Source organism: Loxodonta africana, chromosome 17, assembly GCF_030014295.1.
Source record: "Loxodonta africana isolate mLoxAfr1 chromosome 17, mLoxAfr1.hap2, whole genome shotgun sequence".
NCBI lineage: Eukaryota > Metazoa > Chordata > Mammalia > Proboscidea > Elephantidae > Loxodonta > Loxodonta africana.
The window spans coordinates 47809170-47881258 of NC_087358.1; positions in this window are offsets into that span (position 1 = coordinate 47809170).

Consider the following 72089-nt stretch of genomic DNA (forward strand, 5'->3'; position numbering starts at 1 on the left):
CTGACATGACAGAAGTGCAAATGGTTAACACACTGGACTGCTAATCAAAAGTTGGGAGGTTTGAGTCCACCTGGAGGTGTCTCAGAAGAAAGGCCGGGCAATCTCTTTCTGAAAAATCAAACGATGAAAACCCTACGGAACACAGTTCTATTCTGACACGCACGGAGTTGCCATGAGTTGACATCAGCTGGTTGGTTAAAGTAATCTTTCATTTTCCTAGCAGCAGTCTAGAGAAAGCTACAACCCATTTCTGTTATGTGTTTTGGGTAAAGAAGAGAGGCGTTAGCTCACAATATTACAAACCCTTAATGAAAGACCAGCGGATAGAATTACATAATTGATTAAAGAAAATATTATGTTACAATATTGCACATGTCATTGTTTTAATGTTAAACAATTGTGCCTTATTTTAATGGTTGAATATGCAACCATTAGGATTTGAATCTAGTGAGCATGGCTTCAAATGGAGGAATATATGGGAGACTGTTATGATATGGTTAAAGTGGTTGCTTTGATTTGCTAAGTGGATAATCTTCCTTCCTCACTGTTATCAGTAATTCCTTCAAAATTGTGTCCTTAGAATAAGACTGTCAACTTTTCAGAGAAGAGAGGTTTTTACTCTAGTAACGACCAATGTCTGGACTCTCAATCTAGAGTAAACAAGTGGTAATTCAAGTTTTGAAACTTTGAAAGCAAGTCTTCAAAAAAGGATTAAGCAGTATATAATAAATAAAACATGGAATGAATGTTCTGAAATACCAAATATATTTTGTTCAGAATAGCTGTTAAAGATTAATTGAAATATACTTTTATGTCATGAGCAAAAAAAAAAGTTGAAAATTTTTACACATATACAATTTGTAAGAAAAGGAAAAGAAAGTAAAACAACCATGGCTAAAATTCAAAACATTACCACCACCAAATGCTGGTGCAGATGTGAAGCAATAGGAGCTCTCTTTCATTAGCAGTGGGATCACAAAATGGTGCACTTACTTGGAAGATGGTTTGCAGTTTCTTACAAAATGAATTATATGCTTATCATACATACAGTCCAACAACTGTGTTCTTAGGTATTTACTCACCTGCGTTGAAAATTTATGTTTACACGAAAAGTACGCACACATATTTATAGAACATTTATTCATAATCGACAACATTTAGAAGCAACCAAGACGCCTTTCAATAGGTGAATGGATAAACAAACTGTGAAACATCTATATGTTGAAGTATCATTCATCAATTAAAAAATGAGACATGAGACTATGAAAAGACATGGGGAAATTTTAAATGCATATTTTTTTATGGCTAAGTAAAAGAAGCCAGTCTGGAAAAAAAAACCCTACGTACTGTATTTCAACTATATAGTGCTTCTGGAAAAGACAAAACCATAGAGAAAGAAAAAAAAAATAGTGTTTTCCCAGTGTGAGGAGAAGGAGGCATTGAATAGGTAGAGCATAGGGCATTTTAGAGCTGTGAAATGATTTTGTATGATGCTGTAAATGGTGGACATATGACTTCATGCATTAACCAAAACCAGCAGAACTCTGTAACACAAAGAGAGAGCTTTAATGCAAACTTTGGATTTTAGTTAATAATCACGTATCAGTGCTGGTTCATCAACACATCAACCACAACAATACAAGATGTTAACAATAGGAGAGTGTGTGTGCAGGAGATATAGGAACTCCCTATATAAATCGTTTTATAAATCTAAAATTGTTCTAAAACATAAAGTGTATTAAAATAAAATAAAACAACCCAAATATGTTACCATTTTGACATGTAATAAATATATTATAAATAAAATATTTTATATTCTTTTTCATTCAGACAAGACACATTTCAAGTTCTCTATAGCTACTTTTTGCTAGTAGCTACAGTATTGAACAGTGCAGTCCTATATTATGAGTTAAGAGAGTTTTAGTATAACTTCTTTTTTGATTAAAATATAAGTCAATTTCAAAACACCTATACCACACGTTGCATTGAGTAAATCTGCCGCAGAAGATCTCTTTAAAGTATTAAAAAGCAAAGATGTCACCTTGAAGACTAAGGTGCGCTTGAGCCAAGTCATGGTGTTTTCAATCGCCTCATACGCATGTGGAAGGTAGACAATGAATAAAGAAGATCGAAGAAGAACTGACACCTTTGAATTGTGGTGTTGGTGAAGAATATCGAATAAACCATGGACTGCCAAAAGAATGAACAAATCTGTCTTGGAGAAAGTACAACCAGAATGCTCCTTGGAAGCAAGGATGATGAGACTTCACAGACTTTGGACATTTTATCAGAAGGGACCAGTCCCTGGAGGACATCATGCTTGGTAAATTAGAAGCAGAGCGAAAAATAGGAAGACCCTCAACAAGATGGATTGACACAGTGGCTACAACAATGGGCTCAAGCACAACAAAGATTGTGAAGATGTCGCAGGACCAGGCAATGTTTTGTTCTGTCATACATAGGGTTGCTATGAGTCAGAACCGACTTGATGGCACCTAATAACAACAACATATGATAACTATATTCACCACACCCTATATTTATAGAGCAGTTTAAGTCTATAAGTCATTTTCACTCATATTATTTCTTTCATGATCAGATAATGTTGGTGGAGAGTAAGATTGATTAATTTACCTTTCACAAGTGGGAACATCATGTCCTAGAGCGTTGAAATGATGCAACAATAGTCCCACAACTTGTGCTGGTACAACTGTGACTGCATAGAACATTTACTTGTTACCAATCCAATGTTTGTATCCTTTCTCCATAGTGGGGAAAAATTATGTCCTGTTTCTTGTGTGGGGGTATTTTTTTATTTGTTGTGTTCTTTTTCCCCATTAATTTATTACGTTTAAAGTGATTAACAAGAGGAAGGGGGAGAGAAAAATTGACCTGGAGAAGAAAATGTAATGTGCAGGAAAACTCAGAGTGCTTGATCAGGATAACTACTTTGCCATATCTACAATGGATTCTTATAATTTATATTACAACTTACTGAATGAATGCAGCAAAGAATAAAACTCTTATAACAGTAGAAAAAATCGTTACTGGAAAAATAGAGCTTCTATACAGTAGAATTATAAAATATTTTCTTAATATTTAATAGCATTGTGATAAAAAGGTTTAGATTGTTATACTAGACAGCCTTGCCAAGTTTCTTTGAAGGTATTTTGAATAGATCTTGCTAATGAACATACCGTGAACACTTTCTCGGTGTGTTTTGTCAGGGAGGGCTAATGACTGTATGCCATTATTACCAGTGGGTTTTTAGAAATATGGACTGTTACAGTACTCTTTGCATGCCTTTTTAGTGGGTCATTTATTCCCTATCTTTGTTATCAAATGCAATAGGAGTAATCAAAAGTATTAGTAGAAACTCAAATCAAGTGGTTTATGACTGTACATTGGTTGGGCACTTAGTGTTACAAATAAGCTTTGGCTTTATCCTTTACCTTATATTTAAAGCAGTTGTTGTTCAGAGCAGAGTTAAGTGCTTATTCATCTCTATAGAAATAGAGTTTGGGGCCCTCGGGCTGCCTATTCATCCATGTCAAAAATGTTAATAATGTACCTGCCTACCAATGTGACAAAGACTATGTGTCTGCTGTGTTCTTTTCTTTGAAGTGAAGTGAAAACCGAAAAATTTCATTTTGTCATTGAAAATCCTTTCCATATAAGTCTTCATTCTCACACCCCCTGTAGGGCACTGCAATCTAGGCTAACTCTGGGCATAAGAAATTCATGGACTTGCCCCCAGTTAAAAGAAAATAGAAAAAAAAATACTGGTGACAAAATTCTCTCGTGTTTATGTGGTTGAAGGGATACATAGTCGAACACGCCATAAAAATTGCATAATATGTACATTTTTAAAATTTTGAAACCCAAAGCTGAGTAAGTCAAGAACACTGCCAAATAAATATGAAAAACTGTTTCCCACTTTTGGACAGACTGTTTTTGAGAAAGCTGTATATTTCTAAAGGCATAGCTTTTAACAATGATGATAAATAATAAATGGCATTAAACCATTTGCTTTTCACTCTCCATGTGAATGTATTTCAGCATCAATGATAATTGAACAGACACTCAAGTTGGTAAATATATTTACTATTCAGTTTGGTATAAACATGTTTCACAACATGTTGAAATGCTTGTATTCCTATCAAGGACAGAATAATACAACCCAGTGATCATCATACTAGGTAAAAACATTAATGGTCATACAATAATGTGCCCTTTTTGAAAGGATGAAAATAAAGTGTGTAATTGAAGTAATCTTTCATACTGCAGCAGGAGGAATTTAAAAAGGGAAATAATAACCTCATTAATTGTCAATCTCCAGTGCCATAAAATTTGTGTTAAAGAACTGTGTTCCCTGTGCTACTTAGCAAAGACCCAAGCCATCACTAGTAACAATTCTGCCTAATTTACACTCTTTAAGTCAAAAGAAGAAATGAAAAATACGGAATGACAGAGGTGAATGAAGCTGTCCTTCCTTTAATTTTATTTAACTCACCATAACCAGGTCTTATCAACACATGCTCCCGGAGAAATCTGTCTTTTATATTATCCACCAGCACCACCAAGTGGTAAAATATTTACTTTCTCTTGTAGATTAATCACTTGAAAAAATAAACAGTACCGGGAGAGTATTAACACTGATAAAGAACCTCAGATGTATCCAGTAAAAAGTGAATCTTAGTATCCCCAGGCTTTACCAAAGAGACCCTAAAAATATTACACTTCAGAAATAAACAAGCCTGACATAATTTAATGACTACATTGTATTGGTTTGCTCTATATCCTGTTCCCAAAAGAAATCTTGTTACTACCAAAATTTATTTTAGTTTTATTCTCCAAAACCTCCCATGTTTATTCTAATAGCATAAAGTACATTATTTCTTGGTTGTATAGTATCTGATTTCGTGGCAGTAATTTGAAGGATCAAAAGTAAACTGTGAGCTTAAATATTTGTTATTTGACTGGCATAGCATGTAAATACAAAACATTTTATGTGAATCCATCTAAGAAAATCATTTGTTAGTGACAACATAAAAGCAATGCACACAGTAAGCCATTTCTCACTATGAATAAAATTGGACACATGAATATATATTAAAATATAGTTGTTAAAAGACAACAGGTTTTAAGTGTTAGTGATTTGAGGTTTTCTTTTCACTATTTAATGTTGTAAAATATAACACGTAATTTATAAAATTAGGAAATGGACAGTATTCAAGATTGCAAGGTAAAAGTGCAGATCCTCTGTCCCAAATGCACTGCGATCATGGAAGGACTGGAGAGACTTGATCACTGCTTGTGTCAGGTTCTTCGAGCATTCAAGAGATATGAAAACTAAGGATTTAGCTATGTCTCATGATAAAGTTAGTGCATTCTGTACTGGAAATATATATATTTTTTCCTCAGAACAATATTAGTTCAGTTAGCTCTAGGGGGGAAACCCTGGCGGCGTAGTAGTTAAGTGCTATGGCTGCTGCCCAAAGGGTCGGCAGTTCAAATCCACCAGGCGCTCCTTGGAAACTCTATGGGGCAGTTCTACTCTTTCCTATAGGGTCTCTATGAGTCGGAATCGACTCAATGGCACTGGGTTTGGTTCGGTTTTTGGTTAGCTCTAGGGGCTCTTTTTTTAAAGTATGCAATACACAATCCCCTCTACCTAGGCTAGCCTAAATTGATCTAGGCAAGCGATGACTAAATATGGACAATTAATTAAAATTTTTCAGAAACTGCCGTTAATGGCAAAGATTGGATTTACAAAATGCTCTTGTTCTCATTGGTAACTTGAATGTTCTGTTGAGCAAGAAACACTAACTTTATTAGATTTACTTCATTAAAAGGGACTGGCCTTTTGATGAAGCCTGAGTAATGTCTCAGAAGGAGGATGCTTCAGATGGATTTTAGGGTCTGGTTTTTTAAATTTTAAGGACAGTCTTGCAAGGTAGAGATCTAATTAGGATTGGACATAATTTATGACATAGTAGCTTTGGATTGGTGGACACAGAGAGTCAAATGGCTTGGTATGTATTTTGATTGTCTTAGTTTTCTAGTAGTACAACAATAACACCAAGTGGGTGGTTTTAAGGAACAAAAATTTATTTCTTACAATTCTGAGAAGTCTGCATTCTGTCTGCAGAGACATGCTCTCTCTATCTCCTCTAAGGAAAGTTCTCTCCTTGTTTCCTCCAGTACCTGGTATCTCTGAGCCTTTTCTTGCCATTCTTCAGCTGGTAGAGAGATTCTCACATGGTGTCTTTATCCTGTATGTCTCTGTTTTCCTGTCTGTTCTTCTCTTTTACAAGACTTTACTCAAAAGGGAGCCCTTAACTGGTAGCAACTACAAAGGATAACCTGATTTCCCAAACAAGTCAGTGCAGAGGTTAGAACTTCAGCATATCCTTTTGGGGATCACAATTCAATCCATAACAATGGTTAAGCTGTGTCTTGATAAGTAATTTATTTCAGTTCGTCCCCAGTCTTTTTCTTCCAATAACAAGTATTTCCTGTAACCAAAAGATAAAAGATTCCCTCTGATCCCAGTATGTTTAGCATAAACACGGGTAAGTATATTTTATCACAAAATTGTTCAGACAGGGACAGGAAAGCATGTTTGGCCCAGCATTTTTGAACACGGGAAAGAAAAAAAAAAATGATGGTTTTAGTTCTCACTTCATTTCTGAAAATGACAATAACTGCAAGAAAATTAACATCAACAAATGATTCCTCATTGCAGATGTTGGGACACAACTCACTACGACCCTCTTGCATTTCTGCATGTCTTGCAAGTAGAAGCACTGACTACCTTTGTTCTGAAATATCTTTTTAAGGATGTTTGTATAAAGAGCAACCTTGGAAAATAGACCTAGTGACTTTTTCTGGAGCTGAATCAAAGGATTTCCAAAGTTGAGATAGATGGCTTAAGCAATGGGACCCACACTATTCAATATAGAGCACTGGATGCTGAAAGCACTGGAAAGTGAATTAGTTGAGCTGCAAGCTGTCGTCATGGTGTTTAATACAAAAAGTAAATGCAAAGCCTTGTTTGAAAGCCCAGGCTAACTCTCTCTCTCTGTGCTCCTTATCAATCTGACCCCCTCTATCCCAGACTCAGGGACTTTGTGGAGAAAGATGATTACAATTGATTGGGGCCAAGGGCTCATGTCTCCAAGGGAATCAACATTCATATGCACTCATCTAGTATGCTGCGGAACTATGAGAATAGGGACTCAAATAATGATGGCTTTGTTGGATATGGGAGCAAACGTTGCTATCCTACCCAGAAACATGGAAGGAAAAGGTATGCTTATGCAGCCACCAATGTTTGGGCAGAGTTCACAGTAGAGAAGAGAAGCTCATGTGGCCCTGTGGGCAGAGCCTTTCAGGTCAATTATTTGTATTATTGTTGCTTCTATACATGTTTGGTAGAAATTGATGTGTCATATTCTTGTGCCTCCCTTTCCTATAGTGCCTGGGGCATTCACGCAATAAGGAAGAAACTTGTGTACGGAAGTGTTACTGGGACACATAAATGCTTTCCCAACTTGCCTCTGTATCACTACCTGGGTAGTTTGTTATAATCAGTATACAATCTCTGGAGAAGAGATGAAAAATCACTGCCTTAATTAAAGGATTGAAGGAAGTAGTAGTAATATGAGATATAACATTTCAATATAGCAGTTCGGTATGTCCAGTGATAAAGGAAGCTTACAATGGATTATTGTCAAGTAAATTTATTGGTTACTCCTATGGCTCAGGCTCTTGCAGACATTGTGTCTATAACCAAATCCATTACAGAAACTAATAGCACTTGGAATGCAGACTTGGACATACCAGGATCAAGAGCAGTTCACGTTCTTGTCACAAAGGCTTAAATATATATTTTAGTACTCGCACAGGGTTATCTACTCCTCTGTTATTTTCCATCAGAGGTGGGTCAGTGTTTAATGTGAGTGCTTCCACATTATCATGCCCAACACCTACTCTGTAGATGATGTCCAGTTGATTGGCAAATCAAAAGCCTCAATGACCTTGGCTGTTGTATTATCCCACCTCCTGATGAACTCTGACAAAAGTCAAGGGCCTGTTTGGCAAGTAAAGTTTATGGGAAGTTTGTAAACAGATTCAGAATGATTAATTCTTTGGAAGCCAAAGAAAAACTTCAGCTCCCCAACAAATCAAAGGAGACTGAGCATCTTATCGCACCCTTTAGATATTAGAGAAAGCATGTACATCACTTGGATATTTTACTTGGTCCTTTATATCAGCTAACTCACAAATTTGTATGTTTTGAATGGAAGTCAAACCTACAGACTTCTTTGGAAAATCCCCAGCAAACTGCAACATGCTGTACATATGGGGCCCCACAAACCTAGTGACGCTATTGAGCCCCATGTTTCTGTGAATGATGATTTGATGATTGAAGCTTCTGGCAAAAAGAGGCAGCCTCGAGGAGGCGAAGCCAAGATGGCGGACTAGGCAGACGCTACCTCGGATCCCTCTTACAACAAAGACACGGAAAAACAACTGAATCGATCACATACATAACAATCTACGAACCCTGAACAACAAACACAGATTTAGAGACGGAGAACAAACTAATACGGGGAAACAGCAATTGTTTCCAGAGCCTGGAGCCAGCGTACCAGTCAGGTACGGCACAAGCACAGCGACCTGCTCCACCCCCCTGAACTAACCCTGGGAGGGGGACCAGCCGGTTCCATGGGCGGCGTGGGACGCAGCTGGTAGGAGAAGTCCCCGGGAGGCAGTGACTGGTCTTGGAGCAGAAAGAGCAGCGTCCGAGCCGGGGAACCATCCCACAGGGATTTGGACTGGACCCAGGTACGCCATAAACACGGAGAGTTGCTCCACTCCCCTGAACTAACCCCGGGAAGGGGACCAGCCGGGTCGCGCGGGCGGCGTTGAAAGCAGCCAGTAGGAGAAGTCCCTGGGAGGCAGCGACTGGTATTGGAGCGGGGAGAACAGCGTCCCATCCGGAACACTCGGTCACGGCACAAGCACGGGGACCTGCTCCACCCATCTGAACTAACCCCGGGAGGAGGCCCAACTGGTTCTCGGGGGCGGCACGACCACGTGGCTGGAGGGACGAGAAGTCCCCGGGAGGCAGCGACTGATTTTGGAGTCGAGAGTGCACCGTCCCAGTAGGGGAGCCTTGACGCTGGGCGTGGGGCTGGAAGCGGAGGATCTGACCATGACTCCAGCGGGCCAGACCCCCCCCGGGCAACCTCCACAGAGCCAGCACACATAGGCGACACGCCCCACGGGAGTCTCAGATATAATAGTCATTCCAAGCAAGACAAGCAACTCTGGCTATATTCTGAGGTGCTACTCTCCTATCTCTCTGTTCCCTCCCCCACCCTCCCCAGGCGGCTTCATTAACATCTGAATAGCCTGAGCCAGAGGGAGAACTCTGATAGGGATCTGACTGCAGTTTTTTTTTAGCAGATTTTCTGGAAAAACTAGTTTCCCAGTGACGGCTCGGAGACAACAATCCATATCAAACCACTTAAAGAAGCAGACCGTGACAGCTTCTCCAACACCCCAAACAAAAGAATCAAAATCTTTCCCAAATGAAGATACAATCTTGGAATTATCAGATACAGAATATAAAAAACTAATTTACAGAATGCTTAATGATATCACAAATGAAATTAGGATAACTGCAGAAAAAGCCAAGGAACACACTGATAAAACTGTTGAAGAACTCAAAAAGATTATTCAAGAACATACTGGAAAAATTAATAAGTTGCAAGAATCCATAGAGAGACAACATGTAGAAATCCAAAAGATTAACAATAAAATAACAGAATTAGACAACGCACTAGGAACTCAGAGGAGCAGACTCGAGCAATTAGAATGCAGACTGGGACATCTGGAGGACCAGGGAATCGACACCAACATAGCTGAAAAAAAATCAGATAAAAGAATTAAAAAAAATGAAGAAACCCTAAGAATTATGTGGGACTCTATCAAGAAGGATAACCTGCGGGTGATTGGAGTCCCAGAACAGGGAGGGGGGACAGAAAACACAGAGAAAATAGTTGAAGAACTCCTGACAGAAAACTTCCCTGACATTATGAAAGACGAAAGGATATCTATCCAAGATGCTCATCGAACCCCATTTAAGATTGATCCAAAAAGAAAAACACCAAGACATATTATCATCAAACTCACCAAAACCAAAGATAAACAGAAAATTTTAAAAGCAGCCAGGGAGAAAAGAAAGGTTTCCTTCAAGGAAGAATCAGTAAGAATATGTTCTGACTACTCAGCAGAAACCATGCAGGCAAGAAGGGAATGGGACCACATATACAGAACACTGAAGGAGAAAAACTGCCAGCCAAAGATCATATATCCAGCAAAACTCTCTCTGAAATATGAAGGTGAAATTAAGATATTTACAGACAAACACAAGTTTAGAGAATTTGCAAAAACCAAACCAAAGCTACAAGAAATGCTAAAGGATATTGTTTGGTCAGAGAACCAATAATATCAGATCTCAGCACAACACAAGGTCACAAAACAGAACGTCCTGATATCAACTCAAATAGGGAAATCACAAAAACAAATTAAGATTAATTACAAAAAAAAAATACACATAACAGGGAATCATGGAAGTCAATAGGTAAAAGATCACAATAATCAAAAAGAGGGACTAAATACAGGAGGCATTGAACTGCCATATGGAGAGTGATACAAGGCGATATAGAACAATACAAGTTAGGTTTTTACTTAGAAAAATAGGGGTAAATAATAAGGTAACCACAAAAAGGTATAACAACCCTATAACTGAAGATAAAAACCAAGAAAAACGTAACGACTCAACTAACATAAAGTCAAGCACTATGAAAATGAGGATCTCACAATTTACTAAGAAAAACGCCTCAGCACAAAAAAGTATGTGGAAAAATGAAATTGTCAACAACACACATAAAAAGGTATCAAAATGACAGCACTAAAAACTTATTTATCTATAATTACCCTGAATGTAAATGGACTAAATGCACCAATAAAGAGACAGAGAGTCACAGACTGGGTAAAGAAACACGATCCATCTATATGCTGCCTACAAGAGACACACCTTAGACTTAGAGACACAAACAAACTAAAACTCAAAGGATGGAAAAAAATATATCAAGCAAACAATAAGCAAAAAAGAAGAGGAGTAGCAATACTAATTTCTGACAAAATAGACTTTAGACTTAAATCCACCACAAAGGATAAAGAAGGACACTATATAATGATAAAAGGGACAATTGATCAGGAAGACATAACCATATTAAATATTTACGCACCCAATGACAGGGCTGCAAGATACATAAATCAAATCTTAACAGAATTGAAAAGCGAGATAGATACCTCCACAATTATAGTAGGAGACTTCAACACACCACTTTCGGAGAAGGACAGGACATCCAGTAAGAAGCTCAACAGAGACACGGAAGATCTAATTACAACAATCAACCAACTTGACCTCATTGACTTATACAGAACTCTCCACCCAACTGCTGCAAAGTATACTTTTTTTTCTAGCGCACATGGAACATTCTCTAGAATAGACCACATATTAGGTCATAAAACAAACCTTTGCAGAGTCCAAAACATCGAAATATTACAAAGCATCTTCTCAGATCACAAGGCAATAAAACTAGAGATCAATAACAGAAAAACTAGGGAAAAGAAATCAAATACTTGGAAAATGAACAACACCCTTCTGAAAAAAGACTGGATTATAGAAGACATTAAGGAGGGAATAAGGAAATTCATAGAAAGCAACGAGAATGAAAATACTTCCTATCAAAACCTCTGGGACACAGCAAAAGCAGTGCTCAGAGGCCAATTTATATCGATAAATGCACACATACAAAAAGAAGAAAGAGCCAAAATCAGAGAACTGTCCCTACAACTTGAACAAATAGAAACTGAGCAACAAAAGAATCCATCAGGCACCAGAAGAAAACAAATAATAAGAATTAGAGCTGAACTAAATGAATTAGAGAACAGAAAAACAATTGAAAGAATTAACAAAGCCAAAAGCTGGTTCTTTGAAAAAATTAACAAAATTGATAAACCATTGGCTAGACTGACTAGAGAAATACAGGAAAGGAAACAAATGACCCGAATAAGAAACGAGAAGGACCACATCACAAAAGAACCAAATGAAATTAAAAGAATCATTTCAGATTATTATGAAAAATTGTACTCTAACAAATTTGAAAACCTAGAAGAAATGGATGAATGCCTGGAAAAACACTACCTACCTAAACTAACACATTCAGAAGTAGAACAACTAAATAGACCCATAACAAAAAAAGAGATTGAAACGGTAATCCAAAAACTCCCAACAAAAAAAAGCCCTGGCCCGGACGGCTTCACTGCAGAGTTCTACCAAACTTTCAGAGAAGAGTTAACACCACTACTACTAAAGGTATTCCAAAGCATAGAAAATGACGGAATACTACCCAACTCATTCTATGAAGCCACCATCTCCCTGATACCAAAACCAGGTAAAGACATTACAAAAAAAGAAAATTATAGACCTATATCCCTCATGAACATTGATGTAAAAATCCTCAACAAAATTGTAGCCAATAGAATCCAACAACACATCAAAAAAATAATTCACCCTGATCAAGTGGGATTTATACCAGGTATGCAAGGCTGGTTTAATATCAGAAAAACCATTAATGTAATCCATCACATAAATAAAACAAAAGACAAAAACCACATGATCTTATCAATTGATGCAGAAAAGGCATTTGACAAAGTCCAACACCCATTCATGATAAAAACTCTTACCAAAATAGGAATTGAAGGAAAATTCCTCAACATAATAAAGGGCATCTATGCAAAGCCAACAGCCAATATCACTCTAAATGGAGAGAACCTGAAAGCATTTCCCTTGAGAACGGGAACCAGACAAGGATGCCCTTTATCACCTCTCTTATTCAACATCGTGTTGGAAGTCTTAGCCAGGGCAATTAGGCTAGACAAAGAAATAAAAGGTATCCGGATTGGCAAGGAAGAAGTAAAGTTATCACTATTTGCAGATGACATGATTATATACACAGAAAACCCTAAGGAATCCTCCAGAAAACTACTGAAACTAATAGAAGAGTTTGGCAGAGTCTCAGGTTATAAAATAAACATACAAAAATCACTTGGATTCCTCTACATCAACAAAAAGAACACCGAAGAGGAAATAACCAAATCAATACCATTCACAGTAGCCCCCAAGAAGATAAGATACTTAGGAATAAATCTTACCAAGGATGTAAAAGACCTATACAAAGAAAACTACAAAGCTCTACTACAAGAAATTCAAAAGGACATACTTAAGTGGAAAAACATACTCTGCTCATGGATAGGAAGACTTAACATAGTAAAAATGTCTATTCTACCAAAAGCCATCTATACATTTAACGCACTTTCGATCCAAATTCCAATGTCATATTTTAAGGGGATAGAGAAACAAATCACCAATTTCATATGGAAGGGAAAGAAGCCCCGGATAAGCAAAGCAGTACTGAAAAAGAAGAAGAAAGTGGGAGGCCTCACCTTACCTGACTTCAGAACCTATTATACAGCCACAGTAGTCAAAACAGCCTGGTATTGGTACAACAACAGACACATAGACCAATGGAACAGAATTGAGAACCCAGACATAGATCCATCCACGTATGAGCAGCTGATATTTGACAAAGGACCAGTGTCAATTAACTGGGGAAAAGATAGCCTTTTTAACAAATGGTGCTGGCATAACTGGATATCCCTTTGCAAAAAAATGAAACAGGACCCATACCTCACACCATGCACAAAAACTAACTCCAAGTGGATCAAAGACCTAAACATAAAGACTAAAACGATAAAGATCATGGAAGAAAAAATTGGGACAACCCTAGCAGCCCTAATACAAGGTATAAACAGAATACAAAACATTACCAAAAATGATGAAGAGAAACCCGATAACTGGGAGCTCCTAAAAATCAAACACCTATGCTCATCTAAAGACTTCTCCAAAAGAGTAAAAAGACCACCTACAGACTGGGAAAGAATTTTCAGCTATGATATCTCCGACCAGCACCTGATCTCTAAAATCTACATGATTCTGTCAAAACTCAACCACAAAAAGACAAACAACCCAATCAAGAAGTGGGCAAAGGGTATGAACACACATTTCACTAAAGAAGATATTCAGGCAGCCAACAGATACATGAGAAAATGCTCTCGATCATTAGCCATTAGAGAAATGCAAATTAAAACTACGATGAGATTCCATCTCACACCAGCAAGGCTGGCATTAATCCAAAAAACACAAAATAATAAATGTTGGAGAGGCTGCGGAGAGATTGGAACTCTCATACACTGCTGGTGGGAATGTAAAATGGTACAATCACTTTGGAAATCTATCTGGCGTTATCTTAAACAGTTAGAAATAGAACTACCATACAACCCAGAAATCCCACTCCTAGGAATATACCCTAGAGATACAAGAGCCTTCATACAAACAGATATATGCACACCCATGTTTATTGCAGCTCTGTTTACAATAGCAAAAAGTTGGAAGCAACCAAGGTGTCCATCAACGGATGAATGGGTAAATAAATTGTGGTATATTCACACAATGGAATACTATGCATCAATAAAGAATAGTGACGAATCTTTGAAACATTTCATAACATGGAGGAACCTGGAAGGCATTATGCTGAGCGAAATTAGTCAGAGGCAAAAGGACAAATGTTGTATAAGACCACTATTATAAGATCTTGAGAAATAGTAAACCTGAGAAGAACGCATACTTTTGTGGTTACGAGGGGGGGAGGGAGGGAGGGTGGGAGAGGGTTTTTTATTGATTAATCAGTAGATAAGAACTGCTTTAGGTGAAGGGAAAGACAACACTCAATACATGGAAGGTCAGGTCAATTGGACTGGACCAAAAGCAAGGAAGTTTCCGGGATAAAATGAATGCTTCAAAGGTCAGCGGAGCAAGCGCGGGGGTCTGGGGAACATGGTTTGCGGGGACCTCTAAGTCAATTGGCAACATAATTCTATTATGAAATCATTCTGCATCCCACTTTGAAATGTGGCGTCTGGGGTCTTAAATGCTAACAAGTGGCCATCTAAGATGCAGCAATTGGTCTCAACCCACCTGGAGCAAAGGAAAATGAAGAACACCAAGGCCACACGACAACTAAGAGCCCAAGAGACAGAAAGGGCCACATGAACCAGAGACCTACATCATCCTGAGACCAGAAGAACTAGTTGGTGCCCGGCCACAATCGATGACTGCCCTGACAGGGAGCACAGCAGAGGACCCCTGAGGGAGCAGGAGATCAGTGGGATGCAGACCCCAAATTCTCATAAAAAGACCAAACTTAATGGTCTGACTGAGACTGGAGGAACCCCGGCGGCCATGCTCCCCAGATCTTCAGTTGACACAGGACAGGAACCATCCCCGAAGACAACTCATCAGAAATGAAAGGGACTGGTCAGCGGGTGGGAGAGAGACGCTGATGAAGAGTGAGCTAATTACATCAGGTGGACACTTGAGATTGTGTTGGCAACTCTTGTCTGGAGGGGGGATGTGAGGATAGAGAGAGAGGGAAGCCGGCAAAAGTGTCAAGAAAGGAGAGACTGAAAGGGCTGACTCAAGAGGGGGAGAGCAAGTGGGAGTAGGGAGTGAGATGTATGTAAACTTATATGTGACAGACTGATTGGATTTGTAAATGTTCACTTGAAGCTTAATAAAAGTTATTAAAAAAAAAAAAAGTAGATACAGCCAGTTTTTAGATCAGTCAGGGAAAAAGTTCTCTCTTCTGAGAGGCATGAAATGACAGTAGTTAAAAAGAAAAAAAAAAAAAAAAAAAAATGAGGCAGCCTCCACATGGAAGTGTCCTTTCAATTTTGGGCTTGTTGCCTCCCAGACATAAATGCCAATTACACCCACTTAAAAAGAAGCTGTTAGCTTGTTACTGGGCCCTTGTGGAAACTAACTCACAACACATGAGTGCCTTGTGACTCTCCAGCCTGATATTGCCATTTGGAGGTACGTCAACTCAAATTCAATGGTTTACAAATTGGAAAGGCCTCAGAAAGCCTTACTTATATTCAAGGATAGAAACCATTGGTCCCCAGTGTTATCTTGGCTTTATGTGAAATGAAGCAGTTATCATGTTAGGTGAAATTTATCACCCACTTTTCCACTTGGACCAAACCTCTCAATTCACAGAGGTTTCCATGAGGGTTTAGTTAGACTGAAACCTGATGGTATCCAGTGGAAAAAAAAAAAAAAAATATTCCACTTGGCTGTTATAATTGTTGAACTTTAGCTCTGGCCAATATACACCTTTATGAAATTTGTTATATTTTTACTGACCTTTGGACCATTGCCAATGACCTGGCTGTTTATCTGACATTTAGATAACTATAGACTTTCAATTTGAAACAGATTTTATTGGAGCCACTAACTGTGGAAACAAATTTCAGCTGCTGAAAAAAAGTCTCAATAGATGACAATTATAAGAAGACATTCTCCTATAAGACTCACTGAAATCAAGCTGCTGATCAAGCACCACCTGGGTTCCCACCATTCTGTCTGAATTCATCATCATACAAGGCATGGAAACACACCCACCATTACAGACTGGGCTCTAAGTAAATGATTCTATGTTTCCGAAGCAGAAGTTTTCTCTGTGTGCCAGATTTTTGATGTTTCTAAAAGTTGAGCCTACTGCGTCATGTAGAGGGATGTATTGTCCTCACCTGTTACTGAAAGATTGACTACATCAAATTTTGAGCCATACCCTTGAGGCTGTCAATGGTGCTGCATTGCTAATGACACTCTTTCAGGTTATAGTGTTGCTGTGCCAGTTGGATCAGCCAACTCTGGCTACATCACGCTAACCCTTGAATCTAATACGTATCATCTTTCAGCATTCAGATCATTTGCTATCTGACAGAGGTGCACCTTTTATCACAGAAGGCACACAAAACTTGGCTCATCTCAAAGTATTTGATGTACCTTGTACACTCTCCACCATACACTGAAATCTGGTGCTGTTGACCATGGCAATGTTATCATTAAAAAAAAAAAAAAAAAAGACAGCAACTCAAAAAGATTCCTGGCTATCGTCTTCATTTTTTTCCACCTTACTAAGTAAATTCAGTCACTGAACATGTTGTCTCCAGGAAGGTATCATTCCTTTCAGCCACTACCTAGGTAATGAATGTAAAAGAGGTAGGGGGATGTATAGGCTATTTTTTTTTTTTTAATTAGAATTCCATCTTGATGATTCCTGGGCATGATGCTTTCTTTCTAGTTTCTCATAATATCAACCAAGGCGGACCTGGTTGGTACAATCTCCAGGTGGCATAGTTAAAAGAAGCCCTAGGGAATTGAAACTTCTCTTTCAGTGACCTTCCTCTTATTATTGTATTGATATGATTCTGGACTATAAGGATAATTATCAATTTATTGAGAATATTTGCTGAGTCCCTCTACACTGGAATTAAGCAGAACCCCCCAAAAAAACGCAGAACAAAGTGGGAGAAATAATGGGTCTGTATACATTTTTAAAAAATTACCTTGTCTTTCTTAAAGAAGAAAGATCTGGATTTGAAAAGAGGATGATTGCACAAAAGGTAAATTGATAGCTACTGAAATGGCACACTCTGGTTTTGTGGTGGTGGAGAGAGACCAAATCCCAGACACCTGAGGTGGGCCCATCATTGAACACACAATATGTAGGGAATAGAAGGACATTAACAACCTTGGCCCTTCAGAATCACCCCTGGAAAATACTTTTATCAGGGCTTTCCAAACCACTGCAAGCACCTTAAATATAACCTAATCTTGGACCTGCCGTTTCTTGCCAGGTGCCTTTGACCACCAAATGATTGTGATTCCACTTATCCTTATGAGAGGTTTTATCAGAAACAATAGGAGATGGCCGTGTCTTCTGTAACTGTCACACAAAAGACCCCTTTAATACTCTAGATGTCTTCTGCACTCCCATCCCAGTAACTGTCACTTATTCCATGAGATAGAGAAGTAGCACCTGGCTGATGGCATAGACAATAACACAGGTTTTGACTGACTACCCTCAGGCAGTCCTTTAAAAGCAAAAGGGAATTATTTTTGAATTTGTACTGAACTCCAAGTGGCTTGGAGATCATGTTGTCAACCTGTATCCCTGGCTGATGTAGATCCCTGTAATGGACTGAATTGTGCCCCCTAAAAATATGTGTCAACTTGGCTGGGCTGTGATTTCCAGTATTGTGTGATTGTCCACCATTTTGTCATCTGATGTGATTTTCCTAGGTGTTAGAAATTCTGCCTTTATGATGTTAAAGAGGCAGGATTAGAAGTAGTTATGTTAAAAAGGCAGGGCTCAATCTACAAGATTAGGTTTTGTTTTAATTCAATCTCTTTTTGAGACATAAAAGACAAGAGAGCAAGGAGACAGGGTGACCTCATATACCACCAAGAAAGCAGCATGGAGTCCCTGCTTCTGAGAAGCTCCTAGACCAGGATAAGACTGATGACAAGGACCTTCCTCCAGAACCCACAGAGACAGAAACCTTTCCCCTGGAGCTCATGCCCTGAATTTGAACTTCTACCCTACTAGACTGTGAGAGAATAAACTTCTATTTGTTGAAACCATCCACTTGTGGTATTTCTATTATAACTAGGACCATCCCACATGGGAGGTTCCCAACGATTTTAAACAACACTTTTCTTTTGGGGAGCATCAAAACACTAGATTTTATTTCTTGAGTTGAAATCAGATATTAAAATGCCTCTCTCCAGAAAATATTGTGACTGGTACCTAGGATGGTCATAAGACACCTTCAATCTTAAGGGAGAACTAACAATAGTAGATAACGTAGTCCTCAGCTGGCTGTAAGTATCACAATGCAACTGACTACCTTTGATTTTCTGGAGGGATGACTGACCTGTTATTTATGAGATTTATTAGATAGGACCAGAATAGTGTTCAGACTGAGAATAACTATTCCCCACTACTGAAGCAACACCCTTCTGTATACTCAATTATGATGTTCTCCAATCTGGCGGGTAGGAAGGCGCTATTCCTGTCCCTCTGAGTGCTGAGCTCTGTTTCCACTAATCCTTTACCGCCAGTTCTTCACTTGCCTCATGTATTTTCCTCACTCATATGCATGGATCCCCTGAATACTCAAGAATTCTGGATCTTTCTCCTTTTCATTAATCTGACCTACAAACCATTGTCACCTCAGTGTCTGAAGGCTCTCAACTCTGTCTGCTCAAATCAGGAAGTCTGCTGTGCTCTGCCTAGATACTGACTCTGTGTTCCATAGCCTGGAAACTCTCTCAAAGAAGGGAGTTTGAGGAATTTTGAGACAGATGAAGGAAAATGATATCACTACAAAATGGCAATGCTGCAAAATAAGCTATTTATTGGAACAGATGCATTGACAGGTGTTGCATGAGATGGTAGTCACTCAAAGCAGGAGATCCTCCAAAGGCAAGTGGCACAGCGGAAAAACCAGAAGAGGAAGAAGGCAAGGGGACTCCTTGGGAAGAGGGGAAAGGAAGAAGGGACTTATGGTCTAGGCAATGTCCCTCAGGAGCAAGATGGGAAGGCTGGGTCAGACAGCACTGAAGGCAGCAGTAACCTGGCGTCTATTATACTACAAGGTTTATCTTATCTATTTTTTTATAGCTAGCAGATCTTGGGTGAAGTTTTGTGGGATATGCAAAAAGAGAAGGCTCAAAACAATTTTAAAAATCTCCTTATTTAGGCTATTTTTAAAAAATTGGATGTGCAAAAACTTCAGTTCGGTGCCAGTGGGTTTTTGTGCTAATCGGCCTCAGCTTACAATGAAGAATAAATAACCTGGAGTCAATATACAGAGGCCACCTTTGGCTCATTTATGTAACATGTTTTAATTGCCTTTTTTGTTTATTTTACTATTTTCTTGGTTATTTCCTTAGCAATTGTCCTGGGGATTTCAGTTAGCATCTTCAAATTAAATGGTCTATTTCTGATTAATACAATTTAATTTCAATATTATACAACATCTTTGTCCCACTAGAGCTCTGATCCCTCCCCCTTCTTTATGCTATTGCATATTTATGTATTATAAACCCATTAACACAGTTTTAAAATTATTGCTTTAGGTATTGGTCTTTTAAAACATGTAGAATAAGAAAAGTGATACAAAAATGCATTAATCTGTCTTTTACATTTACTTATGTATGAATTTTACTGGTTCTTTTTATTTCTTTGTGTTGATTTGAGTTACCTTCTAGCATCCTTTAATTTCAGCCTGAAATACTCCCTTTACTATTTCTTCTAAAGCAGACCCACTAGCAACAAATTCTGCCAGTTTTTGTTTATCTAGAAATGTCTTAATTTCTTCTTCATTTTTGAAGATGAGTTTGAGCAGGATATAGAATTCTTGGTTGACAGCCTTTTTATTTTAAAGCTGCAAATGTATCACCCATTGTCTTCAGGACTCTCTGGTTTCTGATGAGAAATCAGCAGTTAGTTTTATGGAAGATCTCTTATACATAATTATTATTATTTTTTTTTTTTCTTACTGCTCTTGTGATTTTCTCTTTGTCTTAGGCTTTTATCAATTTGAGTTGGATGTTCTAGGTGTGGATCACTTCAAGTTTATTCTACATGTAATTCGTTGCACTTTTTGGATCTGTAGATTAACTGTTTTTGTTGCTTGTTTTTTGTCTAGGCTCAGCCATCACTTCTTCAAATAAGTTTTCTGCCCCATTTATTTCTCTTCTCTCTTTATGGGACTCCCATCATGTGTATGTCAGTATGTCACTGGTCTCTGAGGCTGTGTTAATTTTTCTTCATTCTTTTTTCTTTGTGCTCCCAAGATTGAATCATCTCTATTGAGCTTTTTTCAAGTTTACTGACTCTTCTGTCAGGTCAAATACATTGTTGAACTTCTCTAGTGATTTTTTTTTTCCCCCTTTTAGTTGTACTTTTCTACTCCAGAATTTCTATTTGCTTATGTTTTTCTTTACTGATATTCTCTGTTTGGTGAGACATCATTCTCATTGTGTCCTATAATTCTTTAGACCCGATTGCTTTATTTCTTCGGAAATATTTTAAAAGGCTGATTGAAATTTTTACTTGTCTCTCAATAAGGCTTGGAAAATGTTAAATGTATATTGTTTGCCAAGAAAGAAGAAATTATGTGAGATAAAAATGTGCCCTAAATAATGTACTTTGTTTTGATAAAACAGTAGCTTTTTGGTGCAAATATGCCCTTTCTGCCCTAAAAATATAAATAAACAGATGCAATCAGTCTTATAGCTTATCTAGTCTCTGGCTGGTACAAACAATTAAGCACTTGATTACTAACCGAAAGACTGGAAGTTCAAACCCTCCCAGACGTACCTTGGGAGACAGTCCTTATAACCTTGTTTTGAAAGCACTGCCTTAAAAATCCCATGGAGCAATTCTGCTTTGCACACACGGAGTTGCCATGGGAAGAAATCGACTGAACGGCAACTAACAATAGCAACATTTTTGGAACACAGAACAAGGTCATCCACACATTGGATAAGAACGAAATCATATCTATTTATAAGGTTATTAAAATCTCTGTTAAGAACATGTGAAGAATAGGATGGTGGGTCTGTAAACTCATGAGACTTAACTGAGAAGGGATATTGGTGATCTCAGAAAAGGAAAACAGTTCTTGGAACATTTTTATTTAAAGTGACACTAAAAGAAGAAGAGAGGTAGAGCAATGATGTTAGGCTTATCGGACGCACTAAGCCACCCTGCTGCAACAAAGACCCAAAAAACCAAGTAAAAGAGATATAGATGTCAATCCTAGAACCCTGAACCTTAAATGAAAGGATAAAGTATTAGATTGGAAGTCAGAGTGGGAAGAAAAAACTGATAGAAAATGGGGAAGGAATAGAGCTATGAAGTGGGGGTTCCTGACCAAACAGCATGACTCAGCTTTGCCATCTTGGAATAAAGCCAATAACCCCTCATGCAGAAAGACACCTCCACAAAATTCTCCATAGGAGATAGAGGTACAGAGCAAACACACCCAGGACCAAGTAAGACCATGTTTCCTGGCTATAGCTCAAGGAGAAGCCCAGCCTCTCTCACCAGGTAACCACAGGTACTCAGCTCCTACAACCACCATCCCTCTGGGAAACAACAGTATAACTGCCCCATCATGGCAACCCAAACTGCTGAGAACCAGAGCACCAACCCACCCTGTTGCCCTCCTCCATCTAGCCCCCTGTGCCCCTGCCTTCGCCCACTCTCCTACCTCTTTCTTCCACCCTGCCACCCATGAACCCAAGGGGACCCCACCCAGACTCGAGGCCCCTTCCTGCCAGCTCCAGGCCACACCTGCTGCTGGACACTGCCCCCAAGGGGCCTAGCCCAGACCCCAGGCCTCTTTCCCCTGAGGTCTGTGTACCTCCTGCACCCTGCACCCTGATGTGGTATCCAGGGGACATGGTCCAGACCCAAACCCCTTCCCACCAGCTCCAGACCTATCCTGCTGCCCAACACAGCACCAGGGGACCTGGGATGAACCCCAGACCCCTTCCTGCTGGCTTGAAACCCCCCTCTCAGACTTCAATGACCCCGGTCCAGCCCGTGGTTGAGTTCTACAGCAGAAGAACTACCCATCTCTGCCCTTTCCCTTCCTGCTGAACCTGCTGTGCTGCACCATAGCTGAGCTACCAGCCCTGTACACCAGGATAATGTGGTGATAACTATCATGCCCACAGCGAGCAAGCAACACAGCACCTGGTGCACTCACCCAGACGTAAGCAAACAAACCTAAAAGCAGGGCAGAAAAATAAAAGAAAGCAGAAAATATATAAAACCTGTTGCCATGGATTCTGAGTTAATATGATCCTATGAGACAGAGTTTCCAAGAAGAGGCTTGTAGATTCAAATTGTCAGCCTTTTGATTAGCAGCAGAGCTTTCAACCACTGCGCAACCAGGAAACAGATATATGACTGTAAAATATGTAGAATAAGGGACACCAAAGTTATAGAGTGTTGGTGTTTTGAATCTCAGGACACAACTATTTAATCTATTCCTTCTAAACAAATATTTTTCTTTACCCATTGGATTTCTTGGCTGGGAGAACAGGATTATTAAAAGTACTGGTATAAGTTATGATGAGCCTTTTCTTCATAGCTTTTAGCTATTAGCTTTATCCTTCTTTAGTTTCAGGTTTTAGAGGGCATTGTTTTATTTTGGGTAATGACTAAATAAGTTAATCTAAACTTCGTTGAACTCAGTTCCATTATTTCTTCTTATATAAAAAGAATTTGTGACTTTCAAGTAGTATGAACCTAGAGATGTATTTTAGACTTGAGTCAACACAAGAAAACGGGTATGTCAAAGTCAAGGTCCAAATTACATATGATCTGTTTATACAATCCTCACTAAGAAAGGTTGACCAGGAGAACATTTAATCTAACAATTGTAATTTCTTTATAAATCTCTTTCTATCAATTCAGTGGATATGATATCACAAAGGAGGGAATAATATTTCTAAATTCTATTTAATTCTAGGCAAAATACACTAAACAGATAGTTAAAATAAAGAAGAGGAAAAATTAAGACCCAGTTTAATGGTTCAGGCAGTCTCACCATGTTATCAAAATATTCACCAGTCATTTGGAGATAACCACACCACTGAGTATAGTCAAATACTTAATGTAGCAATAAGTAGTATTTTGCACATTTTAGATTTTAAAATTCAGGAAAGAAACCATAGTCTGTTTTAGTGGTAAACTTTCTATTCATCTTAAATGTCTTTGTTTTAATCCATTGAGAATAAAGTCGATTTCTATGAGTATTGCTTTTCTTTTGTTTCAGCAAATTCTTTACCAGGAAGACAAATCTATGAACCAATAACTATCTTTTATGATTATTGAGGAAATTATTTAAAATCCATTTATTGAATCAAATAGTCTGCACAACTAGTTAACAACTTCTAAGGACAGTAGGTCTTCACCTAGGCGCATAGCTCAATCAAAACTTAATTTAAGGTCCTGCCTTAAATATATCACAAAATTTCCTCTACCTCAATCCTATCTCCATATTGATAAAGCCAACTTTAATCTCTTTAGCACATACCACAAAGCCTAAAAATACCCTTGACCTCCCCTTGCTGAGATACTACTAAAAATATGTCAAGATAGTGTACTCTCTTAATAAACTTAGCTGTATTTGGTCAACAAACTACCCAGGTGTCATTTGGGCAAAACTGGCTGCCATAAAATCTGGAAACCTCAAACTGATCCTGTTGGAGCCCCTCTTTGCTGAGGCTCAAGATCCTTAACTTAAAAGCAGTCTGTTCCTATGAGACTTGTTTAGTCTTTCTTCCAGGGCTCCTTCCAACTGCAATGGTGAAATAAATCTCATAATTTTTTTATGCTCTCATTTCATTTGTAGGAATTATGTATACATATATATTTTCAATTAACTGATTTGATTTGGAAACTTTTATCATTTATGTAAATCAATCTTTTCACTAGTAACACCACTGTTTGTCTCTCTGATTGTCTTCATCTCTTTTATTTGTAAGTCTGTAAGGTAATTTTTTTTTTTTTTAAGGTAATATTCGTAAGGCAGGGAATACAGATAGGGTGATAAGTTCAGAATGCCTCATCAGACTGGTCATGCTATAGGACAAATTTGTCTTGGGTCACCTATCAAAGCCTATGAAAAATTTCCTCAGATGTATTTTTTATTATCTATAAGACTATGACACTGGGGGGCAGCTCATCTCCAAAATTCTCCTCTGCCAAGAACAGTATATAATATTTTTAGGCAAACAACACGCACTTTTTACGCTTGTTTACGAACCACTCCTTCCACACCGTGAGGTATTTTTATAAACGCACTATGCTATTTTTTTCTTTTTTTTACAGGAACATGTTAAAAAAAAATTGGCATAGCGGCACTTATGAAAATACCTCCTGGGTGGAAGGAATAGTTGACAAACTAACATAGAAGGTGTGTGCTATTTGTGTAAAAATATGGTATTTATTGATGCTGCTAGAGGAAATAATCCACCCTAGGTTTGGTCCTCAAAACATGAGATACATAAGTAATATATCTTACCAACTGTTGCCAAACTCTCACGGCTTTAATTAAGACTAAGTCTGTGCCAACACTCCAAAAAGCTCCCATAATTCTATCTTAACCTGTGCTCTTTTCCCCTTCTGATTCAGCGATCTGTGCATATAAATCACGTTTCATATGAAGCATTTGTCTTTTGCAGACAGGAGAAATACTGTCAAAGATTTTTTAGTAACTAGATATACAGACTTTTACAGAAGATTTAGAATCATTCTGTTACCATAATCCATGGCTCTATGATATACATTACTTGGTTCATTTGTTAGTAGGTTGCTTAGATGTTAAAAACTTGGACAGAAAGAATAAGAAAACCCTGACAGTTATGTAAGAGGTCATAAATTTCACTGACAAGCTCTTTTTGAGGCTATCCCCAATTCTTTCCTTTGAAAACAGAGAAATTAATATGACCAAATAGGGAAATATATTTTCAAAAATTCGATGATATATTTGATATGCATAGATTTCTGTCTTTTTAACCTTTCACAAAACGACTTTCCCATTTGCATCAATAGGCTAGTTCTCAGAGTACACAGATGGTTCTATAAACCATATGGTGACTAAACCTCTTTATTGAACGCAGTTGACATGGAAACAACCCATCAATAACAGATAACTAGGTTATTATGTGGAAATAGCTGGCCTTTCATGATTACAGCAAACACGTTGTTTATATCTGAGAAAATGTTTAACAATAATTCAAAAACAATTTACAATGCCTCTTTAGAATACACGTATGTAATTACATACACATTTAAAATTCCTTAAAGGTCTTCAGGCTGCTTGTATATTCAAACTTATATAAAAATTTAATGAAATGTTCTTGAAATACCAAAGCAATAATTAATGTCTGGGATTTATTAGTAATTCATAAAATTATGGTTAAGAGTTGCAAAAGCATCTTCCATCTGTTTTATTGCTATACAATGATATCCCCGACTCATTTTAAATAATTATTTTGGGAAAAAAAACTCAAGGTTTTTAAATATACCAATACAGAAAAAATTAAAAAGAGAAGCTATGCATGGAAGATTTAGTTTTATTTCCCTTTAATATTCTGTAATACATGCAGGTTTTATGTTAGCTACAGTTCTTTGATGACATTATCAAAGTTCAGTTTTCATTTATAACTTCAATAATTGTAAGATGTAAATAATTACATTTACTGATATTTTCTGGATTTAGGGGAAATGTAAGAATTAGTTGGAATTTTTTTTCTTAAGTATCTACATCTAAATTTGGACATGGAAGGGGCAAAAGAAGGATGCTTAAAGAAACATGTATCATGAGGTGACCCAAGACTACAGCTGAATGTCCTTGAGGGATATGGACTGAACGTCATTCTATACGCTGCTACTTGCTTTTTTTTTTCTTTAAACAAGTCTAAATATGTATAAAAATGTTTCTGTAAAAATATTCAAATGGGTCATATACCTTTGTAGCTACAATTAGAAGATTTTAATGCTAAGCTCCGTAACCTGGCCTCTTGCATTAACAAATATTTCTTGAGTCATGTTAGATAATGATAGTAGATCAGCAAAAAAAAGCAGACAAAACTTACTGCCTTCATGAAGTTTACATTCTATGTAGTGAACAGTAATAGTAAATAACTTATAAAAATAAAATTTATAGCAAACTAAAAAGTAATCAGAACCTTGGAAAAAAGATAAAGAAAGAGTATATGCAATGTTACGGAGTCAAATGGAGTTTGGAATTTTAATTAAATGGTCATGGAATATTACAGTGGGATATTTACAAGTGACTTAATGTGAGAAGGAAATGAGTTGAGTATGCCAAGTAAATATCTTAGGGAAGTACACTCCTGGCAGAGGGAGCAGGAGAGTGTGACTATTGTTTCAAGAAGTCTCAAAGAGGTCAGAGTGACTGGACTGAAGTTAGCCAGAGAGAGTATAATACGACATGAAGTGAGAGAGGTAAACCCCAGATAATACCGTGCATTTTAGGCCATCATCATTACTTAGACTTTTATCCTGAGTAATGTAAGAAGCCAGTGCAGAATTTTGAGTAGAGGAGCAATATGATTTGTCTTTTTAACAGATATTCTGGGTGCTGTGCTGACAATAGGCTCTAGGAGGGAAGGATAAGAAGTAAGGGAACAAGTAAGGAAGATATTTCAATAATCTAGATAACATGCAGGGGTTGGCGTACTTAATTTATTAAGGAATGATCTTCAGAATTAAAAAAAAAAAGAAGTTGAAAAGTAGGAAGTGAAACCTGATAGAGAATGGAGAAAATGAACAAGAATATGAGTCAGGTAAGTCTATTATCAGCCAGATCTCTACGGGAAGGTTTTGGGACATAAACCACATTTCAAAGTTGCTGTGAGCCCCATTTGTAATTGCCTGTGAGCCACCAGGGAAGTGGAGGAGGTATAATTTCTCAGTAATATGCCTTCCCTTAGTCAGCTGAGATCTATGCTCCAGAGAAGGAGTAGCTTTGAACAATTAGCAGCCAATAGCCACAGAATCTGGGATTGGATGCTGAATCCATGAAGGAAATCTGGGAGGAACATCAAAACACCATTCACCATAGAGATATTTAGAATTGTTTTGATTTTAAAATATATGTTAAAGATAAACAGGATTTTTGATGGGCGAAATGTTGTTGTTAGGTGCTGCCGAGTAGGTTCTGACTCAAAGCAACCCTATGTACAACAGAACAAAACACTGCCTGGTCCTGCGCCATCCTCACAATCATTGTTATGCTTGAGCCCATTGTTGCAGTCACTGTGTCAATCTGTCTCATTGAGGGTCTTCCTCTATTTTGATATCCCCTACTTTACCAACTAAGATGTCCTTCTCCAGAGCCCGATCCTCCTGATAACATGTCCAAAGTATGTGAGATGTAGTCTTGCCATCCTTGCTTCGTAGGAGCATTCTGGTTGTACCTCTTCTAAGACAAACCTGTTCTTTCATTTAGTTGTCCATATATTTTTTGCCAACTCTACAATTCAAAGGCATCAATTCTCCTTAGGTCTTCCTTATTCATTGTCCAGCTTTGGCATACATATGAGGTGATTGAAAACACCATAGCATGTGTCAGGAGCACCTTAGTCCTTAAAGTGATATCTTTACTTTTTAAAATTTTAAAGAGGTTTTTTGCAATAGATTTGCCCATTGCAGTGCGTCTTTTGATTTCTTGACTGTTGTTTCCATGGGTGTTGATTGTGGATCCAAGTGAAATAAAATCCTTGACAACATCTATCTTTTCTCCATTTACCATGATTTTGCTCATTAGTTGGGTTGTGAGGATTTTTTGTTATCTTTATACTGAGGTGTAATCCATACCGAAGGCTGTGATCTTTGATATTCATCAGTAAGTGCTTCAAGTCCTCTTCACTTTCAGTAAGCAAGGTTGTGCCTTCTGCATATTGCAGGTTGTTAATGAGACTTCCTCCAATCCCGATGCTCCGTTCATCTTCATAGAGTCCAGCTTCTCAAATTATTTGCTCAGCGCACAGATTGAATAGGTATGGTGAAAGGATACAACCTGGCACTCGCCTTTCCTGACTTTAAAACACACAGTGTTTCCTTGTTCTGTTTGAATGACTGCTTCTTGATCTATGTACAGGTTTCTCATGTGCACAATTAAGTGTTCCGGAATTCCCATTCTTCAAAATATTATATATAATTTGTTATGATCCACACAGTCAAATGCCTTTGTGTAGTCAAGAAGACACTGGTAAACATCTTTCTGGTATTCTCTGCTTTTAGCCAGGGTCCATCTGACATCAGCAATGATATTCCTTGTTCTATGTCCTTTTCTGAACACAGCTTAAATTGCTGGCATTTCCCTTTTGATATACCGCTGTGGCCAGTTTTCAAGGATTGTCAGTAAAAAAAAAAAAAAAAAAAGTTTTTTTTTTATGATATTGTTTGATAATTTCCACATTCAGTTTGATCACTTTTATTGGGAACAGCCATAAAATATTGGCTCAAGAGAAAGAAGGGAATCGATGATTGTCCTTTAAATAGCCTGAACAATTGGAAAAATACAGTTGCCATTTATTGATATGCAAAAAGTTGTGGGAACTGTAGATTTGAAAGTGGGAGATTCAGGGGGCCACTAGGCATGTGGAGCTGCCAGACATCCAAGTGGTTAAATAGGACAACTAGCCAAACTGAAAATAACAACATCACAGAACGAGGATCAGAAGACATGCAGTACAGTTGGGGGAAATCATCTCATTGCCAAGGAACCCTGAACGAAAATATCCTGCTTTTATATTTACTGTGAGTTTCTATAGGGAAGAAGAGGGGGAAGGGTTAAGAGTGGAAAAGTATTGACTCAGAGTGGAGAAAAGTCCTTCAGCTGAAGACCCCCCAATAAGGAGGCCTCTGAATAGAGGCATTTGAGTTAGGAATGTAGTTATGTGTATGAACGCAGCTGGCTCGGGGTGAGGAGGGTCAGAGGAGGTCTGAGTCCTTGTCTGCAACTCCCTCCAGAGACTGCAATGCCTTGACTGTGCACAGTCTCTGGTGTGGGAAGGCAGCTTTTTCCCAGAGGCTTGCCAAACAAAGCCCTATAATTGCCTCTGGTCAGCCCTGAAAAATTACAACTAGAATTTTGTCCTGGACCTGAACCCCTCATCTCCATCCCTTGATCTCTCAGGGCCTGACTGGGTAACATAGTCTACCCTATCATGGACTTGAATAAGCTGAACATTCAGCAGCTGTGATAATAACCAGTTAATTGATCTGAGGCAACAGCAGGCCAGGCCATGAACAAAGTCACTCCAGTCAGGATAATAAGGCCTGTGTAGAGGATTGTATATAGACACAAACTCCAACCATTGCCAAGCCAGGAAAAGATGTTTCTATAGCCCATTTAGATCTACTTTAGAGAGGCAGAAGGTCTTTTGTCTAAACCTCATAATGGACCATTTTATTTTCTAATTTTATTGACCTAGATGCAGCTTGAGGTGTTTGCAGTAGGATAGACTCTTCCAAGGTTGGAAAGCAGGAAGGTGAGGGCTATGTGCTTATTTGACACTATTTGGACCAAAGAGTTGAGACTGTTTTGCTGTGCCTACAAAGCTGAAGTAGTAACATTAATGTCCTCATTGAGGGGCAAGGGCAGGTTGTACACAGCCTTTTATAATTACGTGACCCAGACAATGGGAATCTCTACCTGAAGCATGGGCATTAGCAAAAATTGGTAATACCACTATTTCCCCGAAAAATCAAGAGCTGCCTTGTTTTGAAAACCCTGTCTTACTCAACATAGTCCAACATGCTCAGTTTGGGGAGTAGTCTTTGAATACTTGGAAGTCTTACTGATGCCGCATATGTACATATTGCATTAGTAGGAGGAAGACAGGAGAAGGCTTTGTTTTTACAAAGAAAATGATACTCCAAAGGGGACGCAATGTTGGGAGTATAAGAATCATGGTCTACCATGAGAGTTAATCAGTTAAATATCTCTCAAAATGGACAGTGTCCTTGAGAAGAAATGAAAAGTCTATGTAGGCTGGAGGCTAATACAGGGGAAGAAATGGCCACCACTTTTGTGGCCAATATAATCCTTCCCCTCAGATCTTCCTGTTAACCTCATTTCTGGCAGGAGTGAGTTGAATTTAGGGAGGTGTTTTGTTTCTGGGGTGTCAGAGTCCAGTTGAGGCAACATGCAGGGTCCAGGTTAATAAGGTTGGAGTATTTGAGGTACCACAGTTATTGAAATGTGTATTTGTGGCATTTAGTGGCCCAGAAGTCAGATGTTTAGCCACAGATTGGGTGGTGGGTAATATATCTGACAGCTTACTAAATTCAAGGTGGTGGAAACTGCCTAGGAATTAGTATTAATGAATAAAGTGAGGCATAATCCATATGGAGAGCCCTGTGAGAGAGAGGAGAGAGATTGGGTTTTCTCGTTCTGTCTTCCCTATATCCGGGTGCAATGTACTGGGTCGACAAGTTCTAAGTGAAGGCCATTTGGAGCAGAGCACAGGCTAGATGCTGTTCTAAGGGCATGATGAACAGATGTTTATTATTCATACAATAAACAGGACAAGGATGAGTAGAAGCATAAACATCCTCATAAGCCAAGGTTATCTGAAGTTAGGTCCCTGTCCCAGGGTGTGAGTTGTATTATATCCATGCACACCCTATATCACACCATGGGAGAAGAATGTTGGAGTCTCTGTCTTTGGGGTTAATATGCTAGAAAGCTACGATGTCTATAGCAGATAGATAAATAAAGTAGGTGAAAGGGTGTAATAAATGGGGAAAACAACAAAAAAAGGAAAACAGGAAGGCCGCCTGCAGGGCCTTACTCATTGCCTCTTGCCCAAGATGTATGACCATCTCCTGATGGCTACTCTAGATTTACTGGCATCAGGGATATCTTGTCTCCTTCACCCTACTAAGATAGCTTAACAGAGTTCTGGGTTTCTTCAGAGGGCAATCATTTCCCCCTAAGGTACATACTTTGTCTTAATAGCTGTTAACTCTAAGTATAGCACAACACTGAGCTTTCTGGTATAAAGGTACTATGTTCTATTATTCTGGTGAACTCCACCCCATCAACTGTGGTATACAAAATTTGACCTATTCGATGGGCAAAGATATCACCCAAGATCCAACGCCCAGCGTGGTAAACCCAAATCTTCTGGGTTGGACTTTCTTGTGGTTCAATAAATGTTTCTATTATATATATTGATATCCATCCCATGGAGCACCTAAGGCAATGAAATACGGCCACCTTAAATGAAATATTTAACTAGAGACTTCAAATTAATGATCATTATTTCTGAGGCCCTGATAGGAGAAGCCCATTTTGTGTACCCAGAGGGGTAAATGGACAAGGAAGTTAATGTCCCTCATCCCTTGCTGTTTAATAGCCATCTTGATCTCTTAACAATTTGAGTCTTTGAGAAGAGCTCAAAAGGGATGGAAACCCCTCGCAGGCTCCTCCACAGAGACTGAGGTGTCATAAATTCTAAAAGAGAGATATGTAATTGAAAGAAGGGGTTAGAAATCCTGATCAAACATGTAGCACAATTGAGAAGTGTCCGTTCAGGGTATTGTTAAATTGAGACCCCAGACCACTCTCCTGAGATGTGTAGTATAGGCTGAAATTATCTCTCACATTAGTTCCGTAAATTTGTCATTTAATTGTCTATTAAAATGCTCAACCACCCCTGAAACTCGGGAGTGATATGGAGCATGGAGAGTCCATTGTATGCCCTATGATCTGGCCCATTGATATGTAGCTTGAGCCACAAATTTGAGGCTGTTATCAGATGTAATGTGCTCAGGAAACCTGAATAGGAAACAAATGTGGTCTTGTAAGTTCTAGACAGTGTGGCCAGAGTCACTGGAATGCATAGGCATGAATGCACTAAATCCAGAGCAAGTGTCAACTAAAGGCAGGATCCTGATGAATCCTCTAGACGGGACGAGAAGTCCAATGTGATAAACCTGCCAAGAAGGTGCTACCCTTTTAGCTCAAAGAATCTTTCCCTGGGCAGTATTTTCAGTCTTGGCCAGTTTCGTCATGCTGTTTCAGTGTCTTCTGATAACAGTGGCCGTGCATGCGTGAAGGTCCAGTCTAGGATGGTGTCTGAATTTTCGTGGCTTCTCTTCTTGTGGATCCAGGAGAGAGTCACACATGTGCTTGTTCTGGGTCATTGAGTAACCCAGTTACTTGTTTTAACTGACAAATAATCCAGTCTCTTATTTTAGTTGACAAAAAACTTTTTTCTTGAATAAAAAATATTTAACTGGTAAAATTCAGAATTTAAGAAAATTTTATTAATATATTTAATAAAAACAAGTTGTTTTTAAATAATTTTTATTCTGCTTTAAGTGAAAGTTTACAAATCAAGTCAACCTCTCACCCCAAAACCCATATACACCTTGCTAAACACTCCCAATTATACTCCCCCTCATGAGGCAGCCTGCTCTCTCCCTCCACTCTCTCTTTTCGTGCCCATTTCATCAGTTTCTAACCCCCTCCACCCTCTCATCTCCCCTCCAGGCAGGAGATGCCAACAAAGTATCAAGTGTCCACCTGATCCAAGAAGCTCGCTCCTCACCAGCATCCCTCTCCAACCCATTGTCCAGTCCAATCCATGTCTGAAGAGTTGGCTTCAGGAATGGTTCCTGTCCTGGGCCAACAGAAGGTCTGGGGGCCATGACCACTGGGGTCCTTCCAGTTTCAGTCAGATCATTAAGTCTGGTCTTATGAGAATTTGGGGTCTGCATCCCACTGCTCTCCTGCTCCCTCAGGGATTCTCTGTTGTGTTCCCTGTCAGGGCAGTCATCAGTTGTAGCCGGGCACCATCTAATTCTTCTGGTCTCAGGATGATGTAAGTCTCTAGTTCATGTGGCCCTTTCTGTCTCTTGGGCTCGTAATCACATTGTGTCCTTGGTGCTCTTCATTCTCCTTTGATCCTGGTGGGTTGACACCATTTGATGCATCTGAGATGGCTGCTTGCTAGCGTTTAAGACCCCAGACGCCACTCTTCAAAGTGGGATGCAGAATGTTTTCTTAATAGATTTTATTATGACAATTGATTTAGATGTCCCCTGAAATCATGGTCTGCAGACCCCTGCCCCTGCTACGCTGGCCTTTGAAGCATTCAGTTTATTCAGGAAAATGCTTTTGGTTCAGTCCAATTGTGCTGACCTCCCCTGTATTGTGTGCTGTCTTTCTCTTCACCTAAAGTAGTTCTTATCTACTAATTAGTGAATACCCCTCTTCCACCCTCCCTCCCTCTCCCCTCTCATAACCACAAAAGAATATTTTCTTCTCAGTTTAAACTGTTTCTCAAGTTCTTATAATAGTGGTCTTATACAATATTTGTCCTTTTGCAACTGACTAATTTCACTCAGCATGATGCCTTCCAGGTTCCTCCATGTTATGAAATGTTTCACAGATCCCTCACTGTTCTTTATCGATCTGTAATATTCCATTATGTGAATATACCATAATTTATTTATCCATTCATCCATTGATGGGCACCTTGGTTGCTTCCATCTTTTTGCTCTTGTAAACAGTGCTGCAATAAACATGGGTGTGCATATATCTATTCGTGTAAAGGCTCTTATTTCTCTAGGATATATTCCAAGGAGTGGGATTGCTGGATCATATGGTAGTTCTATTTCTAACTTTTTAAGGAAGCGCCAAATCGATTTCCAAAAAATTGTACCATTTGACATTCCCAACAGTAGTGTAGAAGTGTTCCAATCTCTCCACAGCCTCTCCAACATTTATTATTTTGTGTTTTTTGGATTAATGCCAGCCTCGTTGGAGTGAGATGAAATCTCATTGTAGTTTTGATCTGCATTCCTCTAATGGCTAATGATTGTGAACATTTCCTCATATATCTGTTAGCTACCTGAATGTCTTCTTTAGTGAAGTGTCTATTCATATCGTTTGACCATTTTTTAATTGGGTTATTTGTCTTTTTGCAGTATCATATAGATTTTAGGGATCAAGTGCTGATCAGAAATGTCATAGCTAAAAACTTTTTCCCAGTCTGTAGGTAGTCTTTCTACTCTTTTGGTGAAGTCTTTGGATGAGCATAAGTGTTTGATTCTTAGGAGCTCCCAGTTATCTAGTTTTTCTTCTACATTCTTTATGTTTTCTATACTGTTTATGCCATGTATTAGGGCTTCTAACATTGTCCCTATTTTTTCTTCCATGACCTTTATTGTTTTAGATTTTATATTGATGTCTTTGATCCATTTTGAGTTAGTTTTTTGCATCGAGTGAGGTATGGGTCTTGTTTCATTTTTTTGCAGATTGATATCCAGTTATGCCAGCACCATTTGTTAAAAAGACTGTCTTTTCCCCATTTAACTGACTTTGGGCCTTTGTCAAATATCAGCTGCTCACATGTGGATGGGCTTATGTCTGGATTCTTAATTCTGTTCCATTGGTCCATGTATCTGTTGTACCAGTACCAGGCAGTTTTGACTACTGTGGCAGTAAAAAAAAAAGGAAGGCCTCCCACTTTGTTCTTCATTTTCAGTAATGCCTTATTTATCTGGGGCCTCTTTCCCTTCCATATGAAATTGGTGATTTGTTTCTCCATCTCATTGAAGAATATCTTTGGGATTTGGATCGGAATTGCATTAAATGTATAAATCGCTTTTGGTAGAATAGACATTTTTATAATGTTAAGTCTTTCCATCCATGAGCAAGGTATGTTCTTCCACTTATGTAAGTCTCTTTTGGTTTCTTGCAGAAGTGTATTGTAGTTTTCTTTGTATAAGTCTTTTACATCTCTGGTAAGATTTATTCCTAAGTATTTCATCTTCTTGGGGGCTACTGTAAATGGTACTGATTTGGTAATTTCCTCTTCAATGTTCTTTTTGTTGGTGTAGAGGAATCCAACTGATTTTTGTATGTTTATCTTCTATCCCGATACTCTGTTGAACTCTTCTATTATTTTCAATAGTTTTCTGGAGGATTCCTTAGGGTTTTCTGTGTATAAGATCATGTCATCTGCAAATAGAGATACTGTTACTTCTTCCTTGCCAATCTGGATGCCCTTTATTTCTTTATCTAGCCTAATTGCTCTGGCTAGGACTTCCAGCACAATGTTGAATAAGAGTGGTGATAAAGGGCATCCTTGTCTGGTTCCCGATCTCAGTGGGAATGTTTTCAGGCTCTCTCCATTTAGGGTGATGTTGGCTGTTGGCTTTGTATAAATGCCCTTTATTATGTTGAGAAATTTTCCTTCTATTCCTATTTTGCTGAGAGTTTTTATCTTGAATGAGTGCTGAAGTTTGTCAAATCCCTTTTCTGCACCAATTGATAAAATCACGTGATTCTTGTCTTTTGTTTTATTTATGTGGTGGATTACATTAATTGTTTTCCTAATGTTGAACCATCCCTGCATACCTGGTATGAATCCCACTTGGTCATTGTGAATTATTTTTTTGATATGTTGTTGAATTCTATTGGCTAGAATTTTGTTGAGCATTTTTGCATCTACATTCATGAGGGATATAGGTCTATAATTTTCTTTTCTTGTAGCGTCTTTACCTGGTTTTGGTATCAGGGATATGGTGGCTTCATAGAATGAGTTTGGTGGTATTCCATCCTTTTCTATGCTCTGAAATACCTTTAACAGTAGTGGTGTTAACTCTTCTGTGAAAGTTTGGTAGAAGTCTGCAGTGAAGCCGTCTGGACCAGGGCTTTTTTTTGTTGGGAGTTTTTTGATTATCTTTTCAATCTCTTCTTTTTTTATGGGTCTATTTAGTTGTTCTACTTCTGTTTGTGTTAGTTTAGGTAGGTAGTGTGTTTCTAGGAGTTCATCCATTTCTTCTAGGTTTTCAAATTTGTTTGAGTACAATTTTTCATAGTAATCTGATACGATTCTTTTAATTTCAGTTGGGTCTGTTGTAATATATATAGACCATCTCATTTCTTATTCAAGTTATTTGCTTCCTCTCCTGTTTTTCTTTTGTCAGTTTGGCCAGTGGTTTATCGATTTTGTTGAGTTTTTCAAAAACCAGCTTTTGGTCTTGTTAATTCTTTCAATTGTTTTTCTGTTTTCTATTTCATTTGGTTCAGCTCAAATTTTTAATATTTGTTTTCTTCTGGTGCCTGTGGGTTTCTTTTGTTCCTCTCTTTCTGTTTGTTCAAGTTGTAGGGATAGTTCTTTGATTTTGGCCCTTTCTTCTTTCTGGATGTGTGAATTTATTGATATAAATTGGCCTCTGAGCACCGCTTTTGCTGTGTCCCAAAGGTTCTGATAGGAAGTGTTTTCATTCTCATTGGATTCTATGAATTTCTTTATTCCATCCTTAATGTCTTCTCTAATCCAGGCTTTTTTGAGCAGGGTATTGTTCAGTTTCCAAGTGTTTGATTTCTTTTCCTTGCCTTTCCTGTTATTGATTTCCGCTTTTATGGCCTTATGGTCAGAGAAGATGCTTTGTACTATTTCAATGTTTTGGATTCTGCTAAGGCTTGCTTTATGACCTAATATGTGGTCTATTCTAGAGAATGTTCCATGTGCACTAGAAAAGATAGTTGGTTGCTGTTGGGTGGAGTGTTCTGTATATGTCTATGAGGTCAAGCTGGTTGATTGTGGCATTTATATCTTCCATGTCTTTATTGAGCTTCTTTCTGGATGTCCTGTCCTTCACCAAAAGTGGTGTGTTGAAGTCTCCTACTATTATTGTGGAGATGTCTCACTTTTCAATGCTGATAGAGTTTGTTTTATGCATCTTGCAGCCCTGTCATTGGGTGCATAAATATTTAATATGGTTATATCATCTTAGTGTATTGTCCCTTCAATCATTACATAGTGTCCTTCCTTATCCTTTCTGATGGATTAGACTTTAAAGTCTATTTTGTCAGAAATTTATATTGCCACTCCTGCTCTTTTTTGATTGTTGTTTGCTTGATATGTTTTTTTCCATCCTTTGAGTTTTTGTTTATTTGTGTCTTTAAGTCTAAGGTGTGTCTCTTGTAGGCAACATATAGACAGATCTTGTTTTTTAATCCATTCTGCCACTCTCTGTCTCTTTATTGGTACATTTAGTCCATTTACATTCAGGGTAATTATGGATAGGTATGAATGTAGTGCTATCATTTTTATGTCTTTTTTTGTGTGTTGACAGTTTCTTTTTCCCACTTGATTTTATGTGCTGAGTAGAATTTCTTTATATATTGTCCTTTCCTCATATTTGTTGTTATTGATTTTGTTTCTGCTGAGTCTGTATTTTTCCCTTGTATTTTATTTGGATGAGTAGGGTAGCTTGTCTCCTTGGTGGTTTCCGTATTATTTACCCTTATTTTTCTAAATTTATAACTAAGTTTTATTTCTTTGTATCACCATATCTTCCCCTCCTTATGGAAGGTGTATGATTACATTTAGTAGTCCCTCTTTATTATTTTAATGTAGTCTTCTTTTATATAATAACATCACTGTTACCCTGTGTTGGGCTTTTTTTTTTAAATCTTGTTTTTTTTTTTTTTTTTTTTTTGGATTTCTCTGTCTGGGTTGACTTCTGGTTGCTCTGCCCAGTGTTCTAGTCTTGGGTCGATACTGATATTTTTGATTTTCTAACCAAAGAACTCCCTTTCGTATTTCCTGTAGCTTTGGTTTGGTTTTTACGAATTCCCTCAACTTGTTTATCTGGAAGTGTCTTAATTTCACCTTCAAGTTTAAGAGACAGTTTTGATGGATATATGATTCTTGGCAGGCAATTTTTTTCCTTCAATTTTTTAAATATGTCATCCCATTGCCTTCTTGTCTTCATGGGTTCTGCCAAGTAGTCTGAGCTTATTCTTATTGGCTCTCCTTTAGGGGACTTTTCTTTTATCCCTCGCTGCTCTTATAATTGTCTCTTTATCTTTGGTTTTGGCAAGCTTGATTATATTTTGTCTTGATGACTTTCTTTTAAGATCTACCTTATGTGGAGTTTGATGAGCATCTTGGATCGATATCTTCTCATCTTTCACAACATCAGGGAAGTTTTCTGCCAACAAATCCTCAACAATTTTCTCTGTATTTTCTGCTATCCCTCCCTGTTCTGGCACTCCAATCACTCGTAGGTTATTTCTCTTGATAGAGTCCCACATGATTCTTAAGGTTTCTTCATTTTTTTTAATTCTTTTATCTGATTTTTCTTCAAATATATTAGTGCCAAGTGATTTATCTTCGAGTTCAGAAATTCTAGCTTCTACTTGCTCAGTTCTGCTCCTTTGACTTTCTATTGAGTTATCTAATTCTGCAATTTTATTGTTAATCTTCTGAATTTCTGATTGTTGTCTGTCTATGGATTTTTCCAGCTTATTAAACTTTTCATTATGTTCCTGAATAATCTTTCTGAGTTCTTCAGTTGCTTTATCTGTGTGTTCCTTGGCTTGTTCTGTGTATTGCCTCATTTCCTTCCTGATGTCTTGAAGAGTTCTGTATATTAAACTTTTGTATTCTGCATATTGTAATTCCAGGAATGCACTTTCATCTAAAAGATCCCTGGATTCTTTGTTTTGAGAGCCTGTTGAGGTGATCATGGCCTATTTCCTTACATGACTTGATAGTTTATGCTTGCTTACTGTGTCGTATGTGCTTGCTTTATTTTGTTTTGGTATACCCCTATGGGTTGCTTGAGAGAGCTAGCTTGATTGTTTTCTCCTTTGGAACTCTGGTGTCCTGTCCCCAGCTGGCTAGAGGTGCTATCAGGTATATCAGTCTAGGAGTCCATTTAGTTTTCTTGTATGAATTCAGCTCAGGTTTCCAGGTAGCTGATATCAAGTGTGCGGTACAGGCTCTGTCCTACAGTCTTAGAGGGTCAGAGGTGATTGGCGTGTACACCTGTATTTGATTGCAGCAGGGGATCACACTCTGAGCAAGGCAGGGGGCTGGGAACCAACCCCCAAGTGTCTCTGAGGAAAACACGTCTCTGTTCCCTAAAGCATGCTGGTGGGTGGGCTCTGCAGAGGGACCATAGGCACCCAAAGATTTTGTTGTAAGGACTGGGAGGTACCAGTTATCCCTGGACCCCTGTAGCAAGTGGCTGGATGACCCAAGTGGAGCCACCAGTCCTTAGGTCCCTGTTGTGGTTAGGTGAGGACCTTGTTTAATAGGCAAAGCAATGTGCAACATCAAACACTCACCTCTCTACCGCACTGCTGAAATGGTTGGAGTTTGTCAACAAGGGCCTATTCTCCCAAAATAGGCCCACACAGGTCCATGCAGAAGGGAAAGGTACTCAAGGTCCACGGATGGTTTATGCTTGGACAGGAGCCGCTTCTGTCCTGAGCTCCCCAGTTAATGGAGCTAGCAAATTATCTTTTCCCCCCAGTTGGAAATTTTTTCCTTCCCCAAGTCCGGGAGGACGGCTCCAGGTGCTCACCAGAGTCTATCTCAGGCCTATGGATTCAGCCGCTGAAGCTGGGTTGGGGGTGCAGGTGGGCGCAGTAAAATACACGCAAGTACTTAGCTTTTGCCGAGAGCACCCTTCTTCTCAGGTTTTGGAGGTGTGAGTGGGCTGTGTGGCTCGCTGCTTCTCCCTGAGTAAACTGCGGCCAAATGCTAGGACCAGCCTGCCGCTGCTGCCACCACCGCTCCAGGAATGGTGCCTGTGGGCTCCCCTCCATCCCGGTCCGGTAACTCCTCTCCACTTCCGAATAGTCCCCTGTTCCTCAGTTCCTTGTCTAAGCTTGCCTTTCATACTCGGGGCTTCCAGCTTGTCACAAATATACTCATTTCACTTGTTTTTTTCAGGTCTTTGTTGTAAAGAGGGCTCGATGGATGCATCTGTCTATTTTGCCATCTTGGCTCTGCCTCAGCACTTTTTCTAAAGGAAGCTTCTTACCATGAGTCATGGATAAAACAACTAAATCTAAATACAAATGTAGACAACGTGAATACATGTGTAATGATGTGAAAAAAGGAAGTAGAAATTCCTCTCTTGTGTATAGATAAAACTAAAGTGAATATAGTAAAACAGAGTAAATATAAATTGTTTTTCCCTTTTTCAAGTATTTTTGGACCTCATATTTTAGTCTTGGAATATACTCAGAGAATGAACAATTTATGATGGTGAAGGACAAAAGCCGTATGAAAAAACCTGGGGTATTTAGGGGTATTACACACAGAATAAGTAACATAAAAAATAACATAAGGCTTTAAATTTTAAAATAATTTAGAGACTATTATGTGTCCGTTCTCCTTGGTTATGTTCCCTTTTTGTTTGAATAGGGGCCTTTCTGTTGACATCTACATGGGTAATAGAAAGCTTTTTTTAGGAGTAGAGCTGATTTTTATCCAAATGCCTCATCCCCATTGGGGGCTTGTTTTGTATGCCAGTCTGAGGCTTGCCAGCAGCCTGACTAAACAGCCAGGTCATTAAGCATATCCTATAAGTCAACAAAAATACAGCATAACTTGTTTTCTAGGGTGGCCAAGACATATATCTCTACTTCATGAAGCTCTTCCTGTTACACCAAACTTCACTTACCACTCTTGGTAAGAGACAGATCTCTCTCAGATTGGACAACAGTCATACCCCACGCCATCTTTGTAGAAGTTAACTGGGGTGAGCCATCAATGAACCAGGCCCATGAATGGTCCAGAAAGTCCTATATCAGGGTCCCCATTGGGCCAGTGGAGGCAGTGGCTTTCCAGGCAATCTACTTTGTAGTCAGTGGGCAGTCGTGCAACATTTTCAAGGAGTTGCAAGATCCCAGCTGAGCCAGGTTTTGCCCAATCTTGTATATAATATTTCCACTTGACCACAGAACATTCCTGAGCCACCACCATCCAGTGATTTGAGGCCTTTTTAAGATCCAAGACATGATTTGAATTTCTGGACAAACAATACTTCACAGCCATTGGTCATGCATTTAGTATCTACCAAGGCCTAATAACAAGCCAATAATTGCCTTTAAAATGCTGTGCACTTTTCAGCCAACCCAGGAAGCTATGGGTCCAAAAGTCCAGTGAATGCCCTGTGGTGTCCTTCTTCGATAGGCTCTAATCAACAAACTGAGAGGTTGCTGAGACCTATGACCCAAACGAGAAATGTGGATTGATGGGGTCTGAGGAAAGGGCAGCCTGAGTAACCCACTGGAAGTCCTTCATGGTGTCCTATTGTTGGGGTTGCACTCAAAGGTAGTGGTCTTTTTGGTAATCCAGTAGATGGATACCAGTAAAAACTCCATGTGGGGTGTCTGAGAGTGCTAGAAGTTTAAAAGGCCCATCAACCACTGGTCCTTCTTTTTATGTGAGGGAAGATAGGGCCAAAAGATTACACCCAGGAATTTGCTTGGGTCCTATGTCCTTGTACCTCATCTGTGTTAATGTCTAAGTTGTGTTCTTGCATAAGTGTCAAAAGGGGACCCAATCATTGTTGGATTATATCCCTATCTGGACCCACCAAAAAGATATCATTAATATTGTGGAAGGCTCCATTTTGGAGCAGCAATTTTTCCAAATCAACTTATATCCACTGATGGCTGATAGCTGGAAATTTATACAGGACATTAAAGATATATTACAAACCATTCCATGTAAAGGAAAACTGATTATGATCATCGGGGTAAAGAGATATTTTTTGCATTATTAGTTGCTGCATACCAAGTTTCCTTAACTTGTACGATAGCCTCTGTGATAGTCACTATGTCAGGTTCTGCTGGTGCCAAGGGTGGCAATATGGCATTGAGGTGCCTATCATCAATGGTGAGTCTCCAGATGCTTAAGGCCTTGAATACAGGGCATACATGGCTATTGAAAGAAGAAATAGTCTCATAGGGAAGTTTGGCTTCTTAACTCAGCAAGGAGGACAGTTATTTCTTTTTCTTTTCTGAATAGCTCATATTGATTTTGGGAGAGAAGGGTACTAAAGACTGGTTATTGGGTAAGTTGATAATATTCCACATGCTCCATTAAAGTAGTCCTAACTACAACCATTCCTGTCTGGATTTGGATGTAAAGGTGAGTGGGGGTGCAAAATACACCCATAACAACAATATATTCAGTAGAGGGGACCATAGCAATGGAATTTTGTGGGGGTCCAAAGGAATGCACCCATAACTTGAGTAACAGTCCCACAAACTAGAGAACACTATCTATTTTCCCCTTCTACTGGTGGTAAGGGTTTGGGGGATTATAGTTACCTGGGAACAGATATTCAAAGAACTAAGAAGTATAATTCTCCCCCATCTCTCCATTGAAGTTTGACCGTGGTATAGGATCTCTGGCCTCAGCTTAAGTCTTAGTCTATCTATCTTGATAGAAAAGCCAGGAGGAAAAAAGGTTCCATGTGGAGAAGGAGATCATATGGATAAGAGTACTGGTGTAAGGCCATCTTGTATCCTCTGGCTTCACCCTGCCACCCTAGCCAGCATACAAGGAGCTTAGATGAGCTATTCTATCAATCCTTTCCTGAATTCTAAACTTCCATAATTGGGAGCAATTTAATAGCTGTCGTGTAAAACCTCTACATTGTGGAGTCTTTTTTGTTTGTTTTGTTGTGTTTAATACAGAAATAGTTAACCAAAAAAGCTGTCAGTTACTGAATATGATAATTGTTTCCAGGCATTTCAATGAGATCAAAACCCAAAAACCAAACCCACTGCCATTGAGTTCATTCCGACTCATAGCAACCCTATTGGACAGAGTAGAATGTTCCACAGGGTTTCCAAGGCTGCAAATCTTTATGGAAGCTGTCTTAGTTATCTAGCGCTGTTATAACAGAAATACCACAAGTGGATGGCTTTAACAAAGAAATGTTTATTCCCTCACTGGCCAGTAGGCTACAAGTCCAAATTCAGGGTGTCAGCTCCAAGTGAAGGCTTTCTCTCTTTGTAGGCTCTGGAGGAAGCCCCTTGTGATGCATTGGTCTTCCCTTGGTCTGGGATGATCTCAGCACAGGAACTTCAGGCCCAAAGGATGCGTTCTGCTCCCGGCACTGTTTTCTTGGTGGTATGAGGTCCCCATGTCTCTCTGCTCGCTTCTCTCTTTTATACCTCAAAAGAGATTGGCTTGAGACACTACCTAATCTTATAGACCTCATCAATATAACTGCCACTAATCCATCTTATTACATCATAGTGATAGGATTTACAACATATAGGAAAATCACATAAAATGGTGGACAATCACATAATACTGAGAATCATGGTCCAGCTAAGTTGACAGGTATTTTGGGGGGACACAATTCAATCCACGATGGAAGCAGACTGATGTATCTTTCTTCCATTGAGAGACTGGTGGTTTGGAACCACTAAACTTTTGGTTAGCAGCCAAGCACTTAACCATGGCACCACCAGGGCTCCTTTTTAACTGGATATAGGCAGGAAGTTTCAGTTGTAGGAGAAAATGAGCTCATATTTTCATTTAAATTTAGAATTTTGCAGTTTTTAATAAAATTTTTTATTTTTATTTTATTCTTTCACTGAAAATACTTATTCATAGTGATGCAAATACAGAGTAAATTTTTTTTTTTATTTATCTCCGTGTGTGTGTTTCTATTAGCTTCTAAATAAAAGTCTTAATGTTTAACATCTCCGACTCTCCCATGTAACTAATTAGCCTTCACATGGGACCAGGTGGAGTTAACAGAGTGAGACAATTCTTTTGCAATGTATTACTGAAGCTGCTGTGTATTGATCAAAAGATAGGTAGCATATCTCCTTATATAACAAATTCAAATTTCCCTTTTAAGTTATTTTCATTTAAAAATCATTCTGCTCTCTTATTATTTATTCTTCCTCTTGATACCCTTCCTCCATCATTCTTCTCTCTCCCTATTTATCCTTCTTCCTTACTCTTCTACTCAAATGTACAAATATACCATGTTGATGAATCTCATGATTTTATATCCAGAGTAAGTGAAAGAATGTTAATGTCCATCACAGCAAGGAAATACCTTCTCAATCTTTTGTCAGGAACAGCTGTCCTGTGTTCACACAAAAGATTGGCTGTTAGGTACTTGCAATTTTTTCTGTTTTCTGATTTGGCGAAAGTTTGTTAAAAGCACATTTTCCAGAAAACGTTTGGATGGATATTAATTCAGCCAAGTGTCATGTTTCAAAAGGACAATACAACAGATTTATCACATATACAAATTGTAAATTTTGAAAGAAATGTTTAATTGCTTTGAAAATAATGTTCAATATTGGTTACTGGTCATGACACATACAGGAAAAAAGTGTTGTCATAAGGACCACAAACGTAAACATTTCAAGATTTTTTTTTTTTTTACTTACTCTTCTTTTGAAAATATATAGAATGGTTTTAACTAATTACAGTATCTCTTAAACTATTAAATTTAAAATGTATTATCATTTGTTAAATATTAATTTTATATTTAATAATATTATTTTAAATTAGTTGTAATTAATTTAATTAACATAAATTTCTCTTTTGCTAGTATTTTCATACATTTAGGTAACTCAAATTGTCAAATAACATAACAAATGGACTTTACTTATAGCAATTATTAGCTAAATTTTATTATGTAGTATAATTGTTTTTTAGTTAATTTTCTAATTTTCCTGAAGTAATCTTGTACGTCATTATAATAATATCTTCCATTCACATAGGCACTTTTTTATGAATTTTATTTATTTTGTTGTTGCTGAGAATATACACAGCAAAATATACACCAATTGAATAGTTTCTAGATGTACAATTTAGTGACATTGATTAATTGTTCAAGTTGTGCAACCAGTAAATTAACATAATTCTCTGCCCTCTAATCTTTTAATCAACTGCTTTGAAAGCATACAAAAATTTCTGTGCTACTTTTGTTTCTTAAAAAAAAGGTTAATATTTCATAATAATATTTTATCTATTTTAGATCTTTCTAGGTTCTTTTGCACAGCATAATATATACCTATCTTTATGCTTATGCCAGAGAAAGGTGAATCCAACCAGATGTGGAAATTACCAAACAATATCATTAATATCACATGCAAGTAAAATTTGGTGAAGATCATTCAAAAGTGGTTGTAGCAGTACATCTACAGGGAACTGCCAGAAATTCAGGCCAGACTCAAAAGAGGATGTGGAACAAGCGATATCATTCCTGGTGTCAGGTGGATCCTGGCTGAAAGCAGAGAATACCAGAAAGATGTCTACCTATGTTTTATTGATTATGCAAAAGCATTTGACTATGTGGGTCATAACAAATTATGTATAACATTTTGAAGATTGGGAATTCCAGAACACTTAATTGCACTCATGAGGAATTTGTACATAGATCAAGAGGTAGTTATTCAAACAGAACAAGGGAATACTGCATGTTTTAAAGTCAGGAAAGGTGCGTGTTATGGTTGTATGTTTTTGCCATACTTATTCAATCTGTGTGCTGAGCAAATAACCTAAGAAGCTGAACTCTATGAAGAATGGGGTATCAGGCTTGGAAGAAGACTCATTAACAATCTTTGATATGCAGATGACACAACCTTGCTTGGTGAAAGTGAAGAGGACTTGAAGCACTTACTGATGAAGATCAAGACCACAGCCTTCAGTATGGGTTACATCTCAACATAAAGAAAACAAAAATCCTCACAACAGGACCAATAAGCAACATTATGATAAATGGAGAAAAGACTGAAGTTGTCAAAGACTTCATTTTTCTTGAATCCACAATCAACACTCACGGAAGCAGCTGTCAAGAAATCAAAAGACACTGTGCATTGGGCAAATTTGCAGCAAAGGACGTCTTTAAAGGTTAAAAAAACAATGATATCACTTTAAGGTCTAAGGTGCGCCTGACCCAAGCCATGATGGTTTCAATTACTTCATACGTAGGACAACGAATAAAGAAGACTAAAGAAGAACTGATGCCTTTGAATTATGGTTTTGGTGAAGATTATTGAACATGCAATGGGCTGCCAAAAAAAGGAAAAATCTGTCTTGGAAGAAGTACAGCCAGAATGCTCTTTAGAAGCAAGGATTGCAAGACTACATCTCACATATTTTGGACATGTTATCAGGAGGGACCAGTCCCTAGAGAAGGACACCATACTTGGTAAAGTAGAGGGTCAGCAAAAAACAGGAAGACCCTCAACAAGATAGACTGACACAGTGGTTGCAACAATGGGCTCAAGCGTAACAAGGATTTGTGAAGATGGTGCAGGACCAGGCAGTGTTTCATTCTGTTGTACATAAGGTCACTATGAATCGGTACTGACTCCACAGCACCTAACCATAAGAACAGCTTTTCAGTTAGATTCACTGTGAAGAGATTCTTTTCTATTGTCTCTCTAGTTGTTGGTAGTTTCATCCAGTCGATTCTGACTCATAGCAACCCCCAATGTGCAAAGCATAACTGTGCTCCATAGGATTTTGAAGGCTATGACCTTTCAGAAGCAGAAAACTGGGTCTGTCTTCTGTGGTGCATGTGTGTGGGTTAGACCTGCCAGTCTTTGAGCTAGTAGTCAATTGTGTAACCATTGTATTACCCAGGGACTCCTTTATAGATTATTTTAATATTTTTCCTCCTTTCAAACTTTAAGAATTTTACTATTATTCTGCAAATTTCTATATATAACATATTTATTTAGATTTTTATAACTCTGTTATAATTTTTATCCAATGATATTTAAAACACAAATGCATTTCAAAAACATTCCAAATTAAAAATAAAAAAGTAGCAGAAAAAATCTCCACATTATAATAGTCATATACTGAAATTGTCCCAAGTTAAGAAAAATATTGAAGAAATGCAGGTGCAGATTTTGCATGACTTTAAAGGTCATGATAAGAACACCGTATTTTATTCTAAAATCACTGGAAAGCTACAGAAGGTTTATTACTAGGAGAATGGCACAGTCTGTTCAGATGAGATTTCTTACATTCCCTAGCCTATGTCTATATATTTTACCTACATAAATAAATTAACAAATAAACTCTGAACAGTAAAAAGAATAAATTAATTGCAGTGACTGAAAAGTTATTATGTACAAGCTTTCTTTCTCTTCTTGCTTTAACTTCACTGAAAGTAATGTTTTTTTTTGTTTGTTTTGCTTTTTTTTGCCCCTTTTCACACCTCTTTTATATTAAGAAATTCATATCTTGCAGGTGTTAGCACCTGGGAAAAGGAGAAGCAAAGTGATAGAGACTGTATCAGCCTAGAAGCCTCCAAAAACAGATCATTCACTTGGAAGTCAGCCAAGTTTAATGTTATACAAAGCTGAAGCAAAAATAGGTGTGAGTCTCTGCAACCTAGCTTCTTCAAAAATAGAAGCTGATGAAGCCTCTGAATGCAAGGAGCTTTATCCAGCTAAGGCTTGGTCTTGCAGGACATACAAAAGCTAGTGATAGAGTAACATTAGCAGAATGATAACGTAAGAACCATCAAATATCCTGCTCTCCATCAAAGCTATGGGAACACTGGCAAAATTCTCAAAATTCAACTTTTTCAGAACTTTGGAAGTTAACTAAAGGCTTGCAGAAGTCAGGGGAGGTGTTTAAAGAAATAAAAAGGTGAATTTCAGTAAGGACACAGGGTTTTGTGATGTTTCAACTTGATCAATTCCCTCCGCCCCACAGCTTTAGCTCCATCGTAACTTTGAAAACCAAAAGCGTACAATTACAGTGAAAACCAAAAACCTAAGGCCACTTGAGGGCAAAATGGGGCTGCAGTTTTTGTAAAGTCCCATTCCCAATGTATTGCCATTATTTTAACTGTCAGTTCCCTGAAAGACACCAATCACAGGTCTGTCTTTACTGACCTCATTCAGAGTTCAGCCTGTGTGAATAGATTTCTTTCCAGGGAAATCTGTGGAAAACAATCAGAGGCAGTTGTTTAACATTGTGGCTGTCTAAGGCTGTGGATAACAGTGGATCAATCCAATGTTGTTGTTAAGTGCCGTCAAGTTGGGTCTGACTTATAACGACCCTATATATAACAAAACAAAATGTTGTCCAGTCCTACACCATTCTCAAAATAGCAGATATGTTTGAGGCTATTGTTGCAGCCACAGCTTGAATCCATTTTATTGAGAGGCTTCCTCCTTTTTGACGATACTCCAATTTACTAAGCATTATATCCTTCTCCAGGACTGATCTCTCCTGATAACACGTCCAAAATACATGAGACAAAGTTTCACCAACTCGCTTGAAAACAAGGTTGTGTCATCTGCATATAGAATGTTGTTAATGAATCTTCCTTCTATCCTGAAGCTGCTTTCTTCTTCATATAGTACAGCTTCTCAGATTATTTGCTCAGGATACAGGTTGAATAAGTATTATGAGAGGATACAACCCTGACACACATATTTTGTGATTTTAAACCACACAGTACTTCCCTGTTCTGTTTCACTTACTGCTTATTGAGATTTCACATAAGCACAATAAAGGGGAATGATTCAAGGAAAATTAGAAGTCCTCAAAAAATGAGCTAAAATCAACTGGTGTTGACCATTTTAAATTGAACAACCGGGTTTTATGGTCTATTATGCCAGAAATGATAAATTGAAAGGAAATGTATTACATTCATCATTGAAAGGAACATTTTAAGATCCAGCTTGAGGGAAGATCAGTTAACATGATGATTATTCAAATTTACACACCAACCCCTAATGATAAAGATGAAGAGATTGAGGATTTTTATTAACTGCTGCAGTCTGAAACTGATTAAACATAAAATCAAGATGCATGGGTAATTACAGGTGATTGGAGTGCTAAAGTTGAAAACAAAGAATATAGATCAGTAGAGGGAAAATACTGCCTTGGCGATAGAAATGACACTGGAGATCATATGATAAATTGTGTAAGACCAAGGACTTATTCATTGGAAATAACTTTTTTTCAACAACATAAATGGTAACTACACACGTGGACCTCATCAGATGGAATACATAGGAATCAAATTGTCTAAATCTTAGGAAAGAGATGATGAAGAAACTCAATACCATCAGTCAGAGCAAGGGCAAGGGTTGAATGCTGAACAGACCATCGACTGCTCATATGCAAGCTCAAGTTGAAGCTAAAGAAAATGAAAACAGATCCATGAGAGTCAAAGTATGACCTTGAATATGTCTTGCCTGGATTTAGAAATCTTCTCAAGAATAGATGTGACACACTGAACACTAATGAATGCAGAATTTGAATGTCATGTTATATGTCAATGATTCCCAACTGGGGACAGTTTTGCCCTCCGGATGACATTTGGCAATGTTGGAAGAAATTTTAGTTGTCACAACTTGTGAGGGCTGCTACTGGCATCTAGTGAGAAGAAGCCAGGGCTGCTGCTAAATATCCTATAATGCACGGGAAAGCCCTCATAGCAAAGAATTATATGCCCTCAAATGTCAATAGTGCTGAAGTGGAAAAACCCTGCTGTGTGTGAATGGGAATTTATTTCAGTTCTAAAACATGGGCCAAGTAATCAGATGTCATCTTTGAATAGCCAATCATGGTGGCTATATGGCTATATAGCATTTATGTTATGAACACTCAATATGATATTTCCTAGATTGTGTTGAATTATATGGGTAAGCTAACATGTAGCTCCAATCTCTGTTAATTGACTTTTGGGAAACTTACAGTATTTCCTTTAATGAATTAGGTACTCGACAATAATACTCCTTATAAAATTGAAACTACAGCTCATAACTCAACAAGTGGTTATGGATTAAATTTCATCCCCCTAAGCTACCATCTGTTTTGCTGTTTAATTGCACTGCTCTACACAATATTACATTTTAATTATAAAAGGTTGAGAGAGCATTAATTTGGTAGTGGTTCAAGGAAAAGATTTCAATTAGATTTCCCAAGTTTTTCCATTTGACCTCATTTAATTTCTTCCTTTATTACTAGCTGCACATAATATGATATTGCATTGTAATGGGTTAAATATTAAAGTAATACAGCTTTAATCATAAGCACCCAAACATGAAATGTTAATATAAATCAAGATGTACTACATTATTTTCCCAAGCTAAAACTCATACATTAAAAGTAACATATTAAAAAAAAAAACTGGTAGATAAATATCTCCATGGATTTCACTACATATCTCTAAAAGTCTATAGAAACACAAAATGGTAATTTTTCAGAATTTAACCAAGCAAATTATACCATAATAATTTGTATGTGTCTTAATTTTGATCCTACATCATGAATGAACTTTAGAAGCTGTTATATTCAAAATAAGGTCAAATTTTGACTTTCAAACATAAATTTAAAGGCCCAAAATTACATAATTCTTATTAACATAATATTCTACCCAAATATACTTAGAAACATAGAACTTTAATACTTCATGTGTTATTTTTTATTTACAACCAAATAAATCCATATTTGCATTTATCAGAGTGATAAAACATAGAAAAGATGAAAATTCTTAGCTATTTGATACATTAACCCTCATTAACAAAGTTTACAATCAGGTTTTTAGGGTTTGTGAAAATTCTTTTTGGGGTTGATTGGAACTGGGTCATAACAATAAAATAGTTTAGGGAGAATTTATATTCTTACCACATTAAATCTTTTTACTCATGAATAGGTAATAATTTTGCAATGATTTTTTTTCCTCTTTCAGAAAAATGTTATGAATTACTAATATTGGGGCTTTACATTTTGTGTAAAACTTATTTCTAAGTGTATCGCTCTAATAAGTATCATAGGTATTTTTTTTTTCTGGTATGTTGTGCATTACTATTTTTACTTTTAAAACTCTTCTATTATTTCAAATAAATTCTCTGTGGTTCCTTGAGTGTTTTTTACTACTAATCATATTATCTATAGAAAATATTTTGTTTTCTCTTATATAAACTTCATGCTTTTACTTTATTTCTCTGCTTTTATTATTCTGTTATCATCGATGTGGTATTGGCGAAGAATATTGAATATCCTATGGACTGCCAAACAAAGAACAAATCTGTCTTGAAAGAAGTACAACCAGAATGCTTCTAAGAAACAAGGATGGAGAAACTACTTCTCACATACTTTGGACATGTCATCAGGAGGGATCAGTCCCCGGAGAAAGAAATATGGTTGGTAAAGTAGAGGGTCATGGGAAAAGCGGAAGACCCTCCATGGCATGGATTGACAAGGTGGTTGCAACAATCCTCTCAAGCATTAACAACTGCGAGGATGGCTCATGGCTGGTGGTGTTTCCTTCTGTTGTACGCAGGGTCACACGAGTCAGAACTAAATAACAGTAAGATCAATGTGCTGTTGAATAGTGTGTGATTATCATAATTTTTCTCCCTCATTAAAAAAAAATATTTGCTTAAGTTTGGATATTTTTAATGGCCTGTATTACAGTTCACTAATCTGTCTTCTTCTTTGTTGACTCTACTGTTAAACGGCATAGTTAGTGGTGTTAGTTATTGACTGTTTAATTTTTGATATTGTACTTTTGACTTTTGGAATGTTCATTTGATTATAGTTTTATTTAAACGAATATTTAAAATTATCTACCATCTCATATGGAGCCCTGGTAATGCAGTGGTTAAGAGCTCAGGTTGCTAACCAAAAGGCCAGCAGTTCGAATCCATCAGCAGCTCTTTGGAAACCCTATGGACCAGTTCTACTTATGGTGGCTGTTAGAATCAACTTAATGACAATGGTTTTTATTTGTTTGCTTCTCATATGTATGTATTTCTTCTCTTTTCTCGAATGAAATAATAATAAATATTTTAGTATTTTTATCTGCTAATTTCAACACTTGGAGCCCTGGTGGTGCAGTGGTTAAGAGCTGGCTGCTAACCAAAAGGTTGGCAGTTTGGAGTTTTTATTATTTTTAGATGGCCCTATCTCTTCTCGTAAGTAGCCATTTTTGATTGTGTGGTGTGTTTTTGTGTTCACAGAAATCTAGAGACTCTAGATGAAATCTTCCACTAGTGAGGGTTTACTCTTTCCTTTGCTATTCAGATAGTGTGGGAGCAATCATACACCACCAGTAAGAGCTTCAAATTCTCAGATCACTTATGCAATTGTCTTCTCTTTCTAGGACTTTATTCTCTTCGCTTCAGGTTGTTTCCACAGTTCTGTAATGCCTTCAAGTATATGATTTACAGTGTTTCTTTTTAATACTTTTTTTTTTTTTCTTACTAGAAACTTTGCCATTGAACTACTGTAGTCTAATCTTACTGGGAGTATCTTTTTCTTTTTTGTTAAAGCATGAATGATTGCAGAATTTCATGAGTGACATTGACAATTAATACTATATTATGATTTTCCTTCTTTATGAATGTAGTAAATATATTCTGTTGTACATAAAGATACGATCTGGAGCGAATTCGACTACAATTAACCACAGAAAAAATGCCTTTTAAGGATTTTCTAATATCAAACCCTCCTTCCATTTCTGGAATAAAATCAAATTTGTTGTACTGTTTTACGTTGAATTTTTTTTTTCTTTTTTTAAATTTTCTGCAGCTATATTAATGAATAATTGATCTGGAATATTCTTTTCTACTGGTATTTAACTTTGATACCAAACTTAGACTAGCTTCAAAAAAATGTTTTGGTTAATATACTTTTTTTTTTTTTTTTTTTAACCCCTGGAGCACATAGTGTAAGATTAAAGTACTGTGTTTATTAATAATTTTTTGTAGAACTATGTATAATGCCATCAAATGTAATAGTATTATTTAAGTTTTCTGTTTCTCCTTACATTAGTTTTTGAAAGTTATAACTTCTAAGAATTTGCCTAAGTTTTCAAAAAGAAACATACAGAATTTAAATATCTTGGAGAATTTTTGTGGTATAAATAGCATGCTTTTTCTAATCAGACATATTTAGTATGAAGCTTGGCTCCTAAACTCTCTAGTAATGTTATTTAAATAAACTACCTCATTTTTCTGAGTTTCAGGTTATTCATCTTTTAAAACAAGAATAATGGCACATTTTGGAGAATAGAATATTACTTGCAAATTCTATGAAAGAATTTATGTAACTGAGCGTATCATGTGTTTATTCCTTCCTTTGGCTGACAGAGAATGGTGACATTGAAAATCTATGCTGAAAAATTTAAAGTCTCTGAAATGTTGGATAAAAGAAAAACTATATGTTTTTGAGACTAGAAAACAACTGTTGATATCTATTCTGTTCTTAATAATTACCAGCAGGAAAGAATTTTTTTTTTTAATTCAATTGCAATAGATTTAGAATATTTCTTTTCTATGATACAAAAGCAAAGAGTCTGTGAAATATAATTTATTTTACTTATAAAGCATTCTTTTGTGATGAAATAGTCACAAGTTTATTATACAATAAAACTCATCATTATTGTTTTCCTTAATTTATTATTTCTATGTAATATTTTAAATCAGAGATTTGTTTTTATTTCTGTTTAATTCAAATAAAAGTTGACCAGCATTTTAATATACAAGACTAAACTAACATTTCAAAAATGACAATTGTTGGTTGATTATATGAGTAACTTAATGATTAAGATTTATATGTCAGTATTTAGTAAGTATTGAATTTATTTTATTAAGTGAAACCTGAAGTAATTTTAAGAACTAGCAGCATCATGTCTTCAAATAATTTTTAAAAAAAGTAAACTTATTTTATTTTATGACGTAAACATATTATAGAATTCTTTTAGCATTAGAAAGAGATTTTCCAAATTATATAGTTAATAAAAGGAACAGAGTTGTCTACACCATTAAGTTTGCTGATTATGACTAACAAAAGACCTTTTTTTAGTCCTACTTAATATGGCCCTTCTAGTCATAGTCTTTGCAATTCCTACAAAATGATTGGGTGGACTATGCACATAAGGTGCTTATGATTCAACAAGTGGATTGGAGAGCTAGCTGCTAATGCAGATAAGGTGCATGGAACCTTGTGGGGGTAGGACCATGCAAATAAGGGATATGGAATCCTAATGAGGGAATTGGTCGATTTTGCCATCCTACTAGACTTAAAGGGAGACAGAGAGAGAGAAAGGAGGAACCATAACATGGAAGACAGCAAGAGATGGTGGCACAGCAATAGCAAGAGCAATAGTGGTGCAAGATGGCAGGGACCAGGAGATCAGTGCAAGACAGCTGTAGAGGGGCTCGCTGACTTGTGGAGTAAACAGTTAAAACACTTGTCCGAGAAGGCCTTGCAGGGCCAGCAGCAGAAGGAGAGAAGAAGCTATCCTGATCAAGAACTGTATCCTGAGTTGTTTCTGTTACTTCTGAGCCATTCCTTGTCCCAAGTTGTATGCTGTGAGTTCTTTAATAAACCACTTAGCTGTAATTAGACTTTGTGAGTTCTGGAAAAGATTGCAGCAAATTTCAGAACCCAAGGATTATAGACAGAGTCCTGAGGGGAGAGGAAGTAGTTGATGTTAGAGATGATGGAGTGATACAGCAATTTGGAAAAGTTGGACATTTAGGACATCTTTAACATCTGCCTCATATGAACCAGCTTTGTGCTGATCTTTATAAAAGAAATTGTTCAATTAGTTGATGCCAGAAAGGTAGGATTTGTTGCAATGGCCCCAACTCACTGGAATATGTGGTTTTGCGAAAAAGGGGAAAAGAGGCGAATGAGAAACTTTTGGTTTCTGGATGGGATAAAAAACACCCATGAATTGAAGCAGCTGTTATATTGCAATCAGTTACCCAAAACAAAAGCTATTCATGGTAAGTAGGAGTGGTGGATAGAAGAAATTGGTTATTTGGATGCATAAGGAAATACAGAATAGTAAGGAAAGGGTGAGAAATACAATTCCTTGATTGATGTTATTAGTAATTGCTGCAATAGTAGGTAAAAAGAATGTAGGGACAGACAGTAGCACTGAACCAAGCCCAGATTAAGTCTGGTTGGAGGTACAACCGTTAGTCTCAGGGCCAACCCAGAAAGGAAAAGTTGTGTTGGAAAAACAGGAAGTACCGTTATGGCTGCTGATCACCAAGAAAGCAGTCTGGCAGGGGAGTGGGCAAACCAAGAAAGTATTAAAACCAGGGGTATAGTGTAAAGGAGTCACTTCAACTTTAAATTGGTATTGTCAGCTTCCTGAGGAACTGCTACTAAAATGAAGTGTAAGAGCAAATAATTTAGGGGTAATGTCTTTAGTTTTGAAAGCTGCAGAATGGAAGAATGTGTTTGGGTAGATTCAAGACCCACAACTTATTACGGATGAGTCATGAATGATGATATAAGATTCAGTTACATAGCAGTGAGAAGGGAAAGTGCCCCTCTCCCCCTCTAAACAGCCGTTGGAACACTCCAAAGGAAGCTGCTGATGTGCTGCTTACACAAGCCATGCTGGAATGGCTTTATGGTGAGCAGGATATTCGTAAAATGAGTATGCCCCAACACAGGTCATACACAGAGATCAAGAGAACCACTTCCACATGGGCACCACATATAAGATTGCTACTGCCAAACAAACAACAATCTGAGATGCCTTGTCAGATCTGTTGGTACAACTTTCCTGCATGGGTCTTACAGGTGCAAGAAACATAAGGGTGATTCATAGTAGAATGAGAAGAGGCAATGGGGAAATAATCCTAGCAGAATGCAGATTTTTAAATGGTTACAAAGAAATGAAATGAACATAGTAGACTTTTATGTGACATTACAGGAGGTTGGGTGGACCAACGGAAACTCCTGCTGGTCCCCCAACGTTAAAGAGGCCTAAACAAGTCCATTCTATTCACCCAAGTTGGGAGGAACTTAATGATGGTAAGTCTCATCTGGGACAATTTGAGGTAGAGGCTTGGCTAGTCAATCAAGATAAGGATTGATAAGGGGGGAAAAGTTTTGTGGTCCAGCCCCCAGCAGGAGACCCAGGCCATATGTACACGTGTGGATGAAATGGCTCTGGGGGTGGGTGTCATGGATTGAATGGTATCCTCCTAAAATATGTGTCAACTTGGTTAGACCATGATTCCCAGTATTGTGTGGTTGTCCTCCATTTTATGACCTGATGCAATTATCCTCAACTTTAAAATGTGTTGTAAATCTTAGCCCCTATGCCTGTGGTGATAGTCCCATTTAGGATATAAGTTGTCTGTTATGTTAATGAGGCAAGATTAGGATGGGCTGTATCTTGAGTCACAGCTTTACTAGAGCTGTGACTCAAGTCATCACCCTTACCACCTTTATCCAAGCCATTGCCCTTATTTCAGTCACACCCTTTATCGCAGAAGAGATAAAAAAGAAGAGAGAAGTGAGCAGAGAGTGAGGTATTCACTATGACCAAGAAAGGACTGTGCTGAAAACCTCCTAGACCAAGGAGAAGATTGATGCCAAGACACATGGAGATCTTCAAGGAAAGCCAGGCTCACAGATGTTGAAAGGAAACAAGAGTCTTCACCCAGAGCTGAGGGAGAGAGAAAGCTTTCCCCTAGAGATAGCACCCTGAATTTGGACTGCCAGCATCCTAAACTGTGAGAGAATAAATTTCTGTTTGTTAAAGCTATCTAATGGTGGTATTTCTGTTATAGCAGCATTAGATAACTAAGACAGCGCAGGAGAGACTTTCTTAGGGCTAGCGGACACAGGAGCTCAATGTACTGCAATCCTAAAACCTATCAATAAAATCTTGATGGGGCCTAAAGTTAGACTGGGGGGATATGGAGATGCAATGGTTGATAGGACTAAGGTGAAAATTTGGATGTGAACTGGAAGAATTAAACAGATCTCGTATGAAGTAGTTACATCTCCCTTACCGGAATGTATTATTGGTATGGATATTATGTCTAATTGGGGAACACATCCTCTACCTGATATTGTAAAACTGAAAGCCTGTAAGTCTTCCCTTAGGCCAATGTTGATTGCACATGCTAAATGGTAACCAATACAATTGCCCAAACGCACTCAGGTTGTTAATTTGAAACAGTATAGGATAATTGGTGGACAAAAGGAGATTACTGTTTTAATAGCCTGCTAAAAGCTGGAGTGTTGGTGCCAAAAAAATTCTCTGTATAACAGCCCTGTATGACCTATGAAAAAGGCTGACAGTAGACTAATTGAGGTCAAAATAAAGCAATGCCACCTGTGGATTCACATGCTATCAACAGTGCAGAAAATATAGCTAGCTAAAGGAGACTGGTACTCAGTGATTGATCATTCACTCACTCGATCCCAATCTCAGAAAAGAGCAAGCCACAGGTTCACATGGGAAGGCTCCCAATTTATTTTCACCATATAGTCACAGGTTTACTTAAATTCACAGGCTTACTGTCACAGTAGTGTTAGAGAGGCTTGGACTTGGTACAGATCTTAAATGTAGTGATGCATGACATGGGTGATATCATGTTAATAGCAAATGCCGAAGAACAGGCTAGGGCTGATTCGATTACAGTGGTGGCCCACATGACCAATACAGGCTGATTAATAAATCCAGCAAAAACACAGGTACCTGCCCAAATAGTGAAATTCTTCAGAATAATTTGGGCAGGAGCCACCCATGATATTCCATAGGCAATCAAGAAAAAGTTGCCATTGCTACATACCCACAAAAGTAAGCAGGCGACCCAATGTTTGGTTGGTCTATTTAGATTGTGGAGAATGCATATTCCACATTTGGGAATATGACTGCTTCCCACCCATAAAACCACTTGAAAGAAAACTAAGTTCAAATGGGGGCCAGAATAACAGCAGGCTATGTCTGAACTACAGAAAACAGTCTCACTCTCCCTGCCTTTAGGCTATTAGGCTACACATTCAGATACCATCTTGGAGGTGTCTGTCCATGTGCTTATGCAGACACAGCTTATGGCAAAAACCTGAGAATGCCCCCTATGGGATTCTGGACTCCAAAATTTCCAGTTGATGCAGCAAGATACACGTCATTCAAAAGGCAATTACTTACCTGCTATTGGCTGTTGATTGAAACTGCCTCAACAACAGAAGGACATAAAATCATCATTAGACCTCAAATACCCATAATGTCTTGGGTGATGTCAGAGGAACACTCTAATAAAAGAACAATAACAAACTACTGGGGGAATGCAATGAGGCACCCACCTTATCCATGAACAGGTAGCTTCTCTTCCCATAGGTCCTACCCTGGAACTATCTGAGAAGCTGTCAGAGCCCATGCTACATAGACAGTGCCCTATGAACAACTTTCTGCTGACAGATGGCTGTTTCAGGGTACATTTGTTGTGAAAAGCTGCTTCATTAAAACCAGCAGATGGAAAGACCCTGACTTAAGAAGGTAAGAACAGGTCGGCTCAATAGGCTGAACTACATGCTGTCTCCCTAGCTGGAATGGAAGAATTGGGTGATGGTGAGAGTGAATATTTTTGGATTTTTACTGATTCACACACAGGCAGTGGCCAGTGACCTGGGTATATGGTCAAGCAAATGGGCGATGGAAAATTGAACTATTAAGGGGACGCCTATGTGTGGCATGGACCCATGGAAAGCATTCTGGGAATTTAGAGAGTGCAGTACAATAGGACAAGTCAATGCCTATCATAAAAATCACCTTCCTGGGTCAGAAGGTGACTGAATCAGCAAGTGTAAGGCAGGGAACAGAGGGCACCCCAAATCTGCAAACAAAATAACAGAAAATAGGCCAGGGTGCAGAAACAAAGCTATTCCCCAGAACAATGGGGCAGGGTATTAGAAAATAGCTCGCAAACTTCTTTAAAGTTGTCTTTCAGAAGCAGCTGGAGAAAACCAGCCCCAGGGACATGTGCAGAACATGCACCTGTGACCACTGTGTGACCTTCCACCAGGGGCAGTGAAGGGCTGCAGTAGCAGCTGGGAGATTGTGCAGGTGTGACACCACATAAGTCCTGCTATGAATCCCAGAGGCCTCAGGGACAGGAGCCATCTTGGAAAGCTGCTGCGTGTACACAGAGTTAACATATCCCTGCCTGTGCCTATGAATAAACATGAATCTTTTCCCGCCCAGGAACCTTTAAAAACCCAGGCAAGATTTTTGTTCTATGAGACGGGGGTAAGCTTTGCTTTAGGCCCTCCCCGTCTCCTCTTGCAAGCCTCTTCAATAAAGCTTTGCTAGTGTGGAAAACTCTACGGGTGTTACCTGCTCATTCTTCACCAGTGAGAGGCAAGAACCTTATTCCAGTAACAAGTAGACCTGTTTGTACCCCCACTCGAGGTGGTCAATTGAGCCCATGAAATGAGTGCATGTGGGGTTGCTGGAGCAATGCAGAGATAGGTCGAATTTAGATACAACCTTTTTGTACCCTCTGAGGCACAAAATGCCAATAATGACTGCTCACTCTGCCAGCAAAAAAGACAGAGGTTACAGATGGCTATAGGGCAGCTTCCCCAAGCAAAAAGACCTGCAATAACACCAGTGGCACATAGTGGCTACAAATGGGTCCTCACAGAAATTGATACTTACTTTGGACTGGGCTTTGCGTATCCCATGATACATGCAAATGCCAAAACACCATTAAAGGACTGGTTACAAAAGATACTTGTGCCAATTTGGGCCACTGAGTTATATTTCATCAGACCAAGAAATGCACTTTATAGCCCACACAGTGCAGAAATGAACATCACATTAAATGGACATACCAAGAAATACCATATTAAATGGACATACTATGTTGCATACCACTCTCAGAGTAATGGTTTCATAGGGCACTAGAATGAGCAATTGAAAGATTTGTTATCTAAAACTGGGGGAGATAAAGGCATGAAGGCTGCTGTGTGCCTTCATGGCTGTGTGCTCATATTCAATGTGAGGGGGGCAAATGGAGGATTGCTACAGGACAGATTACTATGCATTTCTGGGGATCCTAGTGGAAAGGGGACGGTGGGAAGATGCTGGTGCCACTGTGCAGTTCTAAAATTTGCTCTTTTCCTGTTGGACTCTTCAATTCCAGAGCCAGGGATACAGCTGTGGGTACAGGAAGCAGGGTAACCCCTAAGCAAGAGAGTTTATACCTCTGAACCTGTATGTCAGAATTCCAAAGGGCCTGATGGAATGGATTGTACCTTTCCCATGTCTGACTAAATTGGGGTTGACAGTGAATATTGCCGTATGCCTAATGGTCAAGATAGCCTACTAGTGTTGTGCCTACGTACCCTACCCAACATGAATGGCAGTGAACTGAGGGGGAAGCACTTGCTAGACTGGTCTTAACTACCAGCCATCTTGACTGGCACAACAGCTAAACCTGATGTCCCTTCCCAAGGTGAAAAAGTTTGGGTAAAAATAAATGACAAATGGAAGGAAGTAGAAATAATAACTGAAGGTAAAAAAAAAAAAATGAATAAATGGGTTAAGCAGTGGGGGGAATCTAACATTATGCTGATACCTTGAAAGAGACTCAGAACAAGGGAATAATCTCTCAGTTAAATTTCATCAGAGGCCAGAGAAGGTGAAGCCAATATAACTTTTGAAGAACCTGACCAGATCAGGTAGACGCCTGCAGCAGACCTGAATGGCTGGTACCTGAGTAACCTCATCCTTAGGATTCTTTGCCATACTGAAGACTAATTGTTAATGACTGTTTTGGACTGGTAAAACAATTGAAAGGGAGAAGTTAATCCTTCAAGGATGAAAGTGTCAATGCCTAGAAGAGTTAGGGTTGGCCTGCAGTGCAATGAATATGGCTCTTCTAGCCAGTCTTCGTAACTGCCACCAAATGACTTGGTGAGGCTATGCAAATGAGGCACTTATGGCCCACTAATGGGATTGGATAGCTTGCTAATAATGTAAATAAGTTGCATGGCATTCTTGTGGGGACAGGATCATGCAAATAAGGCATATGGAACTCTAACAAGGGGATTGGTCAATTTTGCCACCCCACTAGGCTTAAAGGGGGTCCCAGAGAAAGAAGGAGGAGCTGTAACACAAAAGACAGCTAGAGACCACAGCACAGCAGTAGCAAGAGTGGTAGCAAGTTGATAAGGCAGTAGGTACGGTTCATGAGTTCTGAGAGACGTTGAAGTGAAATACAAAACACAAGGCTGGAGGGAGAGTCCTGAGGGGAGGGGAAGAAGCTGATGTTAGAGATGAAGGAGTGGTACAGCCATTTGGAAAAGTTGGATATTTGGGACATCTCTAACCTCTGTCTCCTAGGAACCAGATTTTGCTGATCCTTATAAAATAAAGTGTTCATTTACCTACCTATTTTCCTAATTCTATAGCTCTTAATACTATCAAAAATAAAGGAGATATATGCTTGGTTAAGTAAGTAATTCTGAACATCATAGTATACTTAAGTGCCAAAGAAGTGGCCATAACGTGTTACCATCAGAGAGGACCCTGACATCTTATATATCAAGGCAATGGTTTTAAAGTTAATTATTTGGAAAATGAAAATTACATTAAAGTCTATAATTTGGGGTAGTAAACACCTCTACCCAATAATCGGTCAAGTTATGTGTTAGTTTTCTATTTCTCTGTAATTGTAACAAATCACCACAAACTTAAAGACTTTAGAACTACACAAATTCATTACTTCACAGTTCCTGTAGGTCAGAAGTCTACCACAGAGTGACTAGATCTTCTGCTTAGGGCCTCACAGCCTCATATCAACATGTCACCAGTGTAGGCTTTTATCTGGAGGCATAAGGGAAAAAAATCACTTCCAAGCTTATTCAGGTGTTTCCTAAATTCAGCTCCTTGTGGTTGTAGGACTGAGTTTCCGAGGTCTTCCATCTTCAAACCGGAAACAAGGCATCACATCCTTCCCTTACTTTAAATCTTTCACATCCCCAGCTTTGATTCCCTCGCTTTCCCTTCTGCTGCCTCCACTTAGATAAAGTTCTATACTCTTAAGAGCTCATGTGATTAAATAGGGCCTACCTAGATAATCCTTGATAATATATTTAACTTAATGTCAACAGACTGGTAACCTTAATTACTTTTGCAAAGTACCTTTTACCTGTTACACAGCACATTCACCAGAATGATATCAGGTGTTGAAAGTCATGGGACCAAAATTCTGTGTAGCACAGAGGAGATCCATTAAGGCTAGGTAATAAGATTATTGAGAATATACACGTTTAATGTCTGAGTAAAATGTGTTCCTTGACATTAATATTATAATTAATTAGCTACAATTTGTGATGTTTGTCTTGGGAAAATTTCTGGACTGATTAAAAAAAAAAAACTATAACAGGTAGTTTTGATAAGTGGCAAGGCAGAGTAGATTAGCATATTTTTATAAATATTAGACTAGCAATTGATTGAAAGTTGATATAGTAAGCATTTAAATTTCAGAATCATTTTGTCAGGAAGCTTATAATAGTATTTCTGAGTACAAAAGAGCTAAACCTAGAGGTAGAATATGATACAAGTATATGAATATACTTATAAATATACAATATAATTGCTTAACCTAAGAAAATATTTTTAAAATTCTAAACCAGCATCTTGTCTTCACCAATGTGTCCAGGTGGTGCAGTGGTTAAAGCACTTGACTGCTAACCAAAAGGTAGGTGGTTTGAATCCACCAGCTACTCCGTGGTAGAAGGATTTTCAGCCTTGGAAACCCTATGGGATGGTTCTACCCTGTTCTATAGGGTCACTATGAGCCAGAATCAACTGACTGTAAGAGCCTTTTTCTTTTCTTTTTTTTTAAATCTTGCCTTCAGGCTTATTTTGCTTATCATTTTAATCTAGGACATGAATGAATTTACTTTCATATTTTTTTGTAATTTTTCATATTCTTTTGTGATAAAATAATGAGAATAATGCCCTTCTCATTCTTATACCACTGAGTTGCCCTTTATGACCAAAAACAAAAGACTACTTATAGACTGGAATTACGTGCTGATTTTTAATTACTTTTAATGTGGATAAATAGCTGGTCTTGCACTTTGATATAAAATATTAACTGTGAAATTTAAACTGAGAAAAACATGTCTAAACAAGTACACATAAAAAGATGGTATACAGGGGCAGCTGACAATCAGTCAATATGATTGAATAATGTAAGTAGTTCCAGGAAATCTAATGCAAACTTACACTTCATTAATAGAAATATTGCATCTAAGAGAAATAATGTAAATTTTCTATTCTGCTCTGAACTCATCAGAATTTATCTAGATTTTCAGGCTCCAAACTCAGTCGTACATTTAAAGGAGTATGTAAACAAAATACAAAAATACTCAAAAAAATGCAAACAAAATGGTGACCCACCCAGCGCTGTTGAGTCGATTCCGACTCATAGCGAATGGTGAAGCAATCCAAATTCTCTCACATGATAAGGTGTTTGGGAAATTGGGAATGTTTGGGTTAGACAAGAGAAAAGATAACCTGGGGTTTATTGTACTTGTCTTTAAGCAATTGATACATTTGTCTTGTAACAGCTTTGATAATAACGATAATAATTAAAGAATGATAAAGCTTAAAGTCACAGACTTTTAAGTTCTTACTAAATAAGTATTTCAAAGCTTCTCTTGTTAATCAGGAAGTAGCCACTGAGCAGTAGGGTGGCATTATTCTTACTCCTGTAGGCCCTGAACAGGATTTTGAAGGGATCGAATCATTATTCAGAAAAATAATGTTACCTATTGATTACTGGGGATGGAAAAAATTTGAATTATTTTTAACTGTATTGAGTTACTATCAGAATTTTCATGATTTATTTAGCCTTAATAAACCCAAGAATCATTTCCCTCATGATATGTGCTTATATGTGTTTATCTGAGAAATAAAATAGGTAGCTAATGAAATGGGCATGCTGAGAGTTCATTCTGGTGGGATCACTTCACAGGATACCAGAACGTGAGAACCTATACCACCTCGGACTACAGAGCTTTAGAAATTTCCCTTCCTTCCACCTTTCAGCACTTTCTGTTCTGAATGACTTATCAACTAAATTACTCAGAATTTGGGAAATGCTAGTAGGTAGGAAGACAAATCCAGACTCACAGCTTAGTGTGTAGAGGGGTAATTACTGACTAATAAGTTGAAGTTTGTATGAGAAAATAAAAAATTGTGATTTTTGCAAGAGAATTGTGAATCTGAGGGAAGAAAAGCTGAGGATCTGGGTTGTGGGTGTAAAGTGGCTCTTTTGAAGAGGGCCCTGGTGGCACAGTGCGGTAGTAGCCCTGGTGACACAGTAGTTAAGAGCTAAGCTTCTAACAAAAAGGTCAGCAATTTGAATCCACCAGCCACTTCTGGGTAACTCTATGGTACAGTACTACTCTGTCCTATAGGGTTGCTATGAGTTGGAATTGACTCGATGGCCACAGGTTTGGTTTAGTTTTTGTTTTAATGTTCTCACTAAATGGAACTTTCTCAACCTAAAAGTCAAACCCCTTAGATTAAAAAAATAAATAAATAAAATAAAACCCGTTGCTGTCAAGTAGATTCTGACTCACAGTGACCCTATAGGACAGAGTAGTACTGCCCCATAGAGTTTCCAAGAAGCTGGTGGATTCTAATTCCTGGGGATTTGGTTAGCAGGTGAGCTCTTAACCACTGCGCCACCAGGGCTCCAGTGAGAACATCACTTGTTTGTTTTTTATAAACTTCTTATTTTAGAATAGCTTTAGATTTACAAAATAATAGCAAATATAGCATGGAGAGTTCTGATGTACCCACACCCTGTTTTTCCTATGATTATATGGTATACTTGTCACAATGAATGAAACAATTTTGATATGTTATTATTAATTAAAATCAATACTTAGATTTTCTCAGTTTTTAGCTGATTTTATTTTTCTCTTCCAGGATTTCACTCAGGATATGATATTACATTTGACCACCCTGTCTCCTTAGGCTCTCTTTGTTGTGGCAGGTTCTCAGACTTCCTGAGTTTTTGACAACTGTATCAGTTTTGAAGACCGCTGGTCAGGTGTTTGGTAGACTATCCCTTATATGAGATTTGTCTAATGATTTTCCCATGATTATACTGGACTAATGTATTTGTGGGAGGAAGACCCCAGAGGTAAATTGCCATTCTTAATACATATATCACAAGTACACGCAATCAATTGACTTATCACTGTTGATGTCTATGTTGACAAACCTGGCTTGAGGTAGGTTTCTTCATTGTAAAGATACTCTTTTTATCTCTCACTTTACATCTGTAAGAATATGAAAACAAATCACTAGCACAGCCTATACTTGAGTGGGGTAGAGTTATGCTCTATCTTTTTTAAGGCTGGAGTATCAACATACATTGTTTAGAATTCTTCTCCGTAGATTTTCTATTCTCCCCCAATTTACTTATTTATTCAACCTTTTACTTAAATAAGCACAGACTCATAAATATTTACTTTATACTTTGTGTTAAATTTCACTACTGCTGTATTTATTTTGTTTAGGTTTTTTTCTTCCCCCCCATATTATTCCACCTTTGACCATTGGAAGCTCTTTCTTGTCTCCCTTGTGCATTTGGCGTATCTCCACCATTTTATTTTAAGCACATTTTTTCTTTCTGGCACTACTATATACTCTAGGTTTCACCTCCTATATTTTCTGCCCTGCTTTAGAATCAGGCATTTCTCTAAGCAGCCCTGGTTCCCTTATTTGAAAATAGTATTAGAAAGCAAGAGCTGGAAGCTAAGTATGCTCATTGCTACTAGTATGTTGTTGCTTCTAGGTCGCCTCAGCTGAAAGAGCAAGAAAACATGTATATGGATGTTTATAGTAACTCTGGTATACACACATATTTATAAACATTTCTATATATAATAATCTGCTTCAGTAGTAAGCTAAACATGAGTTTATACTGATGTTTCTAACTCTAATCCATTACCACATAGACCTTTCTAGTCTCTATTTCTTGTATATATGTGACCTTTCACTCCAGTGGTGAGAAACCTGCCATCAATTTATTAATTTCTCAATTTCGGTATACATGTAGAGTGGCTTCATAAATGCGAGCCCATACCTCATGGAAAACTTATTAAGTCAGGACCTTACTCCACCACTCCCTTCAGTAAACTTTTTCCTTATATTTCTAGAATATGCTGTTAAAACACTGGGATCCCATAATAATTTTTCAAATGATTTTTGAAAAATATTTATATGCATTCAGATTTAGTCTTTGTGCCATAAAATTCTATGAATTTTGAGAATTGCTAAATGTTTTATATTAATTATTGCAGTGGCATGCAAAATAGTTTTAAAGCTCAAAAAAATCTCCTGTGTTTCACTTCTCCACCCTCTGCTTTCCACCTCCTTCCTCTCCATACTTGGACAACCACTGCTTAGCTGCTTACCATCTCTATAGTTTTGTATTTTCCAGAATGTCATATAATTGGAATCACAGTGTATATAACTTTCTTCAGACTGTCTTCTTTTACTTAGCAATATCTACTTAAGATTTATCCATGTCTTTTCATGGTTTAATAGATCATTTATTTTTATTGTTGAATAATATTTCATTGTACGGTTGTAGAACAGTTTGTTTATCCATACACCTACTGAAGAACATCACTAGTACTTTCAGTTTTTGGTGATCGTGAATAAAGATATTCTAAACATCCACTTGTAGGTTTTCTTGTAGACGTGAGTTTTCAAATTCATTGGATCAGTATCAAGAGTGTAATTGCTGGATTGTGTGGTAAATCTATGTTTATTTTTGTGAGAAACAGTCTTCCAAAGTGGTTGTACCATTTTGCATTTCCACAAACAATGAGACAGAATAATGTCATTCCATATCCTTGAGAGAATTTAGTGGTGTGTTTTGGAGTTTAGGCATTTTAATAGGTGTGTGGTGCTATCTCATTGTTGTTTTAATTTGCAGTTCCCTAATGACAAAAGATTTTTAGCAGCTTTTTACATATTTATTTGTCATCTGTATATCTTCTTTATTGAAGAGTCTATTATTTTAATGGGATTGTTAGTTTTATTTCACTGAGTTTTAAGAATTCTTACTATGTTTTGGATTCAAATCCTTCACCAAATAACTATTTTGCAAATTACACCTTCTCCTCACTTATCAACTGTCTCGTTACACAACATTTTTCATTTATGACAATAGTAAAAATATCTGCTCTCTGACTCTTTTGTGCGTTAACGAGGAGGCTCGGCAAGAGGAGTAGGTCAAGGTTTGTGAGAGGTAATGAAGCTGAATGGGCCACTGGTGGTTCATATTACTCTGGTTGGGTGGAGGAGTCAAGCTGGGCCTGTGGTGAGTGTAGGGCAGTCAGGAGGTACATAGGTGGGAAGGGGTGACCTAAGCCAAAGACCAGCGTAGCCTCAACTCTTGCATAACTCTGACTTTCACGTAACATCTTTGTAATTTAGCTATATAGGTAAGTGAAAAGTGGGTGTATTTTCTCCAAGTCTGTGGTATTCATTTCCATTTTAACAGTGTATTTCATGAACAAATGTTTTTAATTTTAATAAAGATCAGTCTGTCAAATGTTTTATTTTATACCTCATTTTATTGTTGTTGTGTTAAAAACTCTTTACCAGGTCCTAGGTCATGTAGATTTTCTCCTGTTTTCTTCAGGAAATTTTAGTTCTTCATTTTACATTTAGGTGTGTGATTCTTCTTGAGTTAATTTTTATGAAATATGTAGGGACTGTGATTTGCATATGAATGCTCATTTGTTCCAGCCCCTTTTCTTGGAAAGGTTATCCTTTATTGAATAATTCCCTTTCTAATTTTATCAAAGATCAGTTGGCTAAATGGTTTAACATAAATCCTGGAATGTATGCCAGGAATACAAGAATAAAAGGGTGTTTCAACATATGAAAATCAATCAATGTAATACCCCACATTAATAGAATAAAAAAAAAAAAGATTATCTCAACTGATGCAGAAGAAGGCTTTTGACAAAATCCAACATCTTTTCGTGTTAAAACATACTTTCACCCTACTTTACTCCTCAGTTAACTAGAAATAAAAGGGAAATTCCTCAACATGGTAAAGAGCAATTGTGAACATTGTTTAAGGGCACCCTAAAATTGAGGCACTTGGCATGATTAAAAATGACTGACCCAAACCTTAATCAAAGCTTCATTTTTTTGAATTACACTTTAGCCTGTCCTAGCCCTAATTTCTGCCTTCTTAAGAATAAAGCCTATCGTTTAGGGCCTGGAGACATGTAACTTCTTGTAAAACTTTAACCAACCTCAGAAAACAACGAAGGGAGCAAAGATGTGGTTTATGAAGAAATGTTTGTCAAGAAATGTTTATCCGGGTGGTTTTAGGAGAAGGCTTTCATGATTCACTCCAGGAAGTCTGTATTAGAAAATAGATTAGCTAAATTTACAAGATTTTAACTTGCTATTGTCTTATAACTATATATCATCCCAAGCCCCCATGATTGTAGTTACATACTCCCTTCCCCACTTACCTGTGTAAAAAGCTCATCTCTCCCTCAGAATGTTGGAACACTGTGTGATCTTGCATTACACTGTGTTTCCAAGCCTGGTTGTTTCTATTCCCCAAATAATTCCCTTTGCTTTCACTTTTAACAGAGTGCAAGTTTTGTTTAACACTATGTCATCGTACTCAGTGATGAAAGACTGAAAGTTTTCTCTATAAGATCAGGAACAAGACAAAGACGCCCACTCCTCACCCCAGCTATTCACTGTTGCATGGTACTTGATCAACAAACATAAACTAGTTGTGTTTCCATACACCAGCAACAAACAATATGAAAAGGAAATTAGGAAAAATTTTCTTTTGAAAATAGTTTCTAAAATATTAAAATATCTAGGAATAAATTAATCAAGGAGGGAAAATAACTTTTTACATTGCAAAAAATAAAACATTGCTGAAAGAAATGAAAGGAGATCTAAATAAATAGACATTTCATGTTCATGGATTGGAATAGTTAATATTGTTAAGATATTAATTCTACACAAAGTGATTTTCAAAAACAATGTAATTCCTATTAAAATTCCAATAGTCTTTTTGACAGAAATGGAAAAGCTAAACCTCAAATTTATATGTAATTACAAATGGATCTTAAGTAGTCAAAATAATCTTTAAAAAAAAAAGAAGAAGAACAAAGTAGGAAGACTCACTCTGTCTGATTTCAAAATGTAGTATACAGCTATTATAATTAAAAGAGTGTGGTGCTGGTAAAAGGGTAGACATATAGACCAACAGAATAGAATTGAGAATCCAGAAATAAATCCATGTATCTGTTACCAAATTATTTCCTATTAAGGTGCTAAATCCATTCAGTGGGGAAAAAGCAGTCTCTTCATCAAATGGTACTTGGATAACTGGATCTCCACATGAAAATGAATGAAATTGGGCCTATGCCTCACACAATATACAAAAATTAATTCGAAAGGACCAATGACCTAAATATAAGAGTTAAAACCATAAATTCTTATAATGAAACATAAGGGTAAAGTTACAGGACTTTTTTTGGCAATAGATTCCAAGATATTACACCAAAAACATGAGAAACAAGAGAAAAAAATAAATAAACTAGCTTCATCAAAATTAAAAAAAAAAATGTACATCAAAGGACATTATGATAAAAATAAAAAGGCAGCCTACAGAATGAAAAAAATATTTGGAAACCACATATCGGATAAATATATGTAGCCCTGGTGTCAAAGTGGTTAAGAGCTTGGCTGCTAACCAAAAAGGGCAGCAGTTCAAATCCACCAGCTGCTCCCTGGAAACCCTATGGGGCAGTTCTACTTTGTCCTATAGGGTCACTATATGGAATCCACTCAACAGCAATAGGTTCATCAGGTTTACCCAGAATATATAAAAAAAAAAAAAATTTTTTTTTTTTTTTTTATATGAAGAACCCCTAAAATTCGGTAACAAAAAGACTAACAACCCAAGCAACAAATGGGCCAAGGACTTGAATAGACATTTCTCAAAGAAGATGTACAAATGACTAATAAGCACATGAAAAGATGCTTAATATCATCAGTTATTAGGTAAATGAAAACTAAAATCACAATGAGATACCACTTCACACCAACTAGAAGGCTATTCTACAAAAATCAGGAAAAAAAAAATGTCAGCAAGGATGTGGAGAGACTGGAACACTCATGCTTTGCTGATGGGTATGTAAAATGATGTGGCTGCTCGGAAAACAGTTTGAAGTTCCGTGACAATTTAAGCATAGAATTATCATATGACCAAACGATTCAATTTTTAGGTACATACAAAAGATTTGAAAGTAGCAAATCAAACAGACACATGTACATTAATGTTTGTTTCAGTATTATTCGCAACACCCTAAACGTGGAAACAACCCAAGTGACCTACACAAAAATTAATAAATAAAATGTGTTATATAGATAGATGCAATAGATGCAATGAGTATTTTTCAGCTATAAAGAGAAATGAAGTTCTGATATACGTTACCATGTGGACAAACGTAGGAAACATTATGTTCAGTGAAAAAAAGTCAGATAAACACACAAAAAATAAATATTTTATGGTCCACTTATAAGAAATATTGAGAATAAGAAAATCTATTGAAACAAAAGAATATTAGGGTTTACCAAGGACTGAGAGGAGGAGACAATGAGGAGTTGGGAAAAAAATGAAATTACTGAGGGACAGACAATAATTTTGGTAAGGGAATTCTCAGTTATATTCCATTCTTTGGTTTCCTTATCTCCTTATCTCCAAAAGAAAGGGAGAAAGAAAAGAAAATCACCCTTTTTAAGCTCATAAGGGAAGAATAAATAATTTTCTTGATGAGATTGTCTAAAATTGATACTATTTCTTTCTTAATTCTTTGGTAGAATTTACCAGGGATACTATCTGAACCTGTGAATTATTTTTTGGAAAATCATTACTTATTGGCTTCTTTAAAAAAAATAGGTATAGGTCTAATCAAGTAATATATTTTTCTTTGTGTCAGTTTTAATACTTTATGTCTTTCAAGGAATTAGTTTATTTTATCAAAATTGTCAAACTCATAAACATGGTGTCCTTTTTAGTATTCCTTTATTGTGTCTACAGGATCAATAGTGAAGCCCCTTTTTACATTTGTGATATTGGCAATTTGTGTCTTATCTGTTTCCTTGGTTAGCCAGAGGTTTTCCAAGTTTATAATTTTTTTTCAAGAACTAGTTTTTGTTTTTTTGCTTTATTGTCTTTCATATCTTTGATTTTGTTCTAATTTTTATTATTTCTTTTCTTCTACCTTTAACCTTATATTACTCTTATTTCTCTAGTTTCCTAAGGCAAAAGCTTAGGGGAGAACATAAAATTTTCACCTCAATTTTAACTCTTTAGAAAATTAATAGAACTCTCTATTTCTGCAAGTAAATATGATGTTTTGGGGGAAACTGAAGGAAAAAACTAGTTAAGGGGAAAATGCTTTCTGCACTCTACCTCTGCCAATTTCTATAGATAAGAATCACCTTTCTCTTGAGCATTAACATAGCTTATTATTATTATTGGCTGAGCTATATAAATTCCATTCAGGGACAATTTATTATTATAAAAACAGAATTTTACCTTGTAGATTTGTATGACCTTTATCATTTTATTCACAATCCAAGTATTATTATCTTGATTTTAAGGAAGACAAATTAATCTTTGAAGGGCTTATAAAAATAATTTATTTAGCACCACAGGCTTAGCAAATTATAGACCCAGGATTACAATTCAAGGGCGTCTCATACTAATGTCTATATTCTCCACAACATAATGTGTAAAATCTCCTAGGAAAC